This window comes from Blennius ocellaris (assembly GCF_963422515.1).
Source record: "Blennius ocellaris genome assembly, chromosome: 19".
NCBI lineage: Eukaryota > Metazoa > Chordata > Actinopteri > Blenniiformes > Blenniidae > Blennius > Blennius ocellaris.
Window position 1 is genome coordinate 1987922 of NC_137668.1, and position 72089 is coordinate 2060010.

Sequence of the window (72089 nt, forward strand, 5' to 3'; positions counted from 1 at the left end):
ATGGAAGCTTCTAGGCCTTGGATCTGTTCGTCTTTTAATTTTGGAGGTCAACTGTGCTCAGAAAGTTCTCTATTTCAGATTGTGAGGGGTCAATTTGTGAAGAGTAAAGTTTTCTGTAAAACTCTCTGAAAGTAGTATTTATTTCCTGAGGGTCACAAGTGATTTCACCATTTTGAGTTTTAACTGAGGTTAGTTAATAGTTAATAGTCTGTATTTCTGTTGTTTGGTGACATGGCATGAATGGATGAGGCGAGCACATAGAGTCATGTGATGCTCCAGCTTTCTTCATAACACCATTCCGTTTGTTTACCCCAGTATCTGGACAGAGTATTGCTGTGTGTCATGTCCATGCCAAATCACCCGATATGATCTCTTTATGCGAGGTTTCGATACCGTCTGGGGAAAGGCACGTCAAACTTTATTGCTGTAGGAAGCAGCGATGTTACAGGTATATCCTCAGTCGTGCGCAGTGTAGATGGCAAACAGTTTTGTCCATTTGTTTGTGTGTGCTCATAAGGGCAACTCACTGCGATTGTGACTGCAGCTCCACACATGGCTAAAATGCCATTGGCTCCTGTTAGCTCTTCCCTGTCACCAGGTCTGGGGTTTAGATGTACATCCCCACACAGTAAGAGTACAGTAAAGTGCACAGCAAGGTTGAAACAGCTGACCATCGGCGGCGCCCATCAACATGGGAGCTGATCGACAGGCACAACTGCCGTGTTTAAGAACAGGCATGTTTGCGGTGGTGAGTGGCGCATCGCCGTGTGATCCGACTGGCAGCAAAGAGCTTGCCAGTCACTCCACGTTGACAGTAACACCGTGGCAAGCACAAAAGACAATAACCACATACTGATTTGTATTTAGTTACCCACTTTTTCTCAGATTAGGCAGCTGTGGCTTCGCTTCAGGTCCACTGTTGTCAGATGACTTTGGCGACTCCTTGGAGCATATCAAGCTCGCAGGACCTGCCAACCTGCAGCCTCCACCTGTTGCCATCTTTCTCTGATGTCTGAAATAGCAAAAGTAATTTCAGTTCCGTGACCGGACAAATATACGCTGCCTTAGGTTTTTGTCACATTACTTGAAAGTGTCAGGGAATGCAGGTGGAGTGTGGATGGACCCTAGCGCAGACTCAGGAAGTTCCATAAAAAGCAGGTTTATTTAAGTTCAGGAAACACGAGGAAAACGCAGGGACACAGGAGCGACATGACGAGAGGCGAGACAAACTGACAAAGACAACTGAGGGAAAGGGTTTATATACACATGAGAAGCGCACAGGTGGAACACAATGAAAGGAGTACACAGAGGGAGAAGGCCATTGGTTGATTGAAAACACAAGGTGAGAACAGACCTGACAGTACCCCCCCTTCAAGGGCCATCACGTCACGGCCCAAAAACAGGGGGGGTAACCTGGAAGGTCATGGGGAACTCAGAAGGCACTGGGAGCCGGGGGGGGGGGGGGACTCGGAATGCCCCGGGGACCACAGGACAACAAGCAACGGACCAACAAGTCAGGTAAAGCAGGAAAGTCGAGACTAGGGGGTTAAGCAAAGGAGAGAAAAGACTAGAGACTGAGTGTGTGTGTGTGTGTGTGTGTGTGTGTGTGTGTGTGTGTGTGTGTGTGTGTGTGTGTGTGTTGGGGGGGACGAGAAACAGGAGACGAGAAACAGGCCAGATAGGAACAGGTCACTGGTGAAACACAGGCCGGCTTGAAACAGGCCACAGGCAAACACAGGCCGGGCTGGAAGTAGGTTATAGGCAAACACATAGGCCGGGCAGGAAACAGGCTGGAGCAGGTCGCAGACGACCAGGCCAGACTGGAGCAGGTCGCAGGTGAACAGGCCGGACTGGAGCAGGTCATGGGGATCTTTAAAGTCGGGATGTGGAGTTGATGAGTCCGCTGGGTCCATGACGGTCAATTAATCCCCGTTTCCACCGCACAAAAGTGCGGGGACGGAACGGAGCGGTACGAAGTGGTACGGAGCAGTACGGCAAAGCGAAACTGGAGCTCGACTCCGGTACCCGTTTCCACCGCAGAGAGGAGCTTGAAAAGTGGGCGGTGCTTAAGAGCTCCGCAGATATGCGATGTTACAACAGTAGTCTCAGCTTGGCTGCAGATCCAGATCTTATGAATCCTCTGTTGTCGTTTACATCCTCCACTTGGCACTTGTTGTTTAGTTAACTGTTATTTTTTGCAGCCGCTGAGCTGCAGCCGCAACTTCCGTGTTTGTTCTGAGAGAGTGAACCCTCCGGAGACTTGCCCCACACTCAAGCGCGCCCCGGCTGGCTGCGGCACAGAAATGGGAGCCTTTAGCTTTCTGCTCAAACGCAGGAGCAGCCACTCCACTCTGGCGCTGATCGCGCTCCTGCAGCTCCGCGCAGGAACACGGAGGCTCCGAGCTCCGAGCTTCTCTGCAATCACGTCCGCGGTCCGTCCCCGCGATGCAGCGGCACTGACCGTGGTTGAACAGAACGCTGACCGCCTGTGCCTCGCGTTTGGACAGAAACCACAGACCCACGGCACGTGGTGCACACCTGTGGAACACAACGATAGGAGCACACAGTGGGAGAAGGCCATTATTTAATTGGAAACACGAGGTGAGACACACAGAGGCAGACACAGAGACCTGACAGAAAATGATTCAGGAAGTCCAGAATTAATGGAAATGACAGGGTTTGATTTTGCCCACCAGGGGGAGTGGATCTCATTCCCTTTCATAAAAGCCATTCTGGATTTCTTGAAGGAATGTGACAAAAATCTAAATTATGCTTGTATTCAACTCATTCTGTCACTGACAGAACAAGTCATTTTAAAAAGTGATGTGGTCCTTTACATTTTTTATTTAAAAACAAAACATTACGTAGGAGTAATTTTTAGGCAATCTTGTATAAAATAGGTCGCCAGCTGTCACAGGGCTTCTGGATGCTTAATGTATAAATTCTACATTTTATTTTATTTTATTCAATTCAAGGTGCGAAAGTGTCTTCAAATATCTGGGATTATAGGAGTGGGTATTGCATTTGTTACACTTGGTGGTGTTCGACAGACAAATATTTTGAAAATAACTTCTAAAAGCTTCCATCTCACAACTAGACTATGGATAGCTAAACCAAAAATGTCCTCCCAGTGCCTCAGCAGTTAATTCTTTTAAGGAATCGTTTAGGACTTGGCCTCGACTTGAGACTTGACTGCCTAGACTTTGGACTCGACTCAGGACTTGAGCACAAACACTTGGGACTTGACTTTGACTTGGTCTCACCCTCTGGTGTATAGTAGTCCACAATGCATTACAATGCACCATTAAGGTACTTTTTTATGTTTCACTTCTGTAAAACTACATTATGATACATGTAAATAAATAAACTAACATGTAAATAAATATGATTTATAACTGTAAACATTAAAAAAGTAAAGTGAAAACAGATCTTTGTGTGGGAGTTGTATTGTTTCTGCACAAATGAGTGGAACAGCATGTAATAATGTGTAACGGTGTGAAACACTGTGTACTAGTGTGCAAGTGTGTAAAATAGTATAATAGTGTGTAACAGAGCAGAGTGTAGCAGTGTGTAACCAAGTAGAGTGTAACAGTGTGTAACAGGGCAGAGTGGAAAAGAGTGTAATAGTGTGTAACAAAAATAAGTGTAACAGTCTAACAGTGTGTAACAGAACCGAGTGTAACAGTGTATAACAGTGTAACAGCCGAATAGCAGAGTGAAGCAGAATATAATTATGTCTAGCAGTGTGTAACAAAGCAGAGTGTAACAGAGTGGAATAGCGTGTAACAGAACTAAGTGTAACAGTCTAGCAGTGTGTAACAGAGCCAAGTGTAACAATGTGTAACTGTGTAACAGAGCCAAGTGTAATAGCATGTATCAGTGTAACAGAGCCAAGTGTAACCGAGTGTAACAGAGCCAAGTGTAATAGTGTGTAACAGAATGTGACAGAGTGTAACAGAGCCGAGTGTAATAGTGTATAACAGTGTAACAAAGCGAAGTGTAATAGTGTGTAACAGTGTGTGGCAGGGTTCTAGTTCAGTCCAAAATAATAACCCCAACTATCCATATGGCCAGTGCTCAGTATTTACAGTGAGAACAATATATATTTAATAAAAGTAAGAGCAAACAAACAGAACTTGATCTCAGCTCTCTGTTCAGCTGTCCGATTTCAGAATTTTTTTTTGCAAGGCATGTTGATTCATCACATTAGTCTTGAGACAGGAAGAAGTTGAGACCCTCACAATGTCAGGGGCCGGCAGCCCTCCGCTCTGTGGTTCCTCTGCTGGGCTCCTCGGTTCCTCTGCTGGGCTCCTTGGTTCCTCTGCAGTATGTCCCTGAGCGGTGGGACGGACGGTATGGTAAGATACAGTAGGTACGGTAATATACAGTACAGTACGGTACAGTATGGTACGATAAGGCAAAGAGCATCCAGACCAGCTGTATTGGTCAGTCCCACAACAGAGAGTACGGTAAAATGTAGGTGGGGTTGTGAAGGATGCAGTGATGCAACGTCATTATATTATATTATTATTATAGTGGCACAAAGAACGTGGAATTACTGCCACACCTCCTCACTGTGTGAAGCCGTGAGCTCCTGGTGGCCAAACCTCACTGTCTGAAGCTGTGAGCTCCTGGTGGCCACACCTCACTGTCTGAAGCTGTGAGCTCCTGGTGGCCACACCTCACTGTCTGAAGCTGTGAGCTCCTGGTGGCCACACCTCACTGTCTGAAGCTGTGAGCTCCTGGTGGCCACACCTCACTGTGTGAAGCTGTGAGCTCCTGGTGGCCACACCTCACTGTCTGAAGCTGCTCCTGGTGGCCACACCTCACTGTCTGAAGCTGCTCCTGGTGGCCACACCTCACTGTCTGAAGCTGCTCTTGGTGGCCACACCTCACTGTCTGAAGCTGTGAGCTCCTGGTGGTCAAACCTCACTCTCTGAAGCTGTGAGCTCCTGGTGGCCACAACTCACTGTCTGATGCTGCTCCTGGTGGCCACACCTCACCGTCTGATGCTGCTCCTGGTGGCCACACCTCACTGTCTGAAGCTGCTCCTGGTGGCCACACCTCACTCTGAAGCTGTCAGCTCCTGGTGGCCACACCTCACTGTCTGAAGCTGTGAGCTCCTGGTGGCCACACCTCACTGTCTGAAGCTGTGAGCTCCTGGTGGCCACACCTCACTGTCTGAAGCTGTGAGCTCCTGGTGGCCACACCTCACTGTCTGAAGCTGTGAGCTCCTGGTGGCCACACCTCACTGTCTGAAGCTGTGAGCTCCTGGTGGCCACACCTCACTGTCTGATGCTGCTCCTGGTGGCCACACCTCACTGTCTGATGCTGCTCCTGGTGGTCACACCTCACTCTGAAGCTGTCAGCTCCTGGTGGCCACACCTCACTGTCTGAAGCTGTGAGCTCCTGGTGGCCACACCTCACTGTCTGAAGCTGCTCCTGGTGGCCACACCTCACTCTGAAGCTGTCAGCTCCTGGTGGCCACACCTCACTGTCTGAAGCTGTGAGCTCCTGGTGGCCACACCTCACTGTCTGAAGCTGTGAGCTCCTGGTGGCCACACCTCACTGTCTGAAGCTGTGAGCTCCTGGTGGCCACACCTCACTGTCTGAAGCTGTGAGCTCCTGGTGGCCACACCTCACTGTCTGAAGCTGTGAGCTCCTGGTGGCCACACCTCACTGTCTGATGCTGCTCCTGGTGGCCACACCTCACTGTCTGAAGCTGCTCCTGGTGGCCACACCTCACTGTCTGAAGCTGCTCTTGGTGGCCACACCTCACTGTCTGAAGCTGTGAGCTCCTGGTGGTCAAACCTCACTCTCTGAAGCCGTGAGCTCCTGGTGGCCACACCTCACTGTCTGAAGCTGTGAGCTCCTGGTGGCCACACCTCACTGTGTGAAGCTGTGAGCTCCTGGTGGCCACACCTCACTGTCTGAAGCTGTGAGCTCCTGGTGGCCACACCTCACTGTCTGAAGCTGCTCCTGGTGGCCACACCTCACTGTCTGAAGCTGTGAGCTCCTGGTGGCCACACCTCACTGTCTGAAGCTGCTCCTGGTGGCCACACCTCACTGTCTGAAGCTGCTCCTGGTGGCCACACCTCACTGTCTGAAGCTGCTCTTGGTGGCCACACCTCACTGTCTGAAGCTGTGAGCTCCTGGTGGTCAAACCTCACTCTCTGAAGCCGTGAGCTCCTGGTGGCCACACCTCACCGTCTGAAGCTGCTCCTGGTGGCCACACCTCACCGTCTGAAGCTGCTCCTGGTGGCCACACCTCACTGTCTGAAGCTGCTCCTGGTGGCCACACCTCACTGTCTGAAGCTGCTCCTGGTGGCCACACCTCACTGTCTGAAGCTGTGAGCTCCTGGTGGTCAAACCTCACTCTCTGAAGCTGTGAGCTCCTGGTGGCCACACCTCACTGTCTGATGCTGCTCCTGGTGGCCACACCTCACTGTCTGATGCTGCTCTTGGTGGCCACACCTCACTGTCTGAAGCTGTGAGCTCCTGGTGGTCAAACCTCACTCTCTGAAGCTGTGAGCTCCTGGTGGCCACACCTCACTGTCTGAAGCTGTGAGCTCCTGGTGGCCACACCTCACTGTGTGAAGCTGTGAGCTCCTGGTGGCCACACCTCACTGTCTGATGCTGCTCCTGGTGGCCACACCTCACTGTCTGAAGCTGTGAGCTCCTGGTGGCCACACCTCACTGTCTGATGCTGCTCCTGGTGGCCACACCTCACTGTCTGAAGCTGTGAGCTCCTGGTGGCCACACCTCACCGTCTGATGCTGCTCCTGGTGGCCACACCTCACTGTCTGAAGCTGCTCCTGGTGGCCACACCTCACTGTCTGATGCTGCTCCTGGTGGCCACACCTCACCGTCTGATGCTGCTCCTGGTGGCCACACCTCACTGTCTGAAGCTGTGAGCTCCTGGTGGCCACACCTCACTGTCTGATGCTGCTCCTGGTGGCCACACCTCACTGTCTGAAGCTGTGAGCTCCTGGTGGCCACACCTCACTGTCTGAAGCTGTGAGCTCCTGGTGGCCACACCTCACTGTCTGATGCTGCTCCTGGTGGCCACACCTCACTGTCTGAAGCTGTGAGCTCCTGGTGGCCACACCTCACTGTCTGATGCTGCTCCTGGTGGCCACACCTCACCGTCTGATGCTGCTCCTGGTGGCCACACCTCACTGTCTGAAGCTGCTCCTGGTGGCCACACCTCACTGTCTGATGCTGCTCCTGGTGGCCACACCTCACCGTCTGATGCTGCTCCTGGTGGCCACACCTCACTCTGAAGCTGTCAGCTCCTGGTGGCCACATCTCACTGTCTGAAGCTGTGAGCTCCTGGTGGCCACACCTCACTGTCTGATGCTGCTCCTGGTGGCCACACCTCACTGTCTGAAGCTGTGAGCTCCTGGTGGCCACACCTCACTGTCTGAAGCTGTGAGCTCCTGGTGGCCACACCTCACTGTCTGATGCTGCTCCTGGTGGCCACACCTCACTGTCTGAAGCTGTGAGCTCCTGGTGGCCACACCTCACTGTCTGAAGCTGCTCCTGGTGGCCACACCTCACTCTGAAGCTGTCAGCTCCTGGTGGCCACACCTCACTGTCTGAAGCTGTGAGCTCCTGGTGGCCACACCTCACTGTCTGATGCTGCTCCTGGTGGCCACACCTCACTGTCTGAAGCTGCTCCTGGTGGCCACACCTCACTGTCTGAAGCTGCTCTTGGTGGCCACACCTCACTGTCTGAAGCTGTGAGCTCCTGGTGGTCAAACCTCACTCTCTGAAGCCGTGAGCTCCTGGTGGCCACACCTCACCGTCTGAAGCTGCTCCTGGTGGCCACACCTCACCGTCTGAAGCTGCTCCTGGTGGCCACACCTCACTGTCTGAAGCTGCTCTTGGTGGCCACACCTCACTGTCTGAAGCTGTGAGCTCCTGGTGGTCAAACCTCACTCTCTGAAGCTGTGAGCTCCTGGTGGCCACACCTCACTGTCTGATGCTGCTCCTGGTGGCCACACCTCACTGTCTGAAGCTGCTCCTGGTGGCCACACCTCACTGTCTGAAGCTGCTCCTGGTGGCCACACCTCACTCTGAAGCTGTCAGCTCCTGGTGGCCACACCTCACTGTCTGAAGCTGTGAGCTCCTGGTGGCCACACCTCACTGTCTGATGCTGCTCCTGGTGGCCACACCTCACTGTCTGAAGCTGTGAGCTCCTGGTGGCCACACCTCACTGTCTGAAGCTGTGAGCTCCTGGTGGCCACACCTCACTGTCTGATGCTGCTCCTGGTGGCCACACCTCACTGTCTGAAGCTGTGAGCTCCTGGTGGCCACACCTCACTGTCTGAAGCTGCTCCTGGTGGCCACACCTCACTCTGAAGCTGTCAGCTCCTGGTGGCCACACCTCACTGTCTGAAGCTGTGAGCTCCTGGTGGCCACACCTCACTGTCTGATGCTGCTCATGGTGGCCACACCTCACTGTCTGAAGCTGTGAGCTCCTGGTGGCCACACCTCACTGTCTGATGCTGCTCCTGGTGGCCAAACCTCACTGTCTGAAGTTGTCAGCTCCTGGTGGCCACACCTCACTGTCTGAAGCTGTGAGCTCCTGGTGGCCACACCTCACTGTCTGATGCTGCTCCTGGTGGCCACACCTCACTGTCTGAAGCTGTGAGCTTCTGGTGGCCACACCTCACTGTCTGATGCTGCTCCTGGTGGCCACACCTCACTGTGTGAAGCTGCTCTTGGTGGTCACACCTCACCGTCTGAAGCTGCTCCTGGTGGCCACACCTCACTGTCTGAAGCTGCTCTTGGTGGCCACACCTCACTGTCTGAAGCTGTGAGCTCCTGGTGGCCACACCTCACTGTCTGATGCTGCTCCTGGTGGCCACACCTCACCGTCTGATGCTGCTCCTGGTGGCCACACCTCACTGTCTGAAGCTGCTCCTGGTGGCCACACCTCACTCTGAAGCTGTCAGCTCCTGGTGGCCACACCTCACTGTCTGAAGCTGTGAGCTCCTGGTGGCCACACCTCACTGTCTGATGCTGCTCCTGGTGGCCACGCCTCACTGTCTGAAGCTGTGAGCTCCTGGTGGCCACACCTCACTGTCTGATGCTGCTCCTGGTGGCCACACCTCACCGTCTGATGCTGCTCCTGGTGGCCACACCTCACTGTCTGAAGCTGCTCCTGGTGGCCACACCTCACTCTGAAGCTGTCAGCTCCTGGTGGCCACACCTCACTGTCTGAAGCTGTGAGCTCCTGGTGGCCACACCTCACTGTCTGATGCTGCTCCTGGTGGCCACACCTCACTGTCTGAAGCTGTGAGCTCCTGGTGGCCACACCTCACTGTCTGAAGCTGCTCCTGGTGGCCACACCTCACTCTGAAGCTGTCAGCTCCTGGTGGCCACACCTCACTGTCTGAAGCTGTGAGCTCCTGGTGGCCACACCTCACTGTCTGATGCTGCTCCTGGTGGCCACACCTCACTGTCTGAAGCTGTGAGCTCCTGGTGGCCACACCTCACTGTCTGATGCTGCTCCTGGTGGCCAAACCTCACTGTCTGAAGCTGTCAGCTCCTGGTGGCCACACCTCACTGTCTGAAGCTGTGAGCTCCTGGTGGCCACACCTCACTGTCTGATGCTGCTCCTGGTGGCCACACCTCACTGTCTGAAGCTGTGAGCTTCTGGTGGCCACACCTCACTGTCTGAAGCTGTGAGCTCCTGGTGGCCACACCTCACTGTCTGATGCTGCTCCTGGTGGCCACACCTCACTGTCTGAAGCTGTGAGCTTCTGGTGGCCACACCTCACTGTCTGATGCTGCTCCTGGTGGCCACACCTCACTGTGTGAAGCTGTGAGCTCCTGGTGGCCACACCTCACTGTCTGAAGCTGCTCTTGGTGGTCACACCTCACCGTCTGAAGCTGCTCCTGGTGGCCACACCTCACTGTCTGAAGCTGCTCCTGGTGGCCACACCTCACTGTCTGAAGCTGCTCTTGGTGGCCACACCTCACTGTCTGAAGCTGTGAGCTCCTGGTGGTCAAACCTCACTCTCTGAAGCTGTGAGCTCCTGGTGGCCACACCTCACTGTCTGATGCTGCTCCTGGTGGCCACACCTCACCGTCTGATGCTGCTCCTGGTGGCCACACCTCACTGTCTGAAGCTGCTCCTGGTGGCCACACCTCACTCTGAAGCTGTCAGCTCCTGGTGGCCACACCTCACTGTCTGAAGCTGTGAGCTCCTGGTGGCCACACCTCACTGTCTGATGCTGCTCCTGGTGGCCACACCTCACTGTCTGAAGCTGTGAGCTCCTGGTGGCCACACCTCACTGTCTGATGCTGCTCCTGGTGGCCAAACCTCACTGTCTGAAGCTGCTCCTGGTGGCCAAACCTCACTGTCTGAAGCTGCTCCTGGTGGCCACACCTCACTCTGAAGCTGTCAGCTCCTGGTGGCCACACCTCACTGTCTGATGCTGCTCCTGGTGGCCACACCTCACTGTCTGAAGCTGTGAGCTCCTGGTGGCCACACCTCACTGTCTGATGCTGCTCCTGGTGGCCACGCCTCACTGTCTGAAGCTGTGAGCTCCTGGTGGCCACACCTCACTGTCTGATGCTGCTCCTGGTGGCCACACCTCACCGTCTGATGCTGCTCCTGGTGGCCACACCTCACTGTCTGAAGCTGCTCCTGGTGGCCACACCTCACTCTGAAGCTGTCAGCTCCTGGTGGCCACACCTCACTGTCTGAAGCTGTGAGCTCCTGGTGGCCACACCTCACTGTCTGATGCTGCTCCTGGTGGCCACACCTCACTGTCTGAAGCTGTGAGCTCCTGGTGGCCACACCTCACTGTCTGAAGCTGCTCCTGGTGGCCACACCTCACTCTGAAGCTGTCAGCTCCTGGTGGCCACACCTCACTGTCTGAAGCTGTGAGCTCCTGGTGGCCACACCTCACTGTCTGATGCTGCTCCTGGTGGCCACACCTCACTGTCTGAAGCTGTGAGCTCCTGGTGGCCACACCTCACTGTCTGATGCTGCTCCTGGTGGCCAAACCTCACTGTCTGAAGCTGTCAGCTCCTGGTGGCCACACCTCACTGTCTGAAGCTGTGAGCTCCTGGTGGCCACACCTCACTGTCTGATGCTGCTCCTGGTGGCCACACCTCACTGTCTGAAGCTGTGAGCTTCTGGTGGCCACACCTCACTGTCTGAAGCTGTGAGCTCCTGGTGGCCACACCTCACTGTCTGATGCTGCTCCTGGTGGCCACACCTCACTGTCTGAAGCTGTGAGCTTCTGGTGGCCACACCTCACTGTCTGATGCTGCTCCTGGTGGCCACACCTCACTGTGTGAAGCTGTGAGCTCCTGGTGGCCACACCTCACTGTCTGAAGCTGCTCTTGGTGGTCACACCTCACCGTCTGAAGCTGCTCCTGGTGGCCACACCTCACTGTCTGAAGCTGCTCCTGGTGGCCACACCTCACTGTCTGAAGCTGCTCTTGGTGGCCACACCTCACTGTCTGAAGCTGTGAGCTCCTGGTGGTCAAACCTCACTCTCTGAAGCTGTGAGCTCCTGGTGGCCACACCTCACTGTCTGATGCTGCTCCTGGTGGCCACACCTCACCGTCTGATGCTGCTCCTGGTGGCCACACCTCACTGTCTGAAGCTGCTCCTGGTGGCCACACCTCATTCTGAAGCTGTCAGCTCCTGGTGGCCACACCTCACTGTCTGAAGCTGTGAGCTCCTGGTGGCCACACCTCACTGTCTGATGCTGCTCCTGGTGGCCACACCTCACTGTCTGAAGCTGTGAGCTCCTGGTGGCCACACCTCACTGTCTGATGCTGCTCCTGGTGGCCAAACCTCACTGTCTGAAGCTGCTCCTGGTGGCCAAACCTCACTGTCTGAAGCTGCTCCTGGTGGCCACACCTCACTCTGAAGCTGTCAGCTCCTGGTGGCCACACCTCACTGTCTGATGCTGCTCCTGGTGGCCACACCTCACTGTCTGAAGCTGTGAGCTCCTGGTGGCCACACCTCACTGTCTGATGCTGCTCCTGGTGGCCACGCCTCACTGTCTGAAGCTGTGAGCTCCTGGTGGCCACACCTCACTGTCTGATGCTGCTCCTGGTGGCCACACCTCACCGTCTGATGCTGCTCCTGGTGGCCACACCTCACTGTCTGAAGCTGCTCCTGGTGGCCACACCTCACTCTGAAGCTGTCAGCTCCTGGTGGCCACACCTCACTGTCTGAAGCTGTGAGCTCCTGGTGGCCACACCTCACTGTCTGATGCTGCTCCTGGTGGCCACACCTCACTGTCTGAAGCTGTGAGCTCCTGGTGGCCACACCTCACTGTCTGAAGCTGCTCCTGGTGGCCACACCTCACTCTGAAGCTGTCAGCTCCTGGTGGCCACACCTCACTGTCTGAAGCTGTGAGCTCCTGGTGGCCACACCTCACTGTCTGATGCTGCTCCTGGTGGCCACACCTCACTGTCTGAAGCTGTGAGCTCCTGGTGGCCACACCTCACTGTCTGATGCTGCTCCTGGTGGCCAAACCTCACTGTCTGAAGCTGTCAGCTCCTGGTGGCCACACCTCACTGTCTGAAGCTGTGAGCTCCTGGTGGCCACACCTCACTGTCTGATGCTGCTCCTGGTGGCCACACCTCACTGTCTGAAGCTGTGAGCTTCTGGTGGCCACACCTCACTGTCTGAAGCTGTGAGCTCCTGGTGGCCACACCTCACTGTCTGATGCTGCTCCTGGTGGCCACACCTCACTGTCTGAAGCTGTGAGCTTCTGGTGGCCACACCTCACTGTCTGATGCTGCTCCTGGTGGCCACACCTCACTGTGTGAAGCTGTGAGCTCCTGGTGGCCACACCTCACTGTCTGAAGCTGCTCTTGGTGGTCACACCTCACCGTCTGAAGCTGCTCCTGGTGGCCACACCTCACTGTCTGAAGCTGCTCCTGGTGGCCACACCTCACTGTCTGAAGCTGCTCTTGGTGGCCACACCTCACTGTCTGAAGCTGTGAGCTCCTGGTGGTCAAACCTCACTCTCTGAAGCTGTGAGCTCCTGGTGGCCACACCTCACTGTCTGATGCTGCTCCTGGTGGCCACACCTCACCGTCTGATGCTGCTCCTGGTGGCCACACCTCACCGTCTGATGCTGCTCCTGGTGGCCACACCTCACTGTCTGAAGCTGCTCCTGGTGGCCACACCTCACTCTGAAGCTGTCAGCTCCTGGTGGCCACACCTCACTGTCTGAAGCTGTGAGCTCCTGGTGGCCACACCTCACTGTCTGATGCTGCTCCTGGTGGCCACACCTCACTGTCTGAAGCTGTGAGCTCCTGGTGGCCACACCTCACTGTCTGATGCTGCTCCTGGTGGCCAAACCTCACTGTCTGAAGCTGCTCCTGGTGGCCAAACCTCACTGTCTGAAGCTGCTCCTGGTGGCCACACCTCACTCTGAAGCTGTCAGCTCCTGGTGGCCACACCTCACTGTCTGATGCTGCTCCTGGTGGCCACACCTCACTGTCTGAAGCTGTGAGCTCCTGGTGGCCACACCTCACTGTCTGATGCTGCTCCTGGTGGCCACGCCTCACTGTCTGAAGCTGTGAGCTCCTGGTGGCCACACCTCACTGTCTGATGCTGCTCCTGGTGGCCACACCTCACCGTCTGATGCTGCTCCTGGTGGCCACACCTCACTGTCTGAAGCTGCTCCTGGTGGCCACACCTCACTCTGAAGCTGTCAGCTCCTGGTGGCCACACCTCACTGTCTGAAGCTGTGAGCTCCTGGTGGCCACACCTCACTGTCTGATGCTGCTCCTGGTGGCCACACCTCACTGTCTGAAGCTGTGAGCTCCTGGTGGCCACACCTCACTGTCTGAAGCTGCTCCTGGTGGCCACACCTCACTCTGAAGCTGTCAGCTCCTGGTGGCCACACCTCACTGTCTGAAGCTGTGAGCTCCTGGTGGCCACACCTCACTGTCTGATGCTGCTCCTGGTGGCCACACCTCACTGTCTGAAGCTGTGAGCTCCTGGTGGCCACACCTCACTGTCTGATGCTGCTCCTGGTGGCCAAACCTCACTGTCTGAAGCTGTCAGCTCCTGGTGGCCACACCTCACTGTCTGAAGCTGTGAGCTCCTGGTGGCCACACCTCACTGTCTGATGCTGCTCCTGGTGGCCACACCTCACTGTCTGAAGCTGTGAGCTTCTGGTGGCCACACCTCACTGTCTGAAGCTGTGAGCTCCTGGTGGCCACACCTCACTGTCTGATGCTGCTCCTGGTGGCCACACCTCACTGTCTGAAGCTGTGAGCTTCTGGTGGCCACACCTCACTGTCTGATGCTGCTCCTGGTGGCCACACCTCACTGTGTGAAGCTGTGAGCTCCTGGTGGCCACACCTCACTGTCTGAAGCTGCTCTTGGTGGTCACACCTCACCGTCTGAAGCTGCTCCTGGTGGCCACACCTCACTGTCTGAAGCTGCTCCTGGTGGCCACACCTCACTGTCTGAAGCTGCTCTTGGTGGCCACACCTCACTGTCTGAAGCTGTGAGCTCCTGGTGGTCAAACCTCACTCTCTGAAGCTGTGAGCTCCTGGTGGCCACACCTCACTGTCTGATGCTGCTCCTGGTGGCCACACCTCACCGTCTGATGCTGCTCCTGGTGGCCACACCTCACTGTCTGAAGCTGCTCCTGGTGGCCACACCTCACTCTGAAGCTGTCAGCTCCTGGTGGCCACACCTCACTGTCTGAAGCTGTGAGCTCCTGGTGGCCACACCTCACTGTCTGATGCTGCTCCTGGTGGCCACACCTCACTGTCTGAAGCTGTGAGCTCCTGGTGGCCACACCTCACTGTCTGATGCTGCTCCTGGTGGCCAAACCTCACTGTCTGAAGCTGCTCCTGGTGGCCAAACCTCACTGTCTGAAGCTGCTCCTGGTGGCCACACCTCACTCTGAAGCTGTCAGCTCCTGGTGGCCACACCTCACTGTCTGATGCTGCTCCTGGTGGCCACACCTCACTGTCTGAAGCTGTGAGCTCCTGGTGGCCACACCTCACTGTCTGATGCTGCTCCTGGTGGCCACACCTCACTGTCTGATGCTGCTCCTGGTGGCCACACCTCACTGTCTGAAGCTGTGAGCACCTGGTGGCCACACCTCACTGTCTGATGCTTCTCCTGGTGGCCAAACCTCACTGTCTGAAGCTGCTCCTGGTGGCCACACCTCACTGTCTGAAGCTGTGAGCTCCTGGTGGCCACACCTCACCGTCTGATGCTGCTCCTGGTGGCCACACCTCACTGTCTGAAGGTGTGAGCTCCTGGTGGCCACACCTCACTGTCTGATGCTGCTCCTGGTGGCCAAACCTCACTCTCTGAAGCTGTGAGCTCCTGGTGGCCACACCTCACTGTCTGATGCTGCTCCTGGTGGCCAAACCTCACTGTCTGAAGCTGCTCCTGGTGGCCAAACCTCACTGTCTGAAGCTGTCAGCTCCTGGTGGCCACACCTCACTGTCTGATGCTGCTCCTGGTGGCCACACCTCACTGTCTGAAGCTGTGAGCTCCTGGTGGCCACACCTCACTGTCTGATGCTGCTCCTGGTGGCCAAACCTCACTGTCTGAAGCTGCTCCTTGTGGCCACACCTCACTCTGAAGCTGTCAGCTCCTGGTGGCCACACCTCACTGTCTGAAGCTGTGAGCTCCTGGTGGCCACACCTCACTGTCTGATGCTGCTCCTGGTGGCCACACCTCACTGTCTGAAGCTGTGAGCTCCTGGTGGCCACACCTCACTGTCTGAAGCTGTGAGCTCCTGGTGGCCACACCTCACTGTCTGATGCTGCTCCTGGTGGCCACACCTCACTGTCTGATGCTGCTCCTGGTGGCCACACCTCACTGTCTGAAGCTGTGAGCACCTGGTGGCCACACCTCACTGTCTGATGCTGCTCCTGGTGGCCAACCCTCACTCTCTGAAGCTGTGAGCTCCTGGTGGACACACCTCACTGTCTGAAGCTGCTCCTGGTGGCCACACCTCACTGTCTGAAGCTGCTCTTGGTGGCCACACCTCACTGTCTGAAGCTGTGAGCTCCTGGTGGCCACACCTCACTGTCTGATGCTGCTCCTGGTGGCCACACCTCACTGTCTGAAGCTGCTCCTGGTGGCCACACCTCACTGTCTGAAGCTGCTCTTGGTGGCCACACCTCACTGTCTGAAGCTGTGAGCTCCTGGTGGTCAAACCTCACTCTCTGAAGCTGTGAGCTCCTGGTGGCCACACCTCACTGTCTGAAGCTGTGAGCTCCTGGTGGCCACACCTCACTGTCTGATGCTGCTCCTGGTGGCCACACCTCACTGTCTGAAGCTGCTCCTGGTGGCCACACCTCACTCTGAAGCTGTCAGCTCCTGGTGGCCACACCTCACTGTCTGAAGCTGTGAGCTCCTGGTGGCCACACCTCACTGTCTGATGCTGCTCCTGGTGGCCACACCTCACTGTCTGAAGCTGTGAGCTCCTGGTGGCCACACCTCACTGTCTGATGCTGCTCCTGGTGGCCAAACCTCACTGTCTGAAGCTGCTCCTGGTGGCCAAACCTCACTGTCTGAAGCTGCTCCTGGTGGCCACACCTCACTCTGAAGCTGTCAGCTCCTGGTGGCCACACCTCACTGTCTGAAGCTGTGAGCTCCTGGTGGCCACACCTCACTGTCTGATGCTGCTCCTGGTGGCCACACCTCACTGTCTGAAGCTGTGAGCTCCTGGTGGCCACACCTCACTGTCTGAAGCTGTGAGCTCCTGCTGGCCACACCTCACTGTCTGATGCTGCTCCTGGTGGCCACACCTCACTGTCTGATGCTGCTCCTGGTGGCCACACCTCACTGTCTGAAGCTGTGAGCACCTGGTGGCCACACCTCACTGTCTGATGCTGCTCCTGGTGGCCAAACCTCACTGTCTGAAGCTGCTCCTGGTGGCCACACCTCACTGTCTGAAGCTGTGAGCTCCTGGTGGCCACACCTCACCGTCTGATGCTGCTCCTGGTGGCCACACCTCACTGTCTGAAGCTGTGAGCTCCTGGTGGCCACACCTCACTGTCTGATGCTGCTCCTGGTGGCCAAACCTCACTCTCTGAAGCTGTGAGCTCCTGGTGGACACACCTCACTGTCTGATGCTGCTCCTGGTGGCCACACCTCACTGTCTGATGCTGCTCCTGGTGGCCAAACCTCACTGTCTGAAGCTGCTCCTGGTGGCCAAACCTCACTGTCTGAAGCTGTCAGCTCCTGGTGGCCACACCTCACTGTCTGATGCTGCTCCTGGTGGCCACACCTCACTGTCTGAAGCTGTGAGCTCCTGGTGGCCACACCTCACTGTCTGATGCTGCTCCTGGTGGCCAAACCTCACTGTCTGAAGCTGCTCCTTGTGGCCACACCTCACTCTGAAGCTGTCAGCTCCTGGTGGCCACACCTCACTGTCTGAAGCTGTGAGCTCCTGGTGGCCACACCTCACTGTCTGATGCTGCTCCTGGTGGCCACACCTCACTGTCTGAAGCTGTGAGCTCCTGGTGGCCACACCTCACTGTCTGAAGCTGTGAGCTCCTGGTGGCCACACCTCACTGTCTGATGCTGCTCCTGGTGGCCACACCTCACTGTCTGAAGCTGTGAGCACCTGGTGGCCACACCTCACTGTCTGATGCTGCTCCTGGTGGCCAACCCTCACTCTCTGAAGCTGTGAGCTCCTGGTGGACACACCTCACTGTCTGATGCTGCTCCTGGTGGCCACACCTCACTGTCTGAAGCTGTGAGCTCCTGGTGGCCACACCTCACTGTCTGATGCTGCTCCTGGTGGCCACACCTCACTGTCTGATGCTGCTCCTGGTGGCCAAACCTCACTGTCTGAAGCTGCTCCTGGTGGCCAAACCTCACTGTCTGAAGCTGTCAGCTCCTGGTGGCCACACCTCACTGTCTGATGCTGCTCCTGGTGGCCACACCTCACTGTCTGAAGCTGTGAGCTCCTGGTGGCCACACCTCACTGTCTGAAGCTGTGAGCTCCTGGTGGCCACACCTCACTGTCTGATGCTGCTCCTGGTGGCCACACCTCACTGTCTGATGCTGCTCCTGGTGGCCACACCTCACTGTCTGATGCTGCTCCTGGTGGCCACACCTCACTGTCTGAAGCTGTGAGCACCTGGTGGCCACACCTCACTGTCTGATGCTGCTCCTGGTGGCCACACCTCACTGTCTGATGCTGCTCCTGGTGGCCAAACCTCACTGTCTGAAGCTGCTCCTGGTGGCCAAACCTCACTGTCTGAAGCTGCTCCTGGTGGCCACACCTCACTGTCTGAAGCTGTCAGCTCCTGGTGGCCACACCTCACTGTCTGATGCTGCTCCTGGTGGCCACACCTCACTGTCTGAAGCTGTGAGCTCCTGGTGGCCACACCTCACTGTCTGAAGCTGTGAGCTCCTGGTGGCCACACCTCACTGTCTGATGCTGCTCCTGGTGGCCACACCTCACTGTCTGAAGCTGTGAGCTCCTGGTGGCCACACCTCACTGTCTGAAGCTGCTCCTGGTGGCCACACCTCACTCTGAAGCTGTCAGCTCCTGGTGGCCACACCTCACTGTCTGAAGCTGTGAGCTCCTGGTGGCCACACCTCACTGTCTGATGCTGCTCATGGTGGCCACACCTCACTGTCTGAAGCTGTGAGCTCCTGGTGGCCACACCTCACTGTCTGATGCTGCTCCTGGTGGCCAAACCTCACTGTCTGAAGCTGTCAGCTCCTGGTGGCCACACCTCACTGTCTGAAGCTGTGAGCTCCTGGTGGCCACACCTCACTGTCTGATGCTGCTCCTGGTGGCCACACCTCACTGTCTGAAGCTGTGAGCTTCTGGTGGCCACACCTCACTGTCTGATGCTGCTCCTGGTGGCCACACCTCACTGTGTGAAGCTGCTCTTGGTGGTCACACCTCACCGTCTGAAGCTGCTCCTGGTGGCCACACCTCACTGTCTGAAGCTGCTCTTGGTGGCCACACCTCACTGTCTGAAGCTGTGAGCTCCTGGTGGTCAAACCTCACTCTCTGAAGCTGTGAGCTCCTGGTGGCCACACCTCACTGTCTGATGCTGCTCCTGGTGGCCACACCTCACCGTCTGATGCTGCTCCTGGTGGCCACACCTCACTGTCTGAAGCTGCTCCTGGTGGCCAAACCTCACTGTCTGAAGCTGCTCCTGGTGGCCACACCTCACTCTGAAGCTGTCAGCTCCTGGTGGCCACACCTCACTGTCTGAAGCTGTGAGCTCCTGGTGGCCACACCTCACTGTCTGAAGCTGCTCCTGGTGGCCACACCTCACTCTGAAGCTGTCAGCTCCTGGTGGCCACACCTCACTGTCTGAAGCTGTGAGCTCCTGGTGGCCACACCTCACTGTCTGATGCTGCTCCTGGTGGCCACACCTCACTGTCTGAAGCTGTGAGCTCCTGGTGGCCACACCTCAATGTCTGATGCTGCTCCTGGTGGCCACACCTCACCGTCTGATGCTGCTCCTGGTGGCCACACCTCACTGTCTGAAGCTGCTCCTGGTGGCCACACCTCACTCTGAAGCTGTCAGCTCCTGGTGGCCACACCTCACTGTCTGAAGCTGTGAGCTCCTGGTGGCCACACCTCACTGTCTGATGCTGATCCTGGTGGCCACACCTCACTGTCTGAAGCTGTGAGCTCCTGGTGGCCACACCTCACTGTCTGAAGCTGCTCCTGGTGGCCACACCTCACTCTGAAGCTGTCAGCTCCTGGTGGCCACACCTCACTGTCTGAAGCTGTGAGCTCCTGGTGGCCACACCTCACTGTCTGATGCTGCTCCTGGTGGCCACACCTCACTGTCTGAAGCTGTGAGCTCCTGGTGGCCACACCTCACTGTCTGATGCTGCTCCTGGTGGCCAAACCTCACTGTCTGAAGCTGTCAGCTCCTGGTGGCCACACCTCACTGTCTGAAGCTGTGAGCTCCTGGTGGCCACACCTCACTGTCTGATGCTGCTCCTGGTGGCCACACCTCACTGTCTGAAGCTGTGAGCTTCTGGTGGCCACACCTCACTGTCTGATGCTGCTCCTGGTGGCCACACCTCACTGTGTGAAGCTGTGAGCTCCTGGTGGCCACACCTCACTGTCTGAAGCTGCTCTTGGTGGTCACACCTCACCGTCTGAAGCTGCTCCTGGTGGCCACACCTCACTGTCTGAAGCTGCTCCTGGTGGCCACACCTCACTGTCTGAAGCTGCTCTTGGTGGCCACACCTCACTGTCTGAAGTTGTGAGCTCCTGGTGGTCAAACCTCACTCTCTGAAGCTGTGAGCTCCTGGTGGCCACACCTCACTGTCTGATGCTGCTCTTGGTGGCCACACCTCACTGTCTGAAGCTGCTCCTGGTGGCCACACCTCACTGTCTGCAGCTGCTCTTGGTGGCCACACCTCACTGTCTGAAGCTGTGAGCTCCTGGTGGTCAAACCTCACTCTCTGAAGCTGTGAGCTCCTGGTGGCCACACCTCACTGTCTGATGCTGCTCCTGGTGGCCACACCTCACCGTCTGATGCTGCTCCTGGTGGCCACACCTCACTGTCTGAAGCTGCTCCTGGTGGCCACACCTCACTCTGAAGCTGTCAGCTCCTGGTGGCCACACCTCACTGTCTGAAGCTGTGAGCTCCTGGTGGCCACACCTCACTGTCTGATGCTGCTCCTGGTGGCCACACCTCACTGTCTGAAGCTGTGAGCTCCTGGTGGCCACACCTCACTGTCTGATGCTGCTCCTGGTGGCCAAACCTCACTGTCTGAAGCTGCTCCTGGTGGCCAAACCTCACTGTCTGAAGCTGCTCCTGGTGGCCACACCTCACTCTGAAGCTGTCAGCTCCTGGTGGCCACACCTCACTGTCTGACGCTGTGAGCTCCTGGTGGCCACACCTCACTGTCTGATGCTGCTCCTGGTGGCCACACCTCACTGTCTGAAGCTGTGAGCTCCTGGTGGCCACACCTCACTGTCTGAAGCTGTGAGCTCCTGGTGGCCACACCTCACTGTCTGATGCTGCTCCTGGTGGCCACACCTCACTGTCTGATGCTGCTCCTGGTGGCCACACCTCACTGTCTGAAGCTGTGAGCACCTGGTGGCCACACCTCACTGTCTGATGCTGCTCCTGGTGGCCAAACCTCACTGTCTGAAGCTGCTCCTGGTGGCCACACCTCACTGTCTGAAGCTGTGAGCTCCTGGTGGCCACACCTCACCGTCTGATGCTGCTCCTGGTGGCCACACCTCACTGTCTGAAGCTGTGAGCTCCTGGTGGCCACACCTCACTGTCTGAAGCTGTGAGCTCCTGGTGGCCACACCTCACTGTCTGATGCTGCTCCTGGTGGCCAAACCTCACTCTCTGAAGCTGTGAGCTCCTGGTGGACACACCTCACTGTCTGATGCTGCTCCTGGTGGCCACACCTCACTGTCTGATGCTGCTCCTGGTGGCCAAACCTCACTGTCTGAAGCTGCTCCTGGTGGCCAAACCTCACTGTCTGAAGCTGTCAGCTCCTGGTGGCCACACCTCACTGTCTGATGCTGCTCCTGGTGGCCACACCTCACTGTCTGAAGCTGTGAGCTCCTGGTGGCCACACCTCACTGTCTGATGCTGCTCCTGGTGGCCAAACCTCACTGTCTGAAGCTGCTCCTTGTGGCCACACCTCACTCTGAAGCTGTCAGCTCCTGGTGGCCACACCTCACTGTCTGAAGCTGTGAGCTCCTGGTGGCCACACCTCACTGTCTGAAGCTGTGAGCTCCTGGTGGCCACACCTCACTGTCTGAAGCTGTGAGCTCCTGGTGGCCACACCTCACTGTCTGATGCTGCTCCTGGTGGCCACACCTCACTGTCTGATGCTGCTCCTGGTGGCCACACCTCACTGTCTGAAGCTGTGAGCACCTGGTGGCCACACCTCACTGTCTGATGCTGCTCCTGGTGGCCACACCTCACTGTCTGAAGCTGTGAGCTCCTGGTGGCCACACCTCACTGTCTGATGCTGCTCCTGGTGGCCACACCTCACTGTCTGAAGCTGTGAGCTCCTGGTGGCCACACCTCACTGTCTGATGCTGCTCCTGGTGGCCACACCTCACTGTCTGATGCTGCTCCTGGTGGCCAAACCTCACTGTCTGAAGCTGCTCCTGGTGGCCAAACCTCACTGTCTGAAGCTGCTCCTGGTGGCCACACCTCACTGTCTGAAGCTGTCAGCTCCTGGTGGCCACACCTCACTGTCTGATGCTGCTCCTGGTGGCCACACCTCACTGTCTGATGCTGCTCCTGGTGGCCACACCTCACTGTCTGAAGCTGTGAGCACCTGGTGGCCACACCTCACTGTCTGATGCTGCTCCTGGTGGCCACACCTCACTGTCTGATGCTGCTCCTGGTGGCCAAACCTCACTGTCTGAAGCTGCTCCTGGTGGCCAAACCTCACTGTCTGAAGCTGCTCCTGGTGGCCACACCTCACTGTCTGAAGCTGTCAGCTCCTGGTGGCCACACCTCACTGTCTGATGCTGCTCCTGGTGGCCACACCTCACTGTCTGAAGCTGTGAGCTCCTGGTGGCCACACCTCACTGTCTGAAGCTGTGAGCTCCTGGTGGCCACACCTCACTGTCTGATGCTGCTCCTGGTGGCCACACCTCACTGTCTGAAGCTGTGAGCTCCTGGTGGCCACACCTCACTGTCTGAAGCTGCTCCTGGTGGCCACACCTCACTCTGAAGCTGTCAGCTCCTGGTGGCCACACCTCACTGTCTGAAGCTGTGAGCTCCTGGTGGCCACACCTCACTGTCTGATGCTGCTCTTGGTGGCCACACCTCACTGTCTGAAGCTGTGAGCTCCTGGTGGCCACACCTCACTGTCTGATGCTGCTCCTGGTGGCCAAACCTCACTGTCTGAAGCTGTCAGCTCCTGGTGGCCACACCTCACTGTCTGAAGCTGTGAGCTCCTGGTGGCCACACCTCACTGTCTGATGCTGCTCCTGGTGGCCACACCTCACTGTCTGAAGCTGTGAGCTTCTGGTGGCCACACCTCACTGTCTGATGCTGCTCCTGGTGGCCACACCTCACTGTGTGAAGCTGCTCTTGGTGGTCACACCTCACCGTCTGAAGCTGCTCCTGGTGGCCACACCTCACTGTCTGAAGCTGCTCTTGGTGGCCACACCTCACTGTCTGAAGCTGTGAGCTCCTGGTGGTCAAACCTCACTCTCTGAAGCTGTGAGCTCCTGGTGGCCACACCTCACTGTCTGATGCTGCTCCTGGTGGCCACACCTCACCGTCTGATGCTGCTCCTGGTGGCCACACCTCACTGTCTGAAGCTGCTCCTGGTGGCCAAACCTCACTGTCTGAAGCTGCTCCTGGTGGCCACACCTCACTCTGAAGCTGTCAGCTCCTGGTGGCCACATCTCACTGTCTGAAGCTGTGAGCTCCTGGTGGCCACACCTCACTGTCTGAAGCTGCTCCTGGTGGCCACACCTCACTCTGAAGCTGTCAGCTCCTGGTGGCCACACCTCACTGTCTGAAGCTGTGAGCTCCTGGTGGCCACACCTCACTGTCTGATGCTGCTCCTGGTGGCCACACCTCACTGTCTGAAGCTGTGAGCTCCTGGTGGCCACACCTCAATGTCTGATGCTGCTCCTGGTGGCCACACCTCACCGTCTGATGCTGCTCCTGGTGGCCACACCTCACTGTCTGAAGCTGCTCCTGGTGGCCACACCTCACTCTGAAGCTGTCAGCTCCTGGTGGCCACACCTCACTGTCTGAAGCTGTGAGCTCCTGGTGGCCACACCTCACTGTCTGATGCTGCTCCTGGTGGCCACACCTCACTGTCTGAAGCTGTGAGCTCCTGGTGGCCACACCTCACTGTCTGAAGCTGCTCCTGGTGGCCACACCTCACTCTGAAGCTGTCAGCTCCTGGTGGCCACACCTCACTGTCTGAAGCTGTGAGCTCCTGGTGGCCACACCTCACTGTCTGATGCTGCTCCTGGTGGCCACACCTCACTGTCTGAAGCTGTGAGCTCCTGGTGGCCACACCTCACTGTCTGATGCTGCTCCTGGTGGCCAAACCTCACTGTCTGAAGCTGTCAGCTCCTGGTGGCCACACCTCACTGTCTGAAGCTGTGAGCTCCTGGTGGCCACACCTCACTGTCTGATGCTGCTCCTGGTGGCCACACCTCACTGTCTGAAGCTGTGAGCTTCTGGTGGCCACACCTCACTGTCTGAAGCTGTGAGCTCCTGGTGGCCACACCTCACTGTCTGATGCTGCTCCTGGTGGCCACACCTCACTGTCTGAAGCTGTGAGCTTCTGGTGGCCACACCTCACTGTCTGATGCTGCTCCTGGTGGCCACACCTCACTGTGTGAAGCTGTGAGCTCCTGGTGGCCACACCTCACTGTCTGAAGCTGCTCTTGGTGGTCACACCTCACCGTCTGAAGCTGCTCCTGGTGGCCACACCTCACTGTCTGAAGCTGCTCCTGGTGGCCACACCTCACTGTCTGAAGCTGCTCTTGGTGGCCACACCTCACTGTCTGAAGTTGTGAGCTCCTGGTGGTCAAACCTCACTCTCTGAAGCTGTGAGCTCCTGGTGGCCACACCTCACTGTCTGATGCTGCTCTTGGTGGCCACACCTCACTGTCTGAAGCTGCTCCTGGTGGCCACACCTCACTGTCTGAAGCTGCTCTTGGTGGCCACACCTCACTGTCTGAAGCTGTGAGCTCCTGGTGGTCAAACCTCACTCTCTGAAGCTGTGAGCTCCTGGTGGCCACACCTCACTGTCTGATGCTGCTCCTGGTGGCCACACCTCACCGTCTGATGCTGCTCCTGGTGGCCACACCTCACTGTCTGAAGCTGCTCCTGGTGGCCACACCTCACTCTGAAGCTGTCAGCTCCTGGTGGCCACACCTCACTGTCTGAAGCTGTGAGCTCCTGGTGGCCACACCTCACTGTCTGATGCTGCTCCTGGTGGCCACACCTCACTGTCTGAAGCTGTGAGCTCCTGGTGGCCACACCTCACTGTCTGATGCTGCTCCTGGTGGCCAAACCTCACTGTCTGAAGCTGCTCCTGGTGGCCAAACCTCACTGTCTGAAGCTGCTCCTGGTGGCCACACCTCACTCTGAAGCTGTCAGCTCCTGGTGGCCACACCTCACTGTCTGAAGCTGTGAGCTCCTGGTGGCCACACCTCACTGTCTGATGCTGCTCCTGGTGGCCACACCTCACTGTCTGAAGCTGTGAGCTCCTGGTGGCCACACCTCACTGTCTGAAGCTGTGAGCTCCTGGTGGCCACACCTCACTGTCTGATGCTGCTCCTGGTGGCCACACCTCACTGTCTGATGCTGCTCCTGGTGGCCACACCTCACTGTCTGAAGCTGTGAGCACCTGGTGGCCACACCTCACTGTCTGATGCTGCTCCTGGTGGCCAAACCTCACTGTCTGAAGCTGCTCCTGGTGGCCACACCTCACTGTCTGAAGCTGTGAGCTCCTGGTGGCCACACCTCACCGTCTGATGCTGCTCCTGGTGGCCACACCTCACTGTCTGAAGCTGTGAGCTCCTGGTGGCCACACCTCACTGTCTGAAGCTGTGAGCTCCTGGTGGCCACACCTCACTGTCTGATGCTGCTCCTGGTGGCCAAACCTCACTCTCTGAAGCTGTGAGCTCCTGGTGGACACACCTCACTGTCTGATGCTGCTCCTGGTGGCCACACCTCACTGTCTGATGCTGCTCCTGGTGGCCAAACCTCACTGTCTGAAGCTGCTCCTGGTGGCCAAACCTCACTGTCTGAAGCTGTCAGCTCCTGGTGGCCACACCTCACTGTCTGATGCTGCTCCTGGTGGCCACACCTCACTGTCTGAAGCTGTGAGCTCCTGGTGGCCACACCTCACTGTCTGATGCTGCTCCTGGTGGCCAAACCTCACTGTCTGAAGCTGCTCCTTGTGGCCACACCTCACTCTGAAGCTGTCAGCTCCTGGTGGCCACACCTCACTGTCTGAAGCTGTGAGCTCCTGGTGGCCACACCTCACTGTCTGAAGCTGTGAGCTCCTGGTGGCCACACCTCACTGTCTGATGCTGCTCCTGGTGGCCACACCTCACTGTCTGATGCTGCTCCTGGTGGCCACACCTCACTGTCTGAAGCTGTGAGCACCTGGTGGCCACACCTCACTGTCTGATGCTGCTCCTGGTGGCCAACCCTCACTCTCTGAAGCTGTGAGCTCCTGGTGGACACACCTCACTGTCTGATGCTGCTCCTGGTGGCCACACCTCACTGTCTGAAGCTGTGAGCTCCTGGTGGCCACACCTCACTGTCTGATGCTGCTCCTGGTGGCCACACCTCACTGTCTGATGCTGCTCCTGGTGGCCAAACCTCACTGTCTGAAGCTGCTCCTGGTGGCCAAACCTCACTGTCTGAAGCTGTCAGCTCCTGGTGGCCACACCTCACTGTCTGAAGCTGTGAGCTCCTGGTGGCCACACCTCACTGTCTGATGCTGCTCCTGGTGGCCACACCTCACTGTCTGATGCTGCTCCTGGTGGCCACACCTCACTGTCTGATGCTGCTCCTGGTGGCCAAACCTCACTGTCTGAAGCTGTCAGCTCCTGGTGGCCACACCTCACTGTCTGAAGCTGTGAGCTCCTGGTGGCCACACCTCACTGTCTGATGCTGCTCCTGGTGGCCACACCTCACTGTCTGAAGCTGTGAGCTTCTGGTGGCCACACCTCACTGTCTGATGCTGCTCCTGGTGGCCACACCTCACTGTGTGAAGCTGCTCTTGGTGGTCACACCTCACCGTCTGAAGCTGCTCCTGGTGGCCACACCTCACTGTCTGAAGCTGCTCTTGGTGGCCACACCTCACTGTCTGAAGCTGTGAGCTCCTGGTGGTCAAACCTCACTCTCTGAAGCTGTGAGCTCCTGGTGGCCACACCTCACTGTCTGATGCTGCTCCTGGTGGCCACACCTCACCGTCTGATGCTGCTCCTGGTGGCCACACCTCACTGTCTGAAGCTGCTCCTGGTGGCCAAACCTCACTGTCTGAAGCTGCTCCTGGTGGCCACACCTCACTCTGAAGCTGTCAGCTCCTGGTGGCCACATCTCACTGTCTGAAGCTGTGAGCTCCTGGTGGCCACACCTCACTGTCTGAAGCTGCTCCTGGTGGCCACACCTCACTCTGAAGCTGTCAGCTCCTGGTGGCCACACCTCACTGTCTGAAGCTGTGAGCTCCTGGTGGCCACACCTCACTGTCTGATGCTGCTCCTGGTGGCCACACCTCACTGTCTGAAGCTGTGAGCTCCTGGTGGCCACACCTCAATGTCTGATGCTGCTCCTGGTGGCCACACCTCACCGTCTGATGCTGCTCCTGGTGGCCACACCTCACTGTCTGAAGCTGCTCCTGGTGGCCACACCTCACTGTCTGAAGCTGCTCCTGGTGGCCACACCTCACTCTGAAGCTGTCAGCTCCTGGTGGCCACACCTCACTGTCTGAAGCTGTGAGCTCCTGGTGGCCACACCTCACTGTCTGAAGCTGCTCCTGGTGGCCACACCTCACTCTGAAGCTGTCAGCTCCTGGTGGCCACACCTCACTGTCTGAAGCTGTGAGCTCCTGGTGGCCACACCTCACTGTCTGATGCTGCTCCTGGTGGCCACACCTCACTGTCTGAAGCTGTGAGCTCCTGGTGGCCACACCTCACTGTCTGAAGCTGCTCCTGGTGGCCAAACCTCACTGTCTGAAGCTGTCAGCTCCTGGTGGCCACACCTCACTGTCTGAAGCTGTGAGCTCCTGGTGGCCACACCTCACTGTCTGATGCTGCTCCTGGTGGCCACACCTCACTGTCTGAAGCTGTGAGCTTCTGGTGGCCACACCTCACTGTCTGAAGCTGTGAGCTCCTGGTGGCCACACCTCACTGTCTGATGCTGCTCCTGGTGGCCACACCTCACTGTCTGAAGCTGTGAGCTTCTGGTGGCCACACCTCACTGTCTGATGCTGCTCCTGGTGGCCACACCTCACTGTGTGAAGCTGTGAGCTCCTGGTGGCCACACCTCACTGTCTGAAGCTGCTCTTGGTGGTCACACCTCACCGTCTGAAGCTGCTCCTGGTGGCCACACCTCACTGTCTGAAGCTGCTCCTGGTGGCCACACCTCACTGTCTGAAGCTGCTCTTGGTGGCCACACCTCACTGTCTGAAGTTGTGAGCTCCTGGTGGTCAAACCTCACTCTCTGAAGCTGTGAGCTCCTGGTGGCCACACCTCACTGTCTGATGCTGCTCTTGGTGGCCACACCTCACTGTCTGAAGCTGCTCCTGGTGGCCACACCTCACTGTCTGAAGCTGCTCTTGGTGGCCACACCTCACTGTCTGAAGCTGTGAGCTCCTGGTGGTCAAACCTCACTCTCTGAAGCTGTGAGCTCCTGGTGGCCACACCTCACTGTCTGATGCTGCTCCTGGTGGCCACACCTCACCGTCTGATGCTGCTCCTGGTGGCCACACCTCACTGTCTGAAGCTGCTCCTGGTGGCCACACCTCACTCTGAAGCTGTCAGCTCCTGGTGGCCACACCTCACTGTCTGAAGCTGTGAGCTCCTGGTGGCCACACCTCACTGTCTGATGCTGCTCCTGGTGGCCACACCTCACTGTCTGAAGCTGTGAGCTCCTGGTGGCCACACCTCACTGTCTGATGCTGCTCCTGGTGGCCAAACCTCACTGTCTGAAGCTGCTCCTGGTGGCCAAACCTCACTGTCTGAAGCTGCTCCTGGTGGCCACACCTCACTGTCTGAAGCTGTGAGCTCCTGGTGGCCACACCTCACTGTCTGATGCTGCTCCTGGTGGCCACACCTCACTGTCTGAAGCTGTGAGCTCCTGGTGGCCACACCTCACTGTCTGATGCTGCTCCTGGTGGCCACACCTCACTCTGAAGCTGTCAGCTCCTGGTGGCCACACCTCACTGTCTGAAGCTGTGAGCTCCTGGTGGCCACACCTCACTGTCTGATGCTGCTCCTGGTGGCCACACCTCACTGTCTGAAGCTGTGAGCTCCTGGTGGCCACACCTCACTGTCTGAAGCTGTGAGCTCCTGGTGGCCACACCTCACTGTCTGATGCTGCTCCTGGTGGCCACACCTCACTGTCTGATGCTGCTCCTGGTGGCCACACCTCACTGTCTGAAGCTGTGAGCACCTGGTGGCCACACCTCACTGTCTGATGCTGCTCCTGGTGGCCAAACCTCACTGTCTGAAGCTGCTCCTGGTGGCCACACCTCACTGTCTGAAGCTGTGAGCTCCTGGTGGCCACACCTCACCGTCTGATGCTGCTCCTGGTGGCCACACCTCACTGTCTGAAGCTGTGAGCTCCTGGTGGCCACACCTCACTGTCTGAAGCTGTGAGCTCCTGGTGGCCACACCTCACTGTCTGATGCTGCTCCTGGTGGCCAAACCTCACTCTCTGAAGCTGTGAGCTCCTGGTGGACACACCTCACTGTCTGATGCTGCTCCTGGTGGCCACACCTCACTGTCTGATGCTGCTCCTGGTGGCCAAACCTCACTGTCTGAAGCTGCTCCTGGTGGCCAAACCTCACTGTCTGAAGCTGTCAGCTCCTGGTGGCCACACCTCACTGTCTGATGCTGCTCCTGGTGGCCACACCTCACTGTCTGAAGCTGTGAGCTCCTGGTGGCCACACCTCACTGTCTGATGCTGCTCCTGGTGGCCAAACCTCACTGTCTGAAGCTGCTCCTTGTGGCCACACCTCACTCTGAAGCTGTCAGCTCCTGGTGGCCACACCTCACTGTCTGAAGCTGTGAGCTCCTGGTGGCCACACCTCACTGTCTGAAGCTGTGAGCTCCTGGTGGCCACACCTCACTGTCTGATGCTGCTCCTGGTGGCCACACCTCACTGTCTGATGCTGCTCCTGGTGGCCACACCTCACTGTCTGAAGCTGTGAGCACCTGGTGGCCACACCTCACTGTCTGATGCTGCTCCTGGTGGCCAACCCTCACTCTCTGAAGCTGTGAGCTCCTGGTGGCCACACCTCACTGTCTGATGCTGCTCCTGGTGGCCACACCTCACTGTCTGAAGCTGTGAGCTCCTGGTGGCCACACCTCACTGTCTGATGCTGCTCCTGGTGGCCACACCTCACTGTCTGATGCTGCTCCTGGTGGCCACACCTCACTGTCTGATGCTGCTCCTGGTGGCCAAACCTCACTGTCTGAAGCTGTCAGCTCCTGGTGGCCACACCTCACTGTCTGAAGCTGTGAGCTCCTGGTGGCCACACCTCACTGTCTGATGCTGCTCCTGGTCGCCAAACCTCACTGTCTGAAGCTGCTCCTGGTGGCCAAACCTCACTGTCTGAAGCTGCTCCTGGTGGCCACACCTCACTGTCTGAAGCTGTCAGCTCCTGGTGGCCACACCTCACTGTCTGATGCTGCTCCTGGTGGCCACACCTCACTGTCTGAAGCTGCTCCTGGTGGCCACACCTCACTGTCTGAAGCTGTGAGCTCCTGGTGGCCACACCTCACCGTCTGTAGCTGCTCCTGGTGGCCACACCTCACTGTGTGAAGCTGCTTTCTGGCTGTTCATTACATGCAGTGCTGTTGTTGCAAACATGGAGTGCACGAAGCTGGCGTAGCGCAGCCTAGCCTAGCCCCGACCATCAGTGGGAGCTGCATGAAGGTGGCGTAGCGTAGCTTAGGCTAACAACTCACCTTGCAGGATGCACTAATATTATACTACCATATCAAGGTAGTATATACCATATCCTTCGAGTTTGAGACCCCTGACTGAGATATACAAAAACAGTCACAAAATCAACAGTACAAAAACAAAGAGAATTAAATCAAATATCAAGCAAATACTTCAATGATGTACATGAATAATAATGTTACCTTGTTTCTGTAGAGTTACCAGAAACAAGGTAACAAGAGTGGTTTAAAAACAAATATAAAGATGAATAACTCGCTATTAAAACTATGTAAATGTAAGTTACTATGTACAAAAATCTAAATAAATGACCTTAATCTACACATTTGATGATCACATTGTTCCTCTGTTCATCCTCAATACTCCACCCTCTTCTTACAATGGGAGCTTCCTGGCTTCTCTGGAGGAAAAGTTATTTATGACATCACTGTAAGAAATGTGACGGCCAACGTGGTATAGTAGTTGATGCTCATCACTGCTCGTCCACTCACACTGTCCGGTGTCACGGAATATCTCTGGTAGTTTTTATTAATGTGAGCTTGGAAAAGCTGGGCTCTGCACTGGACTCTGCTGCATAGGGAGATGCAGAAAGTCCTCGAACCACAAAACAACTCACACCTCGCATTTTGAGATTATCTTGGCATTTTTTTCTCCTCTTCCAATTTCTCCCTCTTTCTTTTCTCTGAACCTGAAGGAAATGTCCTGTTTTGTGACATTGTTTAGCCTCTACCTGCGCTTTGGATGCACAGTGGTGCTCATGGCAGGGGGTGCATCTCACCAGTGCACCAACGCTTTGGCAGGAAGAATCACTCAGCCGACAGCAGCCGAAAGCAGCAGCAGCATTCTGCTGACCTAAAATTGTGTTTTTGTACAACAATATATCTTTGATGGGTTAGGGTTAGGGTTTGGGTTAGATGTAGAAATCATCAGGCATACATACAAAATATGTATGCCTGTAAGTAGTGTATGCGGGGCCCTGAACAGGCTCTGAGTTGGCTTATGCTGAGGGCCTGCTCTGAGTCAGACCACAAGATGGAGCCACAGAACTGTAGTAACCCTAACCCTGGAGCTGAAAATAGAAGATACCATTTTAAACACCTACCACTTTGTGACGTTTGTGAAGGGTGGGGGTTCCAGTAAATATCCCAGGAGGTGGATGATCCTCAAAATCAGGGGTGTCAAACTCATTTCAGTTGAGGGGCCACATCCTAACCTAATCTGACCTCTGGAGGCCCAACAAGTCAAACATCACATGTTAAACTGCAGATACTGACAAATGCAAAGTCTTTCCTTCTTTTGATTCTTTTGTAACTGCAAGAATTTGCCAGTCTTTTCTGAAATATACATATTAAAGGAAATCAGATATTATATTTGCAACAAAAAAAACCAACCTCAGTCACCTGAATCTGGATATCCTATTTTTATTCAGGATTAAAACAATTTGTCATCATATGGACATTTTTATGAGTTTACGTGTCCAAAGTATCATTTCACATGAATTGGACTCATTGTTTTATTGTGAAAGGTGTTACGTTATGTGACCTCCACAGATGCATTAATGTCGGGGGTCAAATTCTGACCAAGGGTGGTTTTGAATGTCATTTTTGACAATCTAGTGTTTTTAGATCAGCCTCTGTCAGTTTTCATATTTATTCTTTAAAAAAAAAAATTACATGGTGGGCTGGATTAGATCCTCTGTCGGGCTGGTTCTGCGCCCGGGCCACATGTTTGACACCCCTGCTCTAAATGTTCCAGAGGGTGGAGGTTCAAGTAAATGGTCCAGAGGGTGGAGGTTCCAGTAAATGTTCCAGAGGGTCAAGGCTTTTCTAAATGTTCCAGAGGGTGGAGGTTCAAGTAAATGGTCCAGAGGGTGGAGGTTCAAGTAAATGGTCCAGAGGGTGGAGGTTCAAGTAAATGGTCCAGAGGGTGGAGGTTCAATACAACATGACAACCCTTGAGACAAATTTACATTTTGGAAAATATTTTTACACATGAACAAAATTACTACCAGAACCAGAACTTTGTAACAGAACCCTAACCTTAAACTTTTACAACAAGAACCAGAACTACTGTGTGTCACAGATCAGTAATTGATGACTAATGAGTTTGTTTGTTGTTGGCAGAAACATGTGAATGTTTATACACACACACACACACACACACACACACACACACACACACACACACACACACACACACACACACACACACACACACACACACACACACACACACACACACACACACACACACACACACACACACACACACCTCCTTTCAGTCTTACCTGTCCCTGTCCCTCTTCCTCCTCCTCTTCCTCCTCCTCCTCCTTCCAGCCTCACTTGTCCCTCCCTTCTCTTTTTCCATCTCCTCCTCCTCATCCTCTCAGTCTTACCTGTCCCTCCCTCCTCTCTCCTCCCACTCCTCCTCCTCCTCCTCCTCCTGTCAGCCTTACCTGTCCCTCCTTCCTCCTTCCTCCCTCTTCCAACTCTTCCTCCTCTCAGTGTGACCGGTCTCTCTTCGAAGCTTCACGTGCTCTGGAGGCTTCGCATCACTAAAACTATTGAAAACAATTTTGTTTTCATTTTTTCAAACTTCCAGTTGAAACCTTGTGCTGCTTCATTCCAGAGGAGCAGGAGGAGCAGCTACTTTCATTTGAGAAGCAGGAGGAGCAGGAGGAGAAGCTACTTTCATTAGAGGAGCAGGAGGAGAAACTACTTTCATTAGAGGAGCAGGAGGAGAAACTACTTTCATTAGAGAAGCAGGAGGAGCAGGAGGAGAAACTACTTTCATGAGAAGAGCTTCTTTATTGTTCGATCACTGATAGGCGATACTGAGGAGCAGCAGGGGCATCAACATCAGGAGCACCAGTAGGAGCAGTAGGACCAGGAGGAGCAGCAGTAGGAGCAGTAGGACCAGGAGGAGCAGCAGTAGGAGCAGGAGGATCAGGAGGAGCAGCAGGAGGAGCAGCATGTCCCGGGCAGAGGATCGCGGAGACCTGGACTGTGTTTGTTCTGTCGGAATGAAGCTCAACTGGGACATCAACGACCCCAAACTACCACAGGTACGGACCCGGCCCGGACCGGACCACAAATTGAACTATAAAAAAGTAGAAAATAATCAACTTTGAACAAAATAAATTATTAAGTAATAAACTATTAGAAATAATAGTACAAAATCAACTATAAAAAAATAAATACAAAAATTCAATACAGTTTTTTTACTCTTGAATGAAGAAACGATGAATGAAAAAGGTTTTCAGTTTAAAGAATATAATCAATAAATCAATCAGTAAAAACAACGAATGAACTTTGATGATTCCTTCAATTTCTCATAAAACATTTTTTATTGTTTTTAAAAATAAAATATAGAAAAAATTATTGATTTTATTTCTTCAATTTAAAAGAAAAATATTGAAATCTTTAAATCCTTTAATAGTCGAGTATTTCTATTAAAATCTATAAATGCTTTAATACTCAAGTATAATCAAATTAAATCAAATGAATCTCTATTGCTACTACTACTGCTAGTACTACCTCTGCTACTACTACTACTACTAGTTCTACTACTCCTGGCTCCATAAAACACATAAAATCTGTGAAGACTATACAAAAACCGCAAACACCGATAAAATAGAATATTAAAAGCCATATAAGCTCCTCCCCCTCCAGACGGCAGTTTACTGGACATTACATTCTGTTCACCTCCATATTCAGTAGTACCAGACTGGCTCAACCTTCACCTCCACCTTCAGTAGTACCAGACTGGCTCAACCTTCACCTCCACCTTCAGTAGTAAACGCAATGCTTCCTGTGTACTCCAATATTTTGAATGCTTATAATTCATCTACGTTTATGTGTTTGCACTTTCTGTAATGTCTGTTTTTTAGCCTTTTCTTTTATTGGCAGGGTGTGTGTGTGTGTGTGTGTGTGTGTGTGTGTGTGTGTGTGTGTGTGTGTGTGTGTGTGTGTGTGTGTGTGTGTGTGTGTGTGTGTGTGTGTGTGTTTGAGCCCCTAACCTTAAGGTCAGGTGAAGAACAGGTGAAGGTCAGGTGGAGAACAGGTGGAGAACAGGTGGAGGTCAGGTGAAGAACAGGTGAAGGTCAGGTGGAGAACAGGTGGAGAACAGGTGGAGGTCAGGTGGAGGTCAGGTGGAGGTCAGGTGGAGAACAGGTGTGGGATGTGCTCACTCAGCATTCTGCTGTTGCGCCAACAGAAAACAGGTTTGGATGTTTTTGTTTTGGGTGGAAACAGACGACCTGTAATGAGAGCATGAATCTCACTCCATCAATTCCTGTGATCTCACTCCATCAATACCTGTGATCTCACTCCATCAATACCTGTGATCTCACTCCATCATCTCACTCTATAAATTCCTGTGATCTCACTCCATCAATTCCTGTGATCTCACTCCATCAATTCCTGTGATCTCACTCCATCAATACCTGTGATCTCACTCCATCAATACCTGTGATCTCACTCCATCAATACCTGTGATCTCACTCCATCATCTCACTCTATAAATTCCTGTGATCTCACTCCATCAATACCTGTGATCTCACTCCATCATCTCACTCTATAAATTCCTGTGATCTCACTCCATCCACTCCACAAAAACACAACTTAGTGTTATACTACAGTGTCATTCCACTTTGTGGAACACAGTGTCACAGTGTTGTGTCTCACTTTCACATAAAGACAACATGATTCAGTGTTGTTCTCCCGTCTCATTCCACAACAAGAAAGACAACATAACTCAGTGTTCTTCTACAGTCTCACTCCACATAAACACAACATGACTCAGTGTTGTTCTACAGTCTCACTCCACATAAAGACAACATAACTCAGTGTTGTTCTACAGTCTCACTCCACATAAGACAACATGACTGCATGTTGTTCTCGTCTCACTTCACATAAACACAACATGACTCAGTTTTATTCTAGTGTCATACCACATATAGAAACACAACATGACTCAGTGTTGTTCTACAGTCTCACTCCACATAAAAACAACAAGACTCAGTGTTGTTCTACAGTCTCACTCCACATAAAGACAACAAGACTCAGTGTTGTTCTACAGTCTCACTCCACATAAAGACAAGACTCAGTGTTGTTCTACAGTCTCATTCCACATGAAGAAAACAAGACTCAGTGTTGTTCTACAGTCTCACTCCACATAAAGACAAGACTCAGTGTTGTTCTACAGTCTCATTCCACATGAAGAAAACAAGACTCAGTGTTGTTCTACAGTCTCACTCCACATAAAGACAAGACTCAGTGTTGTTCTACAGTCTCATTCCACATGAAGAAAACAAGACTCAGTGTTGTTCTACAGTCTCACTCCACATAAAGACAAGACTCAGTGTTGTTCTACAGTCTCACTCCACATAAAGACAAGACTCAGTGTTGTTCTACAGTCTCACTCCACATAAAGACAACAAGACTCAGTGTTGTTCTCCACTCTCACTCCACATAAAGAAAACATGACTGTGTTATCCTTCAGTCTCAATCGAAATAAATTAAGCATGACTCAGTTTAGTTCTAAAGTCTCACTCAACATAAAGACAACATGACTCAGTGTTGTTCTACAGTCTCATTCCACATGACTCAGTGTTGTTCTACAGTCTCATTCCACATGAAGACATGACTCAGTGTTCTTTTTTTTTTCCCCACAAATGGTTTTTATTGAATTTCATTTATGCACATATACAAACATTTATAAACAGCCCCACCCTCCCCACACCGCAAACAACATCCTTGGACAAATGCATTTAAAAAATAAGAAAGTGTAAAAAAGAAAAGTACATGAGAGTTCAACCTCAGAATAGAGAATGCCGGCCCAATACATTACATATAGACATTAATACAAATCGTAAAAGGAGAAGCATGGAGATCAAACGGACAGAGTTGTTACTTGGGCATCGGGAAGTAACTTTAGCTCATCAAAGTGAGAGATAAAGGGACGCCACCTATGACAAAATCGTTTAAAGAACCTCTCAGAGTGTATTTAATCTTTTCAAGTTTGATGAAGAACATAACATCCCTCAACCAAGAAGATGAGAGGGGAGGCTTGGGAGATTTCCATTCAAAAAGTATTCTTCTCCGAGCGAAGAGAGATGAGAATGCAATAACATCTGCTTGCGGTCTTGAGGAGGCAGAATGCACCAAGGGGACCCCAAAAATGGCTGTGGAATGACATGGCAGGAGGTTGAGCTGCAGGACGTCGGACAGTGTTTTGAACACAAAACTCCCAAAATTGTTCAGTTTTGGACAGAAAAAACATATGACCGTGATGAGCAGGGGCACAGCCACAGCGATCACACCTATCGTTTACGTCAGGGTATATTTCTGACAATTTGGCTTTAGAAAAGTGGGTCCTATGAAATACCTTAAACTGTATGAGCCCGAGGCAAACACAGGATGACGTAGAGCTCATTCTATCGATTGCCTTGGCCCACCAGTCATCAGTGAAAATGACATTAATTATTTTTCCCATGCAACCCTAGCTTTGAGTACAGGTTTGTTACTGAGCAACATGAGATCGCTATATACCCGGGATATAAGAGCTTTCTGATCGGGACTTAATTTCAATAATTCCTCCCAGGGCAAAGTGGGTGGTGGAGAAGGAAACCGGGGATGCTGAGTGCGAATGAAGTGTCTTACTTGTAAGTAGCAAAAGAAATACAAGTGTGGCAGGCCAAATTTTTTAGTTTTTAGTTAGGGCTGTAAAGCTGGAAAAAACTCATTTTTCATATAAATCCAGGAAACAATTAATGCCTTTTGCTTTCCACAGAGAGAATGACGCATCTAAAGCCGGGGGAAATAGGTGGTTACCAACGATGGGAGAAAGTACAGATGAGGATAAGAATCTAAAATGGTGGCGGAACTGATACCAAATCTTTAGGGAAGCCAATACAATCGGGTTTTTGGTGTGTTTGGACGGGACAGTTGGAAGAGAAGAACACAGCAGCGCAGGAAGAGATGATGACAAACAGGAGTTTGACTCAATAGACCCCCAGGAGGTATTAACTGCATGGAACCAATACAGCAGTTTTTGAATATTAGCTGACCAGTAGTAGAACATAAAGTTTGGTAGGGCAAGGCCCCCTCCAAATTTACTAATTTCTAGTGTTTTCCTACTAATTCTGGGGTGTTTTCCTGCCCAAATGAATGATGTAATAAGCTTATTCAATGATTGAAAGAAGGATTTCGGTAAGAATACAGGAATGGATTGGAATAAGTAAAGAAATCGGGGTAAAATGGTCATCTTCACTGCATTTATTCTGCCTGTCAGCGTCAGAGGGAGGTTACCCCATCTCTGAAAATCAGATTTAGTCTGATTAAGTAAGGGAGTAAAATTCGCAATGACTTATAATAAATGGCAAGTTCAACTGCTGGAGGTTCGGGGGGGGGGGGTGTTAAGAGGAAAACACACTTTTCTGGAGGTTGAGTTTATACCCGGAAAAGGAACCAAATTCATTAAGAATAGACATTGCAAACGGAATAGCTGTGGCAGGATTCGAAACATAGAGCAAGAGGTCATCTGCATATAATGGCACACGATGTTCGATCCCCCCGCGATGGATTCCCTCCGGTAAGGGCTATAGATAGGGGCTCAATCGCTAAGGCAAACAAATGGGACTTAATGGGCAACCCTGTCGGGTCCCGCGTGATAGTGAAAAGTAATCAGATCTAGTATCCCCAATGCAAACACTTGCCTGGGGATCAGTGTATAAGAGACGGATCCATGAGCTGAAGCGATCACCAAAACCACATTTTCTAAGAACAGTAAATAAATACAGCCATTCTACTCGATCAAAGGCCTTTTCGGCATCTAACGATATTACGACTTCAGGATGTTTGGAATTTGGGATCGAATAAATTATGTTCATTAATGTTCGGATATTGAAAAAAGAATGACGCCCTTTAATGAATCCTGTCTGCTCCCCCGAAACGATGTCCGGCTAAACTGCCTCGAGACGGGTTGCAAGCACCTTCGCTAGAACCTAAACATCAACATTGAGAAGAGATAAAGGCCTGTAGGACCCTCAACAAGTAGGATTCTTATCCTTCTTAAGTAAGTGAGAGATTGATGCCTGGGTCAGGGTAGGTGGTCATTTTCCCCGTTCCATTGACTCACTATATACATCTAGGAGAAGTGGGGCTAGTTTGCAACTAAATTTCTTAAACAACTCTGTAGGGTAGCCATCAGGGCCGGGGGCTTTGTTACTTTGCATTGAACTTTTCGCATCAATTATTTCCTGTAGCCGTAATGGTAAATCTAGGTTGTGTCCAATTGTGGGATCAATAGTGGGTACATTGAGACCATTAAAAACCGTTCCATGATGGTGTCGTTTGTTTGGGGGTCTGACTGGTAAAGATCAGAATAAAATGTTTTGAATGTTGCATTGATATCAGAGGGGACAGACAAGAGAGCCCCAAGTGGGTCCTTAATTTGAGTAATGACACGCGAGGCAGCTTGGCACTTTAGCTGATGGGCGAGAAAGCGACCACCCTTATCGCCATGCTCATAGTCATTGCTACGTGATTGTAAAAGCATGCGCTCTGCCTGCCTCGTGGGAAGCAAATCGAATTCTGCTTGCAGACTTATGCGCTCCTTATATAGTACAGGACTAGGGTTCCTGGCATATGACGATCTAGGTTGAGGATTAGGTCTGTGAGTCGTGACTCAGTGTTGTTCTACAGTCTCATTCCACATGAAGACAACATGACTCAGTGTGATTCTGCAGTCTCACTCCACATATAGAAACTGTTGGGATCTCACAGGACCACAGAAAGTTTGTTTATTTCTAAGGAAAGACCATTTTCATATGTCATGATACACAGTCACGACATATGAATTCGGACCCAGGAATGTAATTGACCATCACACCCAGTGGGGGGACCTTTTGCCACAGAAAATCCTCCCCCGCTTTCTGCTGAAAAGACGCTTCCCCCATGCACTCAGCCAGTCACTGATTGGTTGAAGCTCTCAGGATTCGACACCTTCGATTCCACAAACTTTCAACAAAAAGTCTTGCAACCAGGGGCCTTCACTCCTTAACTCCTCTGCTGATCCAACCACAAGGGTCAGACCTTCCCAGGACCCGAAGACCAGTGCCCAGATTCTGCTCTCCCATCAACCAAGGAAAACCAACCAGTTCCTCCAGGACGGACCAGGGAAACGACGCCTCACAGAACTTCTTTGTGTTTTCCTCAACCAGCAGGAAAACCATCACAGACCTGAGCGACCAGCTCCTCAGTCTGGACAAAAGGAACAACCAGGAGCTGCAAAGAAGGACTCCTGGAACATCAACTTCATCTTCTTCTCCTCAGCCTGCAGAACCAGCAACCACAGTTAGCAGGAGGTGCTAACTACAGGAGAAGACACCAGCTTCCCTCCAGCCAGAACAACAACCGAACTCCTTCAAGGAAGGGATAACAACAACTGGTCATTACCTGAGATTAGTTAAACCTGATGCTATGATAGAACTGTTTAACTTTTATGAAGATGTGTTGATTCTGTTACAGTGATTGAGTTCTATTGATAATATTAGGAACAGTTATCAACCTGTAAACCAATGCTAGCTCTGCCACAGACACAGGGTCTGCATGCTAATCTTTGCTTTACTAACTCGTTAACTCACAATCCTACACATATCACATCAAACATAACATCACACAGTAACTGAACACCATCTGACGACTCCTGATGTTTTACAAAACAAATCGCATTCACATAAGCTCATTCTAAAAGTGGTACTTTGGCAGAGACACACAGTAAGCAGATGCTAAAGACTAGCTTCCATGTTCCATTGTTCTCCAGCACATGGTGGAGACCCAGGACAGACTTCCTGCTCTCTGACAACCTCCATTTGAATGTAGTTTCTTGTGATCCGCCATTTTGTTTTGTAGTTCCACCACACGTCTTGCGCACACATACACGCCCTCCACTTCTCTCTCTCTTTCTCAATCACACGCACACCTATACACACCCAGCTGTATATAGGTAGTTCAAATCTGTGTTTTATTTGTTTTCATTGTAAATAAATATAATGTTTGGAATCATACTTGCTGTTTTATTAATGAGCACAAAGGAGAATGAAATGTCAACCTCTTCTGTGTCAAGAACTCCAAAGTCCTTCAATCTTTACTGTTAATTCTGGTAATTGTAATTAATTTAACTATTAATTCAAATTCCTGATTAACTGTTTAGTATATCTTATGAGACTGATAGAACTGAATTGGCTATCATTTCCTGTTAGACAGGTGGAGCTCCGAGGTTCTGATACACATCAGATTAAATTTCAATAACATAATTAATCTTTGACAATTATTAACCATTATCGATAGCCAACCACAACATAAATAGTGATCCTTATGAGGTAAGAAATCCCTACAAACACAACACGAGTCAGTGTTGTTCTCGTCTCACTCCACATGAAGACATGACTTAGTGTTGTTCTACAGTCTCACTCCACAAAACGAAAGCATGACTCAGTGCCGTTCTACAATCTCACTCCACATAAAGACAACATGAGTCACTGTTGTTCTATAGTCTCACTCCACAGAAAAACAACATGACTCAGTGTTGTTCTATAGTCTCACGCCATATTTTGACACAACTTAGTGTTGTTCTACATTCACACTCCACATATAGAATGACAACATGACTTATTCTACAGTCTCACGCCACATAAAGAAAGCATAGGGAAGTTTTTAGAATGAAACTTTCTACCTTAATATTATTCCACTCATAATTGTGTTTCTCTGTAGTCACATGACTCAATGTTTTTCAACCGTCTCACTCAAAATATAGAAAAACAACATGACTGTGTTCTTCAGTCTCATTTGAAATAAAGACAACATGACTCAGTTTTGTTCTCGTCTCACTCCACATAAAGACAACATGACTCGGTGTTCTCGTCTCACTCCACATATAGAAACACAACATGACTCAGTGTTCTATACTATAGAACAACACTGAGTCATGCTTTCTTTATGTGGAGTGAGACGAGAACACCGAGTCATGTTGTCTTTATGTGGAGTGAGACTGACGAACAACACTGAGTCATGTTATGTTTCTATATGTGGAGTGAGACGAGAACAAAACTGAGTCATGTTGTGTTTATGTGGAGTGAGACTATAGAATCTATAGTCTCACTCCACATGAAGACAACATGACTCAGTGTTGTTCTACAGTCTCACTCCACATAAAAAAAGCATGACTCTGTTATTCTACAGTCTCATTCCACAAAGACAACATGACTCAGTGTTGTTTTACAGTCTCACTCCACATGAAGACAACATGACTCGGTGTTGTTTTACAGTCTCACTCCACATAAAGACAACATGACTCAGTTTTGTTCTACAGTGTCACTCAACATAAAGGGAACTTTTTAAAGTGAAACTTTCTACCTTAATATTACTCCACTCAAAATTGTGTTTCTCTGTAGTCACAGTGATGCATCCAGAGACACTGCTCATGCTGCTGCTTCTGTAAGGGAGGAAAACAAAAAACTGAAGTAAACAAACTACTTTAATTATGTAATTTTAAAAAATGAATTAAAAGTTTCAAAACAATTAATTAAATGAACACCTTTTTTTAACAGCATTAAATTTAATATTATGTATATAATCTCTGCAGTAGTTTAAATGGATCTAATTCAGGAAGCATTTTTCCCCAAAGCACTTTACATGGTGCATCACATTCACCCATTCACCCATTCACACGCCAGTGGAGGCTGCAACCATGCAAGGCACTGTCACTGCAATGGCAGCAGTTTGGGTTCAGTGTCTTGCCCATGGACACTTCAGCATTTAGACAGGCAGGAATTTGAATCAAACCTGCAACCGTCTGATTGGGAGACAAACGCTTTCCAGCCAAGCCATGGATATGACGACATTTGTGGTTCAGGAAATGATTTATTCAATTGTTATTGAAATAGTTGTTGGTATTTACTTTTTTAGTTTTGATCGTGTTTTATGTCACATTTCCAGGTTTTTGTTTTTTTAAATCTGACATTACTACATGATGAAACTTAGTTTCCTGAACTCTCTCTGACCCCCCACCCCCGGACACAGGACACCAAACAGCTAGACTCATTCCAGGAGTGGACCGATGGCTACGTCCGCTACATCTACAATGGTGAGGATGTCTGCACCGTCACCTGCTATGTCATGTTCCTGTCGGTCTTAGTGTGTGTGTGTGTGTGTGTGTGTGTGTGTGTGTGTGTGTGTGTGTGTGTGTGTGTGTGTGTGTGTGTGTGTGTGTGTGTGTGTGTGTGTGTGTGTGTGTGTGTGTGTGTGTGTGTGTGTGTGTGTGTGTGTGTAGTTGATGATAAGAATGCACAGCGTCACCTGTCTGGCTGGGCAATGAGAAACACCAACAACCACAACTGCCAGATCCTGAAGAAGTCGTGTTTGGGAGTCGTGGTGTGTTCCAGAAGCTGCTCGTTACACGATGGCTCCCGATTGCAGCTCCGCCCGGCCATCTGTGACAAGGCTCGCCACAAGCAGCAGAGTGAGGGCCACCACCACTGCCACCTCTACAGCCACCACCACCACCGCTACAGACACCACCACTGCCAACACCACTGCTACAGCCACCACCACTACTGCTACAGCCACCACCACCACCACCACCGCTACAGCCACCACCACCACTGCTATAGCCACTGCTACAGACACCACCACCACCACCACCACCACCGCTACAGCCACCACGACCACTGCTATAGCCACTGCTACAGACACCACCACCACCACCGCTACAGCCACCACGACCACTGCTATAGCCACTGCTACAGCCACCACCACCACCGCTACAGCCACCACGACCACTGCTATAGCCACTGCTACAGACACCACCACTGCCAACACCACCTCTACAGCCACCACCACCACCGCCACCACGACCACTGCTATAGCCACTGCTACAGACACCACCACCACCACCACCACCACCGCTACAGCCACCACGACCACTGCTATAGCCACTGCTACAGACACCACCACTGCCAACACCACTGCTACAGTCACCACCACCACCATTGCCACCTCTACAGCCACCACCACCACCGCTACAGACACCACCACTGCCAACACCACTGCTACAGTCACCACCACCACCATTGCCACCTCTACAGCCACCACCACCACCGCTACAGACACCACCACTGCCAACACCACTGCTACAGCCACCACCACTACTGCTACAGCCACCACCACCACCGCTACAGCCACCACGACCACTGCTATAGCCACTGCTACAGACACCACCACTGCCAACACCACTGCTACAGCCACCACCACTACTGCTACAGCCACCACCACCACCGCTACAGCCACCACGACCACTGCTATAGCCACTGCTACAGACACCACCACTGCCAACACCACTGCTACAGCCACCACCACCACTGCTACAGCCACTACCACCACTACTACATCCACCATCACTACTGTGGAATCACAGGAGTGCCAAAATTAAAAGGAAATAAATGTGGAAATATAAAGAGAATCAATAATACAAAAATTATACAAAGGTATTTACATCCTTTTTCTATCTTGTCTTTGCTTATTCTATTTTATCAATGCTTCTCCTGTTTTGCCTTTTCCATTTGCTTTTTGTCATTGTATTTACTGGATGAGTCAAGCCGTACAGAAAAGACCAAAGCACTACAATGCAAATCAGCAAGAGCTGTGGGCGTGGCTTTCTGTTCAGGGTGACTCATCACAGTGGCTATGCACGATGTTTTGAAGTAAGGGAGGGAAAGTTAAATATGACAAATGTGGAGGAATTGAGAAGAGGCTACTACATAGCCATTGTATGCCGGCCTTAGTCATACAGCCAATACATGTTTTCGCTCTAGTCGCAAATGCCATCTCTTGTTCATCGGTAAACCCGGAAATATAAAGATGATGACAAGTGGACATGCCCACATTATACCAAAAACCAACATAACAAGCGGCTTCTTCATCAAACAAAATACTTTTGTTACCAAAACAAAGAAATGGTATTTACAATATTGTACAAGAAATAAGAAATTAGTAAAAAAAAAAAGAAAAAGATAGAAAAATACATGAAGCCCTTCAAACTTATTCTTAATGCAACCGTGCCATGTAGTGGCATGAACAAAAATTGCTCAACATGATGTCCCTCAAGCAGGAATCATGTGATCAGGTATCACGAGTCACCCTGAGCCGAAAGCCCTTGTTGATTTGCGTTGGTCTTTTCCAGACAGCTTGCCTCATCCAGTAAATGCAATGATAAAAAGCAAATGGAAAAGACAAAACAAAACAGAAGAATAATTGACTACAGCCACTACCACCACCACCATTGCTACAGCCACCACCACCGCCGCCACCACTGCTACAGCCACTACCACCACCACCACCGCCGCCACCACTGCTACAGCCAACACAAATAGCACTGCTACAGCCACCACCACTGCAACAGCCACCATCACCACTGTCGCTGCCGCCGCCACCACCGCCACTGCTACAACCACCACCACTACAACCACCACCACCACTGCTTCAGCCATCACGACCGCCACAGTGACCACGCCCCCTGCGAACCCCTGCTTAGGGGGTTAGCCAACACAACCAACATAGCAAACACCACCACTGCCACCACTACAACCACCACCGCTGCTGCCGCAGCCACCACCACCGCAGCCACAACTGCTACAGCCAATACCACCACCGCCAACACCACCACCACCACCGTCACCATGACCCCTGCAAACTCCTCCTGCTTACTGCCCCTGTGTTTCAGAGAAGGTGTGTCCGAGCTGTGGCGCTGCCCTGGAGCTGCTGCCATGTCGCGGTCACAGCGGTTACCCCGTCACCAACTTCTGGAGGGTGGAAGGCAAGGCCATCTTCTTCCAGGTGCAACTACAATTACACACACAGCAGCCACACAACTACATGACTACAGAAATACACAACAGCTACACAACTGTACTACTACAGCTACACAACAACTACTCAACTCTAACTATACAAATGCTAACACACTGTCAGGGTTTGTGAACTGAATTGCACAACAGACAAGAAGCTCAATTCAACAGTGTTTTATTCTCAAAAAAAACACAGCCGAAGCAAAGTCAGGCAGTCCAAGGTCAAAACCAGAGCAGGCGATTGAGGGGATATCCAGGAGGCAAAAGTCGGGCAGGCAGGCAGAAGGTCAAAAACACACGAAGGCAACACGAGGGGGGAAAAAAGGCAGGTACAAATGGTGTAAGAACTCAGACGAACTGGCAACTGGAGCTGCAAGAGAGGGAACTAAATACACACACTAACGACAATGACAAACAGCTGTGATCAGGAAGAGGAAGCAGGAGAGCACAGGGGCGGAGCTAAGGGGAACACAGGAGGGGAGGAGAGAAGGCAGGATCATGACAACACACACATTTATTGTTCGGGTAACCCCAACCTTAAATGTGTATGAGGAGATACTGAAGTTGTTGTTTTTGTTGTTGTCCATTGGGGGCCTATACAACAATCCATGATGAACATATCAGGATCTTTCTCAGTTTGTGAAGCTGTGCCCCTTGTGTTGGGAGTATTAATTTATCACCCTGACAACAGAGGAGATGTGCTCTCCATACATTCATGTTAGTGCAGTTCTGTCAGTGTGACATTACATATATATTCATAGTACTGCTTTAATAATAGTAACTGTATTGATCCCCAAAGGGGAAATTCCTTTCTTGATGACCCATCAGTAGCAGCCACAGAGCGGCGCTTGTTGCAGATCAGTATTATTGATCAGCTGATTATTGCAGATGAAGCGTTGTGGCGAGAAACAGACTTGGAACAAATCAAATTCAACAAACTCTGTCCTCTGACCTCTGACTTATGAACTCTGCCCTCTGAACTCTGACCTTTGAACTCTGACCTCTGAGATGAAACTCTGAGTTTCTGGTTCCACAACAGCTAATGTAAATTAGTCCAATCATCTCTGACTATGTGAACCTTGAGTTACTTTGAGACCTTGAGAAAACCTTGTTCTTTCACAGTAAGGTATCAGAATGACAACCCAGTTCTTTCACAGTAAAGTACCAGAGTGAAAACCCAGTTATTTCATGGTAAAGTACAAAACTACAACCCAGTTCTTTCACAGTAAAGTACCAGATCCATGTTTTATTAGTGGAGTCATTTAAAATGTGACCCGGTGTACATCAACACTCTATAAAATACTAAAATAATTACCACACACACACACACACACACGCACACACACACACGCATGCACGCACGCACGCACGCACACACACACACACACACACATTTTTTATCTATATACCCCAATATACTGGTTTTTAAAGAAAACTACCATTTCACAAAACAACATAATGCTGTGCCTGGATTTTCTTTGATCTTGGAAAAAGCCCTGCCCATTCTTAATGATGGTGATTGGTGATTGGGTTCAGTGCTAAGCTGCAGCGGAGAGGAGAGGAGAAAGTATTTAGAACAATGTTTTTGACAGAATCAATAAATCCTGGCCACTGAGGATGAAGGATGTTCTTGTTCTTGTTATAGACTTGTTCCAAGTCTGTTTGGTTCCACGAGGGTTCATCTGGAATAACGAGCTGAATAATAATGCTCACGCTGAGACAACTACACAAACACAACTCCTCCTGTTAGCGCGGTGAGGAATTAACATTCCAACTGGGAACACTCACACGGAGGAAACTCCACCTCCAAACTAGTGGATGTAAAATTTAAAGTAAAAGAAGATCAGTGAAGAAGATCTGCCTGGAACTTTTCTGCTGGAATAAAGGTTCTATTGTCCCATCAATTACTGTGCTCTAATCTCACCAGGTCAGCATTAACAAGTCAGCATTAATCAGTCAGGATTAACCAGTCTGCATTAACCAATCAGCATTAAAAAGTCAGCATTACCAAGCCAGCATTATGAAGTCAGGAATGCCCTGGCTTTGGCTGCAGCAGCAGTGTTGCTTTTAGCTGTTGGATATGTTTGAGTTTTTCATAATCTCAGAGATTACTGTTCCGCTCTGGTAAAGTCAGCTGCTCTGCAGGGTTTCTCCCTCTGCAATTGTCACATGCTGCAAGCTCCACCACCTTCATGTGAACATTCTGATCCTGGAGGAAACTCTGGTTGAACTAGTGAGTTGATAACCTGCTTCCTGTTAATGCTGATCAGGATCCACAATTTCTGGATTAGTTAATCCAGGTAACAGAGACGTCCTGGTATGTTTATCCAGATAACATGGATATTCTGATATGTTAATCCAGGCAACAGAGATATCCTGGTATGTTAATCCAGGTCACAGAGATATCCTGGTATGTTAATCTAGGTAACAGATATCCTGGTATGTTAAACTAGGTAACAGATATCCTGATTTGTTTATCAGGGTTGGAGTACAGGTCTCAGGTGAAGGGGTTCCATAAAACTGTTGTTGAGGTTGATGTTGATGTTGATGCTGATATTGACGTTGATGTTGTTGGTGATGTTGATATTGTTGTGGTCCACCAGGCAAAGGGGGTCCACGATCATCCCAGACCAGAATCAAAGTCTGAGACTGAAGCCAGAAGAAGTTCCGTGAAGCGACGAGTCGGGTCACCTCCATTTCCCCAGAAGAGACGAATGATTGAGACGCAGGTAGAGCCAACACACACACACACACACACACACACACACACACACACACACACACACACACACACACACACACACACACACACACACACACGAACAGACAGACACACAGACGGACAGACACGGACACACGGACAGACACACAGACAGACGGACAGATGGATGGATGGACATACAGACACACAGATAGACGGACATACAGAGAGACGGACAGACAGACACGGACAGACAGAGGGACAGACAGAGGGACAGACAGACCGGCAGACAAACAGTCGGAGGAACGGTTGGACAGACGGACTGACAAACAGAAAGACAGATGGATGGACGGATGGACCGACGGATGGATGGACAGGTGGACGGAGAAGGAAACAAACTGTGTTGTTGACAGTCTTATTGTTTATAGGCCCTTGGCCCTGCCCTGCTGTCCTGTGTGGAACCGTCGGACCGGATCCCTTTCATGGAGCCCGGCTTCCCACAGCACTACCAGGCCTTTGCTCCAGAGTCCTACTACAACCCCCACAATGCACTGGGAGAGGCCCCGCCCACCCTCCAGAAACCAGCCAATCCCAGATTGTACATTGGCCGGCCAAGTTACGAGTTCCAGGGATACCTGGGCTCACCTTCCTACCCCATGACCGCCGACCTCTGTGACCCCAGGTCAGTTCCACACCAGGTCTGACCCTGGTCCTGGGTGCAGTCCATGTCCTAGGTTCATACCTGGCCCTGCATCCCCAAGTGCTCAAGCATCTCAACCAGGTCCTGGATTTAAACCAGGCCTTGGCTTTAGACTTGACCCCTGGTCTAGATTCCAAACCTTGTTTCGATCCAACACTTGGTCTTGATCTCAGGTATTCAGGGGACGTTGAAAATACTGAACACGAATGTTATTGGGATTTGGCAGTTTGTCGATTGATATTGATCAATGATAATCAAACATGTCTATTCATTATTTATTGAAATGTAATTGGATACATCAGATACTTTGGGGCACCACCGGTCAAAAAGGATCATTATTGACAATGGAAACAAAAATTTCACAGATTCTAACTACAGTGTGTGGTAAATAGATTTCACTTATATAGCGCTTTATAGCTGTTCAAGCAGCCCCAAAGCACTTTACATAGCTCATCACACTCCCAAACCATTGGAGGCTGCAGCCATTAAAGGGGCTGTCACTCCAGGGGTTTGGGGTTCAGTGTCTTGCCCAAGGACATTTCGGTATGTACGCGGGCAGAGATGGCCGAGATTTGAAGTAAACCTGCAATTTTCCGATTGGGAGACCACCACTCTGCCGACCGAGCTATACCGCCCCATCTGTGTGTGTGTGTGTGTGTGTGAGAGAGAGAGAGAGAGAGAGAGAGAGAGAGAGAGAGAGAGAGAGAGAGAGAGAGAGCGAGAGAGAGAGAGAAACAAAATGGTTGAATACGAGTAACTGCATTCAAAAAGCTGTCTACGAGAAAACCAAGATGGCCACCGTCAGGACTATGTTGGTAGAGAACAGAACCGATGGTGAACATATGAACTTTATCTGTAGTCATCAGACATTTTGAGTCACGTGTGACTGATGTCATGTTTGATGTGATTTGTGTTGGATCGTGATTGTGTAAAATGTTAGATAGAGTTAGGTAGAGTCCAGAGGAAACTCGAGTCGAGAGGAGGGTAGAGTCCAGAGGAAACTAGAGTCCAGAGGAAGGTAGAATCTAGAGGACGGTAGAGTCCAGAGGAAACTAGAGTCCAGAGCAGGGTAGAGTCCAGAGGAAGCTAGAGTCCGGAGGAAGGTAGAGTCCAGAATAAACTAGAATCCAGAGGAGTGTAAAGTCCAGAGGAAAGTAGACTTCAGATGAATCTAGAGTCCAGAGGAAACTAGAGTTCATAGGAGGGTAGAGTCCAGAGGAAACTCGAGTCGAGAGGAGGCTAGAATCCAAAGGAAACTAGAGTCCAGAGGAAACTCGAGTCGAGAGGAGGGTAGGATCCAAAGGAAACCAGAGTCCAGAGGAGGGTAGAGTCCAGAGGAAGCTAGAGTCTGGAGGAAGGTAGAGTCCAGAAGAAACTAGAATCCAGAGGAGTGTAAAGTCCAGAGGAAAGTAGACCTCAGATGAAGCTGGAGTCCAGAGGAAACTAGAGTTCATAGGAGGGTAGAGTCCAGAGCAGAGTAGACTCCAGAGGAAACTAGAGTCCAGAGGAGGGTAGAGTCCAGAGGAAGCTAGAGTGCAAAGGAGGGTAGAGTCCAGAGAAAACTAGAGTCCAGAGGAGGGTAGAGTCCAGAGGAAACTAGAGTGCAAAGGAGGGTAGAGTCTAGAGGAAACTAGAATCCAGAGGAGTGTATAGTCCAGAGGAAAGTAGACTCCAGAGGAATCTACAGTCCAGAGGAGGATAGAGTCCAGAGGAAGCTGGAGGCCAGAGACATCTAGAGTCCAGACAAAGGTAGTTCCGGGGGTGTGGTGTCCTGCAGGAACCCGGCTGGGTGACATCAGGCAGCAACAAGGTTTAAAAATACAAATAAATACTTTTTTACAGAGTGTTCTGTGGTCTGGTCTAAAGTAGACCCTGTTCCGGTTCTGTGTGCAGGGTGGGTCAGGTCCTGGGGCCGTCCTCCTCTTCCTCGTCTTCATCAGCTCCTCTTTGCTCCTCCTCCTCCTCCTCCTCCTCCTTCGAGCCCCAGACAAAGCCTCCACCTGGCTGGAAGGATCTCCTGAAAAGCTCCACCCCCTACAATGACAACCACCACTACTACAGCACAGAGTACCCCTGCCGTTACCCGGGCAATGCTCCAGGGTCCCCCGCTGCCCTTCAGACCATCATCACCACCACCACCAAGGTCAGTCACTTCCACCTTAATGTGGAGCGAGCACTCCGCACATCCATCACTAACCTCAGTGTGTGGCTCGCAGGTCTCCTATCAGCCCTGCGCTCCACCCAAACCTCCTGCCGGCCTTCAATCCTACCAGCCTTGTGCTCCACCCAAACCTCCTGCTGGCCTCCCGTCCTACCAGCCCTGCGCTCCACCCAAACCTTCTTCCAGCCTCCCATCCTACCAGCCCTGCGCTCCACCCAAACCTCCTGCAGGCCTCCTTTCCTACCAGCCCTGTGCTCCAACCAAACCCTCTGGGCTCCCAGGCTGCTCCTCAATGATGGAGGATGCCTCTTCCTCCACCTCCTCTTATTCCACTGAGGTGAAGGTGACAGAGGAGTCTGGAGGTGTGATCAAGTCTCTGTCATTCCAACCAGAACCTCTAACCACCAAAATGGAGCGAGCCGACAGCTACGACTACCGCTACGCCTACCCCAACTGCTACCGCTACGAGGACTACTGACGTAGCTCTATCGCCGTTACTTTGGCAGAAGCTTCTCCTGCCTACAAACAAGCAGGACCCAGCTGGACCAAACTGGACCCTACTAGACCCAGCAGAAGCCAGTAGGACCCAGCTAGGCAAAAATGGACGCAGCAAGACCCAGCGGGACCCAGAAAAGACCTCCACATCTGTCAGAATGTTTCATCAGATTAATTAATACTTATTAATAAACTCCCTGTGGTCAAAAGTTTGTTTTCTCTTTGACTTTGTTGAACAACCGTAAGAAACAAAACATCCCAACATCCACGTCTTCTGTGATGTTGAGCGACTTGAAGTTGATGTCATAGTGTGACGTAGTATGACAAAGTGTGGTGGAGCGTGACGTTATAGTGTGGCGTAGCATGGTGTAGTGTGGTGTAGCATGGTGTAGCATGATGTAGCATGATGTTATAGTGTGGTGTAGTGTGGTGTAGCATGGTGTAGCATGGCGTAGCATGACATAGGATGGCATAGCGTGATGTTATTGTGTGGCATAGTGTGGCGTAGCATGACATGGCGTGGTGTAGCATGGTCAGGGTTGGAAAGGTTACTTGAAAACTGAAATCTGTGACAATTACAACTTACTTGTCAAAAAATTTAATCAGTAACTTACTCTAAGTACTAAAATTAAAAAGTAATGTACTTTTGTAATGTACTTAATACTTTACCACAGTACTTTTAGTTACTTTTGGATTACTTCACCAGCAAACATCAAAAATAAAGACATCTGCTCAGTGTGTTGACACATCTTATACACAGCAGACACAAATAGTACTTAAGTTTTGAAATATCAAGACTCAGTAACCAATCAGAGGTCCGTTTCACGAAGCAGGTTTAAGGATTACCCCAGGTTATTGAACACCGAGTTGAGGGAAATGTGGTGTTTTCCGTTTCACGACGGGAGGTAACTCAAACCGGAGGAAGCGGGGTAACTCCAGCCTGTTTCACAAAGCGGTGTAACGTCAACTCCCGGTCAGTTACCGGGGCAACAGACGCTCTAGAACTAACCTGGTCGGGAGCAGGTTTTTGTCAGTGAACCTGGAGTTTTGCTCTGGCTCCGCCCCCTTTCAGACGGACACAGGATTTCATTTCCTCATTCAGCGGGGGAGTTTTGGTGAAACAGTTCTGCAGTGCCTTATTCCCGAGGCAAATTAGACGTCAACTTTATTCCCTCAATATGGAATGTGCTTTTGATAATGATCCGATTGATGAAGGCGCAGCATTACTTCGCCGAGAATTTAATATTGGCAGATAATATTCACATCATCAGACCATAGATGTACTGGCATTTGCAGACACCTTCCTTTTTGAGCGGTACCGTTTTACTGCCGAGACCATTATGTACATCCACAGTTTAATCGCTCTGTACATTAGCAACATCACCAGCTGAGCCTTGCCCTGACGTCATAGCAGATATTGTGTGTTGCGCTGCGTTTCCTCGTAAATGGCAGAGCTGTCAGAGACACCATATGCCATCATCACTTCGGGGTCTGATCACCACCACCACCACCAAATAAAGACATGATGCACAATTCATTTGGTCTTTTTTATTTCCTACAAATACAAGAGCTAGTTTAGTTAATGTAGTTAGTAGTTAGCATAATTCACCTGGGACTGTACACCCACCCTTAACTTGTGCTCCTGTTTTTTCCATCTTCTGGAGCAGGTGGAGTCTATAGATCTGTTTTACAGATAACTGGGAGGACATAAGGAGGACATTCAATTATTACAGTTGGACATGAATTCCCCAGAATGAACCTCTGGTGTTTACTGAACATCTGTCTCACTGTGTCAGTCCTTGCAGTGGATGCTGAGGGACCCTCCTGCTGCTGCCCAGCCAGGCCCTGTTAAAAATAATGTGTCAATACTTCAGTGTAGACAAAATATCACTCTTTATTCCACCACAATGTTTCAGAAATGTAAACAGGATGAGAACTATCATACCTCTATAGGCCTTTGTGGATCCTCCTCTGTAAAGGCAGCACACAGGGTTTCCTGTACTCTTCATCCTACATGAATATGTTTCAGTATATTTAAACTACCATTTTGCAAGATCTTTGGAGTGTTGCCTACTTACAAGGTCTGTTGTGGCATGAGGGGGTCCAGCAGGCAGAGAGCACCATCACAATCTGTTGGGTGACAAAACAAAGACATGATGGGGAAATAAAGATGAACAGAAATAGGCTTAAAGAGATATATAGGCCTCGGCATATTATATATTATGAAGGAAGTGGTATGTTGAGGGGTGAGCTCTGAAGAGGAGCTCCTCCAGGGATTCCCTCAGCCACTGGCCTCCCAACATTCTGCCTCTATTAAAGGTGGAGGTGCTGGGCCACCACCCGTTTTACATCTGCCTTCTTTCTGTTGGCTGAGTAAAGTCTGCGTTAGTTTAGCCTTAGTTATTTGACAGCACATGATATGGGTGAGAAGACATTTATGTGTTTGAAAACAGCATTATGTTGGGAATAAAACACCTCACAGTCAAATGGCCACTTGATATTTACTGTACAATGTCACACATGATCGACATTACGTTAAGAAATGTATTGATTAACAATTAAATTGGCAGCGGTCTTACCCGATTGGACAATGTTTTTATATTTCACTTTCAGCTGCTGCCAAGAGGCTTCTCCCCCGAGGAATTGCACCTAAAAGAAATAAATTAATAAGTTACCATCAAGCAGTATTCCCTTGCAATAATATCGCGATGACAAAGACGTTTGAACTTACACATTCACTTGAGCAGCAATCTTCTTCCACGCCGCCTCCCTCTCTTTAACAGCCGCTGCAACGTTGCATTTTTTTTTTTTATATGTTCATATTCGCCATATGATGGGATCAATACTTCCTGCTCCACTGGAGTAAAAAACTCCGCCCTCCGCGTCTCAGTTGTCATGGTGACTGGTTGAATCGGGGCTCCATTGATGCGGTCTTGTTAGAGTGGTGGTGCACGCGCTTGACTCCAGGTGAAACTACTCTGAGTTCATCAAACTGATCAAAATCCGGCGTCGTGAAACCGAAAACTCAGTGTTTTCTGTCTCAGTGTAACTCAACTCAGAGCTCGGTGTTAAGCCCATGGCTTGTTAAACCTGCTTCGTGAAACGGACCCCAGGTGTCTAACTGATTTATTTTTTAAAGAATCAAAACCACAATAAAAATAAAGCTTTTAATTTCTATTCAAGAAAATGTTCCCATCTTTTCCAAAACTCTCTCACTCTCTCTCTCGTCCCATTTCCTTGTTGTTGTTTTTTTTTTTTTATTAAAAAAAGACATTTCTAAAGACATTAGGTGGCGGCATTCTGCGGACCTGTTGGGGTGAAAGGAGAGGATAGAGGAGAGGAGAGGATAGAGGAGAGGAGAGGAGAGGAGAGGATAGAGGAGAGGAGAGGAAAGACAGAGATAGACTTGGTGGGGAGATACATACAATACCCTTGTTAGTGCAATCTACATTTATTTTTCTTTTTTTTATTATAATACAGTGATCCAAATATTTTCCAACTGCCATGAGTTTAAACCAGCCTGAGCAACAACAGAGCAAAAAGCAAAATAATCACAACAATGATAACAAAAGCAAGAACAAAAGGACACAATATAAAGAACAAAAAAAAGAAAAGAAGAAAAAAGAAACAAACAAACAAAGAAACAAAACAAAAAAACAACAACATGATTTAGATAATTGACAGAATAATAGCAGAAAATAAGAAAAATCAGCAGCAAATCTCATCAATGAGGAGTGGAAGTGTGTGTGTGTGTGTGTGTGTGTGTGTGTGTGTGTGTGTGTGTGTGTGTGTGTGTGTGTGTGTGTGTGTGTGTGTGTGTGTGTGTGTGTGTGTGCGTGTGGTTTGTCCTCTGGATGTGAATGGAACTGTTGTGGGGGGCCCGCAGTACCACCCCAGGAGCTGAGGCCACGCGGGCCAGACGCCGTCACTCCAGCACCCAGCGACCCACCGGACCCAGGGAGGCCCCGACTAACCCCCCCGGAGAGCCACGCCCCAACCCGGAAGGCACCAGAGAGGCCCGGAGGACAGCCACCTCGTTGGTTTTAATGTTGGTTTTTTCCCGGACTAAATATGAATGTTTGATAAGAGGCTGTATCCGGCAGCATGAATCACTCATTGATAATAACTGAACAACCTGCAACTCAGTCAACAAGAAGACTTAGAATTTTTTTTTTTAAACGTTATGGCGCGTGTTGCCCCACGTAAAACATGAGATCCTCTAAATGTATTGAGAATAGCTTCCTACCGTCAGCACCAGTATTGATATTGGCAGGTTGCTGGCAGGATAGTGAGCTCATAAAACCAGTCCAGGTGTGTATCAGTGAAAGTGAGCGGGTTTTATCCTACCGAGATGTTTCTTCAGATGAGACGTCGAGTCCCTGGACGTTCACAGCACTTTCACGGCTGGGAAGCATCATTATCACTGTATAGAGAGGTTAAGAGACTTTTCCGACTTTAAAACAGTGATGAGAGCAACAGCTGCAGTATCTATGGCAACGCATCAGTACCGGCCAGCTTGAAAACGTCGGGAAGTGTCGCAGTGGACGCTGACAGTGGACGGCGCCTGTGACAGCTGCATTTCTAATTTATTCCATCTGATTTTCTTTTTTTCTTTTTTTTTTATAATTTTTTTTGTTATACACAACACAGTCATTCCTCGGTGCTTCTAACAGAGAAAATAGAAAAGCCCAACTTATCCACATGAGCAAGCGGGTTTATTTGCGACTGTGGAAAGGAACAACTCCCTCTAACAGGGAGAAACCTTTGCAGAAACCAGAGTCAGAGGTGGCGGCATTCTGCTGACCGGTTGGGGTGAAAGGATAGAGATGTTGGGATCTGCAGGACCACAGAAAGTTTGTTCATTTCTGGGGAGAGACAATATTCATTTGTCATGAGACGCAGTCATGACATGAATTCTGACCCAGGAATGTGATGGCCTTTCACACCGAGAGTGGGGAAGGGGGGGACATTCTCCAGGACCTTCCTCCCCCCCTTTCCGCTCAAGACTCTCCCCCATGCATTTAGCCAGTCATTGATTGGTTGAAGCTCTCAGGCTTTGACACCTCTGAAGTCACACGTGGACAAAAGGCTTTCAGCCAGCTTCCATTTTGACTCTCTTGCTAGACTACACTCCGAGTAGATGAGTTGCTAGAGGAGCAACTCACCCAGCGTTAGCACACAGCTAACACCAGAGGCCTGCAAGTCGGGGCCTCCACTCGTCGCTCTCTGGCAAAGCAAACTCCAAGGAGGTGGGTTGCTCATCCAGCGTTAGCACACAGCTAACACCAGACGCTCTTGCAACCAGAGGCCTTCACTCCTCAACTCTTCTGCTGACCCGACCACAAGGGTCAGACCTTCCCCTGATCCAGAGACCAGCACCCAGAGTCTGATCTCCAGGGAAACCAACCGGTTTCTCCAGGACGGGACCAGGGGGTTCACAGAACTTCTTTGTGTTTTCCTCAACAAGCAGGAAAACCATCACAGACCTGAGCGACCAGCTCCTCAGTCTGGACAAAAGGAACAACCAGGAGCTGTAAAGAAGGACTCCTGAAACATCAACTCCATCTTCTTCTCCTCAGCCTGCAGAACCAGCAACCACAGTTAGCAGGAGGTGCTAGCTACAGGAGAAGACACCAGCTTCCCTCCAGCAGGACAACAACTGAACTCCTTCAAGGAAGTGGTAACAACTGGGCTTTACCTGAGATTAGTTAAACCTGATGCTATGATAGAACTGTTTAACTTTATGAAGATGTGTTGATTCTGTTGCAGTGATTGAGTTCTATAGATAATGATATTAGGAGCAGTTATCAACCTGTAAACCAACGTTAGCTCTGCCACAGACACAGGGTCTGCATGCTAATCTGCTTTAACTTGTTAACTCGCAACCCTACACATATCACATCAAAGACAACATCACACGGTAACTGAACACCATCTGACGACTCCTGACGTTTTACAAAACAAGTCTCATTCACATCAAGTCATTCTAGAAATGGTCCTTTAGCAGAGACACACAGGAAGCAGACGCTAAAGACTAGCTTCCATGTTCCATTGTTCTCCAGCACATGGTGGAGACCCAGGACAGACCTCCTGCTCTCTGATAACCTCCATTTGAATGTAGTTTCTTGTGATCCGCCATCTTGTTTTGTAGTTCCATCACACGTCTCACACACACACTCCCTCCACCTCTCTCTCTCTCTTTGTCTCTCCACACACACACACACACACACATGCACCTACACACACCAAGCTGTATATAGGTAGTTAGAATCTGTGTTTTATTTCTTTTCATTGTAAAAAAATAAAATTTTTGGAATCATACTTGCTGTTTTATTAATGAGCACAAAGGTGAATGAAATGTCGACTCTTCTGTGTCAAGAACTCCAAAATCCTTCAAGCTTTACTGTTAATTCTAGTAATTGTAATTAATTTAACTATTAATTCACATTCCTGATTAACTGTTTAGTATATCTTATGAGACTGATAGAACTGAATTGTCTATCATTTCCTGTTACGACAGGTGGAGCTCCAAGGTTCTGATACACATCAGATTAAATTTCAACATTATTAATAACTATCTTTGATAATTATTAATCATTATCGATAGCCAACCAAAACATAAATAGTAAATCCCTACATAATGGTCCCAACATGGTGCCACGTGTCCGGGCTACATAATGGTCCCAACAGAGAGGAGAGGATTTTTTTTCCCACTCCAACTCACCATGCACACACATGCTTACATTGTCACTCTTGTCCATTCTCTGTGTCTTCCCCGGCACACGGGAGGAGAGGACAGATCTCCCGGGAAGAAAGGAGAGGTGAACAGTGAGTCATAATTCTACAAACCTTGAGAATGGATTCACACAGGAGTTTATTATAAAAGACAGAAATACTGGCCTTCCAGAGAATTGTGCAATTCTAAAGTCGTCGAAGCGGCTGAGAATGGCACATCCAGCCAGCATGCAGGGAGAAACAAGAGTGAGACCGAGCCTCTGGGAGGTCCCGGTAGTTAAAACCCGCGCTCCGCTAAATCCCCTCTTCCCATTGGCCACTGCTAGAAAGAGGCGTAAGTAACGTAATCTCCTATTGGTGGGCCTTCACACAGACTGAAAACACTACACTTCCCATAATGCCATTCAGCATTTTTCCACAACCAGCAGCTCAATAACAGGCAAGCTGCAGCCATTTTAACAGTTTAAGTAAGTCTATGCAGCAAACGTCACATTTCGGAGATCATGTAAACATCATAATTCTAACACTCTCAATATCACTGTCATATTATGGTTAGTAATGTCAAAGAAGCACACTACAGAAAAAGCTTATACTTTACAACAGACGTGCACATCAGTCTATTATTTTTACACTCCCCCACGCAGACCATGCCAGGTTGACAACTTACAACTAATCAACTAAACTACATGAACTAAGCAACAAAAACACAACACAACACAATTATTACCAACACTACAAACCGAATATAACCCCCAATAATTACATTTAAATCACGATAAACAGAAACTCCCATAATGCATTGCAGCTATCAGCTCCTTTATTGCTACACATTATTAGGGATTTCTAGAACCATGAGTGTGAGTGGTGTGGCTTTCAATGTCCTTTAGTTGTTGTGCACTTCACTATAATTTGCCGTCACTCTCAACAAGTGTGCAATGAACCCTCCCGGAATTGTTGGTGCTTTTCCTGTCAAAGATACAGGAAGCTCCCAGCTTCAGATACCAGTTGAGCCGTGGAGCCCGGAGCCCTGCTATTATTGTTGCGTAATGACATTACATCGCTGCGTCGTTCACGACCCGCCTATATTTTGCCCCACTCTTTGTAGCGGGACTGCGCAACGCAATATATCTCTGGGTGCGCTTTGCCTTACCTCCCATACCACCCCTCTCCGGGATGAACTGCAGTGGGACAGAGGCTCAAGGAGCTGCAGTGGAGGGACGAAAGAGCGGCTCCGGAGCCGCAGGTTGCCGACCCCTGATCTAGACAGTAACATGATTTTCTAGATTAAACAAACCTCAGCAGCTCTGTCATGACAGTAACATGATTTTCGAGCAAGAGTATAGATTAGCAGGTAGGCAAAAAAAAAAAAAAAAAGCAAAAACAACAACTACAATGATAACAATATCAGAAATAAACGACACAAAACAAAGAACAATAGAAGAAAACAAGAAAAAATCACCAACCCACCAACCCGGTGGGACAGTGTCAGGTTTAGGCTATAGACATTTATTAAATCTGCAAGAAAGAACAAGACAACAAGGGTAGGTTTCTTTTACTCATGAGGAGAACAGGCAGGAAGTGCTCTAGTCACCGTTCCGACCCGCTCTGAGCTTCTGCCGTTCTCCTGTGCTTTTTATTCCGATTAACAAATGGGAGGGTTTACAGGATATGCATCATAGAAATAGACAAGTTGTTGCGCTTGACAGTTATCAAGAGTAAGCACAATCTCAGGGCGTCCTCTATGCGTGGATCACCACTGAGGTGGTGCTACGGGGAAGACGCATTGTTCCTGTTTTATCAGTCTTGCTCAGAGTGCTTCTACCAAGGCTCAGAACACATGATTAGTCAAAGTTAAACAACAGCGCCTGAGTGACGCTGCTAAATAAAGACAGAAGAAATAAGACTGAGATTAAGCATGAATATGGTAACTAAATGGAATAATACTCTAACATTTTCCCCCTGTTTATCATATTTATGCTTACATTCTCACATCACTTGTAACCAGCCACTTTTTTATTGATTTTCAACTGCAAGATCATTTTTGCAAGAACACAAACATTTACACTCAGAGTTCTAATGTTTTATTGCTACTCGTAATCTTCAGGGTCTGGGAATAGAGTGAGAATGGCGGTGAAGACTGTCAGGGGGACCAAAACAGACATTACAAGAGTTTTGTATTTCCCAAACATGTCAGCCCAACCATCCCACACAGATGTGTCAACGCCAGAGTCTTTCATCTTTTTATTCAAAGTACGAAGACCCTCCAAGGCTCGTGTGAGTGTTCCATCGGCTGCTGTGTTATTTGGAATAAAAGTACAACACATCGTCATATGCTGACAATGAGACAATGTCTAAAAAGAAATTAAAAGTCAAAAGTACCTCCTATCCAAAGCATCTGTTTCTGTCTCGACAATTATTTTTTTTTAAATTTAAATGCCAACTAAGTATTTGTTTTTCCAAAGCAGTTATTGAAACTGAATTTTTTTTTAACATTAAACAATTTAAGTTGATTTTGTTGGCAGTGCAGCAACATCAGTTCAGGATCCACCTGCAACAAATATCACATCAGATTAGATAGTCCAATAATTTGATTAATGATCAACCACCAAAGAAATACTGACTTTAAACTTTATTATTGTCCATCCATCCATCCATTGGCTACCGCTTTATCCGGGGCCGGGTCGCGGAGGCAGCAGTCCAAGCAGAGTAGCCCAGACTTCCCTCGCCCCAGACACTTCCTCCAGCTCCTCCGGTGGCACCCCAAGGCGTTCCCAGGCCAGCCGAGAGACATAGTCTCTCCAGCGTGTCCTGGGTCTGCCCCGAGGCCTCCTACCGGAGGGACATGCCCGGAACACCTCCCTCGGGAGGCGTCCGGGGGGCATCCGAAATAGATGCCCGAGCCACCTCAGCTGGCTCCTCTCAATGTGGAGGAGCAGCGGCTCTACTCCGAGCTCCTCCCTGGTGACTGAGCTCCTCACCCTATCTCTAAGGGTACGCCCAGCCACCCTACGGAGGAAGCTCATTTCAGCCGCTTGTATCCGGGATCTCGTTCTTTCGGTCATGACCCATAGTTCATGACCATAGGTGAGGGTAGGAACGAAGATCGACCGGTAAATCGAGAGCTTTGCTTTTTGGCTCAGCTCCTTCTTCACCACGACGGACCGATACAACGTCCGCATAACTGCAGACGCTGCACCGATCCGCCTGTCGAACTCACGCTCCATCTTTCCCCCACTCGTGAACAAGACCCCAAGATACTTAAACTCCTCCACTTGGGACAAGGGCACTCCACCGACCTGGAGGGGGCAAGCCACCTTTTTCCGGTCGAGAACCATGGCCTCGGATTTAGAGGTGCTGATCCTCATCCCAGCTGCTTCACACTCAGCTGCGAACCATGTCAGTGCACGCTGGAGATCCAGGCTTGATGGGGCCAACAGAACCACATCATCCGCAAATAGCAGAGATGAGATTCTGTGGTCCCCAAGCCGGACCCCATCCGGCCCCCGGCTGTGCCTAGAAATTCTGTCCATATATATGATGAACAGAACCGGTGATAAAGGACACCCCTGCCGGAGGCCAACGTGCACAGGGAACAGGTCCGACTTACTGCCGGCAATGCGAACCAGACTCCTGCTCCGGGAATACAAGGACCGAACAGCCCTCAACAAGGGACCCCGGACTCCGTACTCCCGGAGCACCCCCCACAGGACATCTCGGGGGACGCGGTCGAACGCCTTCTCCAGATCCACAAAACACATGTGGACTGGTTGGGCGAACTCCCACGAACCCTCAAGCACCTGGTGGAGGGTATAGAGCTGGTCCAGTGTTCCACCATCAGGAGCACCTGGTGGAGGGTATAGAGCTGGTCCAGTGTTCCACGACCAGGACGAAAACCGCATTGTTCCTCTTGAATCCGAGGTTCGACTAACAGCCGGACCCTCCTCTCCAGTAGCCTGGAATAGACTTTCCCAGGGAGGCTGAGGAGTGTGATCCCTCTGTAGTTGGAACACACCCTCCGATCCCCCTTCTTAAAGAGAGGGCCCACCACCCCGGTCTGCCAGTCCAGAGGTACTGTCCCCGCCCGCCACGCGATGTTGCAGAGACGAGTCAGCCACGACAGTCCCTGCACATCCAGAGACTTAAGGAACTCTGGGCGAATCTCATCCACTCCCGGTGCCTTGCCACCGAGGAGATTAGCCACAACCTCGGTGACTTCAGCTTGGGAAATGGACGAGTCCACCTCTGAGAACCCAGCCTCTGCTTCCTCAATGGAAGACGTGGTGGCGGGATTGAGGAGGTCCTCGAAGTATTCCTTCCACTGCCCAACAATGTCCCCAGTTGAGGTCAACAGCTCCCCACTTCCACTGTAAACAGTGTTGGTGGAGAACTGCTTCCCCCGCCTGAGGCGCCGGACGGTTTGCCAGAATTTCCTCGAGGCCGACCGAAAGTCCTCCTCCATGGCCTCTCCGAACTCCTCCCAGACCCGAGTTTTTGCCTCCACCACAGCCCGGGCCGCAGCTCGCTTGGCCTGCCGGTACCTGTCGATTGCCTCGGGAGTCCTATGAGCTAACAGTGCCCGGTAGGACTCCTTCTTCAGCTTGACGGCATCCCTTACTTCTGGTTTCCACCACCGGGTTCGGGGATTGCCGCCACGACAGGCGCCAGAGACCCTGCGGCCACAGCTCCGAGCAGCAGCTTCAACAATGGAAGTGGAGAACATGGTCCACTCGGACTCGATGTCTCCAACCTCCCTCGGGATCTGTGAGAAGCTCTCCCGGAGGTGGGAGTTGAAGACTGCGCGGACGGAGGGCTCGGCCAGATGTTCCCAGCAGACCCTCATAACATGTTTGGGCCTGCCGAGTCTATCCGGCCTCCTCCCGGTCCAGCGCATCCAACTCACCACCAGGTGGTGATCAGTTGACAGCTCTGCCCCTCTCTTTACCCGAGTGTCCAAGACACGCGGCCAGAGATCAGATGACACGACCACAAAGTCTATCATTGACCTCCGGCCTAGGGTGTCCTGGTGCCATGTGCACTTATGGACACCCCTGTGCTCGAACATGGTGTTCGTTATCGTCAAACTGTGACTGGCACAGATGTCCAATAACAGAACACCACTCGGGTTCAGATCGGGGAGGCCGTTCCTCCCAATCACCCCCTTCCAGGTCTCACTGTCATTGGCCATGTGGGCGTTGAAGTCCCCCAGGAGAACAATGGAGTCCCCAGTTGGGGCACTATCCAGCACCCCTCCCAGGGACTCCAAGAAGGTTGGGTACTCTGAGCTGCTGTTCGGTGCATAGGCCGAGACAACAGTCAGAGACCTGTCCCCTACTTGTAGGCGTAGGGACGCAACTCTCTCGTTCACTGGGGTGAACTCCAACACATGGCGGCTGAGCTGTGGGGCAATAAGCAAGCCCACTCCAGACCGCCGCCTTACACCGCGGGCAATTCCAGAGAAGTGGAGTATCCAGCCCCTGTCGGGGAGCTGGGTTCCAGAGTCCAAGCTGTGAGTGGAGGTGAGCCCGACTATATCTAGACGGTATCTCTCAACCTCCCTCACAAGGTCGGGCTCCTTCCACCCCAGCGAGGTCACATTCCATGTCCCAAAAGCCAGAGTCTGTGGCCGGGGATCGGGTCGTCGAGGCCCCTGCCGTCGACTGCCACCCAATCCACACTGCACCCTTTATTATTGTCATTAGAATTTTTTATTCTATGTGCTCCTTATCAAATATGTCCTTTGGAGATTATCTTTTAACTCTCATCATGTTTTTTATTGCTTTTATATCTAATTATTGCCATTCCCCCTTTTATAAAAGAAATAGAAAACATTAAATAATCTTTAACTTTTAATTTAACATTACTTTTAATTTAAAGTATTTCCCATTTATCTTTTATTCCATATCAACCCATAAGAGCATCCCCAGTTGAATCACTGTGCACCTCCTGTTTTCCTCTGTCAGCGTCTCTCATGAGAACTTTCCTGGACAAAACATCGTCTTGTGAGAAGGTCCTGTTTCCACCTCATGCTCCTCGTCTGTGGTGTTTCTGATGTCTCACATCAATCTCTGCAGAGAACCCACGGTCTGTCCTGAACTTCTTATCAGGCAGGTGGTGTTCACTTCGTATCACAAACAACGTCAGAGTCTGTTGAGGGACTGGAGGACGATGGTCAACAGGATCAGAGGTTGAGGTGACATTCCTAGGATGCATCAATAGGTTTAATTATCATTTGAATTCAAAGGGAATGGCTTTGCCCGTCGCATTAGTTTGACTTTTACCAAACAGGTAAAAAACTGTAAGACTAGTTGTTTTCATATCTCTTGGTAGATACACTGTTCACTTATTGGTTAATTAACTTTGTTCCCACACTTTTCTTTCTCTGTAGAAAGTTCAGCTAAATCACTAAATTTAGAGCTTGAAAGTATTGCCCTGGTGGTGGTCTGTTTAAATTGCATCTGATGGTTTATTATTTGGACTTTTAGTTCAGTTCTTTGATATAAATTGTTATGAGACCCACAGGATCTCTTTCTGAAACTTTTACTCATATTTCCTCAGTATTAACTAAAACCTGCTGGATGGAAGTGATAACTTTACTTTAATTTAATTTAATCAAGTTATATTAACCATATTTATTTCATTTGTCTTACTTGTTAAATCAAATCTACATCAGTTAAAAACACCATTTTAGAATAAAGGATTGGCTCTCATGCAAACTAAGCATGATCCTTTGTCTGAATTTCGTGAAGTTTTTGCTGCTTGTTCTACCATTAACAACCAGTTATTTTTTTATCTCCTGAAATTCTTGTGGTAATTTTAAAGTAATCATCAGCTCCCGTAAGCTGATCAATTGCCACTATCCCTGCATGTTTTGCTGCAAAGGTCATCCAAGCTTTGGTCTGTTTTTTAGTTGGTTTGGGGCAACTATAGTCGCATAGGTGTAGCTGGAAAGGCACATCTTTCCCTACTTTGTACTCCCATAAATAGAACCCCCAACATGTCACTGCATTTGCATGTCTTGAATACGTGGGAGGGGTGATCATCCTGTTTTTTGTTAAGTCTACTGTTATGATTACTGCTGTGCTGGATGCGGTTGGTGCCTGAATCGTGATGATTGACCGGTGATATGTTGCATATGTAGTAGTTGTGTACCCCGACCAGTCTGTCCCCACATCTTCCACTACTAAAAGTTCCCCAGGTGGTGTCTTTTATGTCATTAGCCAAGTACCACCACCCACCATCACTCCCTTTTTGTCCATTCCACTGTAGAGTTTTTACTGCAAGATTATGGTGGTCGTTCTGTTTGTTGGTAAATACACTTGCGGTACGTAAAGGTGTGATCTCCAGCTGATATTTCCATCACATCCATCCCTTGTATCTCTAACTGCGGCATGTCTTCTTGGTCTCGTTTGGTTTCTTTTGCTGTGTTTGAGGCGGTTCCCACAGGAACCACACTAAGGCAAAAAGTATTATTGCGATTGCTACGACGGTTAGGGTCCGGAGGACCACACAACCGCTTGACTTTGTCATCACTGCTCAGTTCTGCTTCCGCTAAGTCACTTCACGGCTTGTAACGTCTTCTACTGACTTTCGGGCCTACCCAGGCTCTAAACGCCTGAGTCCGCCATATTATCAGTCTTTTGCTCGTTAGGTGAGGTCGGTGACTCAGCAGTGGTGACTTTTTTACAATGTGATAAATGTATCCAAGTTTGCCTTTCTGCTATTAAATGTGTTAATTGTCTTTTCAGCTTGTTTTTCTAAGATGTTTCTCATGTAGTCTGCTATGTTTGCTTCATCATTCGTTTCCCAGTGATTTTTGAATTGTGGTAACCTATAAGGTCTTCCAAACAAGGTTTCGTATGGTGTTAAACCGTTTGTATTTGTTATATTTATGTACCTTTTTACTAGGTCTAAAGTTTTAGTACATGGCCTATTTGTCTCTTCCATGCACTTCTTTAGCCTGTGTTTTATTGTCCCATTCATTCTTTCCACTAGTCCTGCACTTTGTAGGTGATAAGCACAAGGAGTTTTTAAATTTTGTTCCTAAATTTTCTGATACCTTCTATATGAATTTGTTTAGCGAATGGCTTCCATTATTGCTGTAAATTGTTTTTGCTATTCCATATGTTGGGATTATAATTTTTGCAAAGTGATTTTGCTACTATTATAGCATCTGGATGCTTTATTGGTATTATTTCTACCCATTCAGATAATGTGTCTATTAGTACCATTCTGGTTTTAGACATTTACCTGCTTTTGTCCTATGTTTTATACAGATTATACATACTGCTCAAAAATTTTTTTTATTTTTTTTTAGTAAGAATTGATGATGTTATTAGTGTACCATCCCTCCTGTTGAGGCATGGCGAAGCCCATTGCTCATTATTGCTGCCTATTTATATCATGATTTTGGTAGAGTAGGTTTTCCTTCTGGTCAGAAATAGATACTCTCTTTCTGCTGTGCTGCATTTTTTATTTATTTATTTATTTATTATTCTATTTTTCTTATCCAATATTGTTTTTCTGTTTTGGAACCGGGTTTTGCATATCTTTTAAAACTTCTTCATCTACTCCTGTATTCTGAAGATAAATATCTAGCTCCTGGTTTAATTTGACCACTTCTTTGGCTGTTTTATCTGCAAATACATTGCTTTTTGACATTTGAACCATCTGTGTTCTTTTTATATGATCTATAAATATTGTTAAATCAGATTTTGTTAGACGCACCTTTTAAATCTGGTCAAGGATGTACGTTTTTGGTAAACAGTCAAACTGTCATGTCTCGCATGATAAGATAATTTGTTTTGACGTAATATCACAGACAAACACTAGCCAGATTATTTTGTTTCTGCAAAGGTAACAATCTATAATCTAAAAATTTTGAATAATTTGATCAGTTTCTTATTTTTTTTAATTTCTTGTTTTGTTTTTTTGTAAGCTGACTCTATCCAAACTTCATCTAAATGTTTAGTCTAGTTTTAGTCACCACGTTTGTTTAGTTTAGAAGTCAATAATCTCTTGTTGATTTTATAAACCATTTAATTCCTGGACCTCTGTAAAAGGTCTTAAATTTCATTGCACACATCAAATTCTAATTTTGATCCTCAAACTCTCAAGTTTAAAACTCATGTCTACTTGTTCCTACTGGAATGTTATTAACACTGTGTGTATTTGAATCCCTTCTTTCTCCCACTGTGTGTGTGTGTGTGTGTGTGTGTGTGTGTGTTCTCATGGTACGACCTTGGCACGCTGAAGTGTATTTCACGTCGCACCACGGCATGTCGTCATTACGTTGGAAGTTTCCATGTTTGTAGTCCAACCTACCGCCTCCAATTACTCACATGCCCTCCTCAAGCTGCATGGTTGTTTTCATTCAATGTCCTCGGTCTCCATAGCAGTTGTTTGATAAGGAGGATCTCTGCTTCATGCATATACACCCAAAGTATTTGTTCAAGGATTCCCTTATTGATTCATTTATTTCATCCTACACTACCATCTAGCTATTGCCCGATATCACTAATCAATGTAGAGCTTAAAATAATTAGTAAAACATTAGTAAGCAGAATAGAAATAATTACACTCCACATCATACACACTGATCAAACAGGGTTCATTAAAGGACAACACTCCACTAACAACACACGCAGATTAATTAATCTTATAGACTCTTCACTAGTTCTTCCTGCTTGAAATGTTCAAACTTAGCAACGTTGGGCCGTGGGCGCTGGTTGTCATGTCGTCTCCCTCCCAGGCGATGGACGCGGGCGAAGGTGATGTTATTCACGGTGTCCAGGGGAAGCTTCAGGTGCTCCTGCATAAATCCTTGCAGCGATGTTTCCGTGTTGTCCTCCTCCTGTTCTGGAAGTCTCGCAAAGACGCAAATACTCCCTCCGATCCCCCTTCTTTAAAAGAGGGACAACCACCCCGGTCTGCCAGTCCAGAGGTACTGTCCCAGACCGCCACGCGATATTGTAGAGATGGGTCAGCCACAACAGTCCCTGAACATCCAGAGACTTAAGGAACTCTGAGTGAATCTCAGTGCCTTACCACCGAGGAGCTTCACAACTATCTCAGTGACTTCAGCTTCAGTAATGAAGAACCCAGCCCCTGCTTCCTCAATGGAAGATGTGATGGTGGGATTGAGGAGGTCCTCGAAGTATTCCTTCCACCACCCGACGACATCTCCAGTTGAGGTCAACAGCTCCCGACCTCCACTGTAAACAGTTTTGGTGAAAAACTGTTTTCCCCTCCTGCGGTACACTTGGCCTGCCAGAACCTGTCAGCTACCTCGGCAGTCCTATGAGTCCAATATCCTCCTGTATCAGCTTGACGGCATCCCTTACTTCCGGTTTCCACCACCAGGTTTGGGGGTTGTCGCCACGACAGGTGCCAGAGACCCTGCAGCCACAGCACCGAGCAGCTTCAACAATGGAAGTGGAGAACATGGTCCACTCGGACTCAATTTCTCCAGCCTGCCCCAGGGATCCATGAGAAGCTCTCCCGGATTTGGAAGTTGAAGACTGTGCAGACCGAGAGCTCGGCCAGGTGTTCCCAACAGAGCGTCATGGCACGTTTGGACCTGCCGAGTCTGTCTGACCTCCTCCTGGTCCAGCGCATCCAACTCACCACCAGGTGGTGATCAGTTGACAGCTCTGCCCCTCTCTTTACCCGAGTGTCCAAGACACATGGCCGGAGATCAGATTACATGATCATTGACCCCCTGGCCTAGGGTGTCCTGGTGCCACGTGCACTTATGGACACCCCTGTGCTCGAACATGGTGTTCGTTATGGACAAACTGTGGCAAGCACAGAAGTCCAATAACGGAACACCACTCAGGTTCAGATCAGGGAGGCCCAATCACCCCCTTCCAAGTCTTGCTGTCGTTGCCCACGTGGGCGTTGAAGTCCCTCATTAGAACAATGGAGTCCCCAGTTGGAGCACTATCCAGCACCCCTCCCAGGGACTCCAAGAAGGTCGGGTACTCTGAACTGCTGTTCGGTCCATCGTCCGGTCATAGGGACGCGACCCTCTCATTTCCCGGGGTGAACTCCAACACATGGCGACTGAACTTTGGGGCAATAAGCAAGCCCACACCAGACTCCCGCCTCTCACCGTGGGCAACTTCAGAAAAGTGGAGTGTCCAGCCCCTGTCGAGGAGCTGGATGACAGAGTCCAAGCTGTGTGTAGAGGTGAGCCCAACTATATCTATATGGTATCTCTCAACCACGCCTGCTTGGAGTAGTCCTCCATAGCAGGCACAAGCTCGGGCTCCTTCCCCCCCAGCAAGGTCACATTCCATGTCCTGAAAACCAGATTCTGTGTCCAGGGATCGGGTTGTCAAGGCCCCACCATCAACCCTCCACCCAATCCACACTGCAGCATGGCCGGGTCCCACAGGCAAGGGCAAGGGCCCGGCCACCAGGCGCTCACATATGAGCCCCAACCCCATGCCTGGCTCCAGGGTGGGGCCCCAGCTACGACTTACCGGGCGACGTCTCTCTTCTCTTTCACTGTTTGTCCATAGGGTTGTGTTCAACTGATTGTAGTCTGACCCATCACCTCGGACCTGTTTGCCTTGGGAGACACTAATGGGGTCATAAAGCCCCCCGACAACATAGCTCCGAGGATCATTCGGGTACTCAAACTCCCCCACCACGATAAGGTAGCAGTTCAAGGGGGGAGCTCAGATCATGCAACGGGTTTTTTCTAATCATCACTATCAAGGGAGCTAGAGCCTTATTTATAAGCTGCTCAAGCACAAAAGGTCCTGAAAGATGCGTACGCAACTTCCTGATCAGGAGCCTCATTGATTAAGCTGCAGAAGCACTAAAGGTTCTAAAAGATAAGTATGCCACTTCCCACGCAAAGTTTGTTATTTACAAAAATAAACTTTGCGGGAGAATGTGTATACCAGTATGCAAACTTAGAACTTTGTGCAGCATATTTTTGAGACAGGTAACCTGGTGGTGCTGATGGTGAGGTGGAGAATTGATCCAGATTCATTGCATATATTTATATTATCTTCAAATATCAGACTTATTGATCCACGTGATCATAAACAGCCAAGCTGGAGTGGTATAGAAGTTTCTTTAGTGGAACGTTACTGCTGAGTTAGCAGAACCATGTTCATTTGTCAAACTTTCATCTTCAATGATTATCAGTGATCCAGAGGATAGAACTGATTGATTATCAATAATAGAGAGGATAGAACTGATTGATTATCAATAATAGAGAGGATAGAGCTGATTGATTATAAATGATACAGAAGATAGAACTGATTGATTATCAATGATACAGTGGATAGAACTGATTGGTTATCAATGATACAGAGGACAGAACTGATTGATTATCAATTGTGACAAAGTGTGTAAAAATCAGTTTAATTTCAGAGGAAACACATAAATAGCGCAGGGACATCCGTATGTAAAGCTGCACTGGATGGGCTGTGTTGTGCCCGTCCATGGGAGAAACACTGACTGACTGTTGCTGGGGAGGTCTGTTCTGTTCAAGCTGCTTTCATTCGGATTTACAGCTATAACGTACAAATATTAAATAGTACTAAACTGTATGAACAGGGTAAGAACTAAGGTAAGTCTCTGGAAAAGTCTCATGCAATAAACAAACTGCAATTGAAATGATTTACCAGCGGGTTATATGTGCAATAAAGAAATTATAGATTTTATATTGCTTATATTATTATTATACATACATGATATAGTTTAGTATATTTCTACGTTATGGCTGTTAATCCTGATAAAAGCCTCGTCACCCTCCTCCAACTCTCGAGTGACAGGATAAAACACAAAGTCCACTGAACCTTTTCACCGTCCCTGTTCAAATATTTAATTCACACATTTAATAAACAGATAAAACTGAACTTTATCGGTCTGCTGAATCTCAGATACCAAAGCAACAGTCTATCTTTATTCATGATAGTTTAAGGCAAAGACTAGCGATCACCCACTGAATATCATGACCACGACGTCCTGCAAATGAGTTGTTTCAGTTGCCTACATGCTACTCTTTTGCTCACGTTATAAATTATCGCAGGAATTGAGATCCCAAATGTTCTGGCCTCAGGTGGTTGTGCAGTCAAATCCCAGAGAACCTTCTCTCTTGTGCATCTGTAGCAGCAGACTGGTACGAAGCCGAAAAAGGTTAATCCCTGACCAGGGTCTCAGGCTTTGGAGTCGACCCTTTCATCACCGATGAGGTGAGACAACAGGCTGGAAGACGATTTTCAGAGGCATTTGGGGACGTCACTCCTCTGTTCGATGGCATCGCCAATGACAACCTGACGCCCATTCTGGATGCTCTGCAACACCTTATTAGTGTCAGCAGTGTGTTAGAATGTTTTTATATATAGTTACCATATTCATGCTTAATCTCAGTCTTATTTCTTCTGTCTTTATTGAGCAGCGTCACTCAGGCACTGTTGTTTAACTTTGACTAATCATATGTTCTGAGCTTGATAAGGGAACCCTGACCGAGACTGATAAACAGGGAAAGCCGCATCTTCCACACAGCTGCCGTCTCGGCGTCCCATGAGCGCGGGATGTCCTGAGATTGTACTTATGGTTGATAAACTGCTAAGCATACAAAATGTTTGTTTCTATGATGTATATCCTGTGAACCCTCCCCTTTGTTAAATGAAATAAAGACGCAGGAGAAATGGTCTGGAGCCAGAGTGGGTAGGAGGTGGACTTGGGCACACTCCTTGCCATTTCTCCTCGCGAGTAACCAAAGCTCATTCGTGTTGTCTTCTTC

At 50.2% G+C, this 72089-nt stretch overlaps 1 protein-coding gene across 1 annotated transcript; it reads left to right on the forward strand.

Moving 5' to 3' along the window:
• Positions 1-33598: 33598 nt before the first annotated feature.
• On the forward strand, positions 33599-51572 carry gcm2 (glial cells missing transcription factor 2; the record flags this gene model as incomplete). Its single annotated transcript, XM_080514698.1, has 8 exons — positions 33599-33691; positions 42711-42774; positions 42961-43149; positions 45409-45521; positions 48136-48261; positions 48662-48915; positions 50827-51097; positions 51252-51572. The coding sequence occupies 8 exons, from the start codon at positions 33599-33601 to the stop codon at positions 51570-51572; spliced, it is 1431 nt and encodes a 476-aa protein (XP_080370824.1).
• Between the last annotated feature and the right edge of the window lie 20517 nt (positions 51573-72089).